Source organism: Dipodomys merriami, unplaced genomic scaffold (genome assembly GCF_024711535.1).
Source record: "Dipodomys merriami isolate MVZ:Mamm:240054 unplaced genomic scaffold, mDipMer1.0.p SCAF_2, whole genome shotgun sequence".
In the NCBI taxonomy this organism is placed as follows: domain Eukaryota; kingdom Metazoa; phylum Chordata; class Mammalia; order Rodentia; family Heteromyidae; genus Dipodomys; species Dipodomys merriami.
The window spans coordinates 64,322,436-64,394,524 of NW_027203381.1; positions in this window are offsets into that span (position 1 = coordinate 64,322,436).

Sequence of the window (72,089 nt, forward strand, 5' to 3'; positions counted from 1 at the left end):
CTTGTCATAGATAATAAGTTACTATCCACTTGAGGCATAGGGTTTTAAAAAAGATACATTTCCCCAGATTTTCCGAAACGCATATTAAGTGTGAAGGTGACATTGAATCAGTTGTATAATGTTAAGCTTCGCATGAAAGAGACTTTTGCTCCCTACTGTCTCCAAAATGCCTGGGTAGGACAATTTGTATAACACCGAAAAATAAGCGCTCAATAAAGATTTGTGGAAAGAAGGAATTGAGCTATGCATTTATTTAGGAGCCGAAAGTACGTTTCTCTTTGTTGGACCACTTCACAAGTATTACTTTACAAAAGGAATTCTTGCCATTAAAAATACTGTATGTTAATCCCGAAGCTGGTGGCTCATGTCTATCATCCCTGCTATTCAGAAGGCTTAGATCTGAGGAGCACGGTTCAAAGCCCACCTAGGCAGTCAAACTCTAGAGACTTTTATCTCTAAATAACCAGAAAAAAAAAGCAAGAAATAGAGATGTGGCTGAAATGGTAATTACTATCCTTTAGTGAAAAATCTAAGGGAGAGTCAGAAGCCCTGAGTTAAGCCCCAGTATCAACACACACACACACACACACACACACACATGTTAATATTCCTGAAAGTATGTAAATTACTCCATTATTTCTCTAATACTTTGTTCTCTAATACTCTAATACTTTGGTGTTTTCTATCAGGCCTTATCAGAGGAGAAACAGGTGAGATGCCATCTTTAAATGCTTCATCTGTCACTAAATACCCACTTAACAGTTCAGTTTACCAAGGAAAGTAGGTAGAACAGCCAGAAGTTGAAGCCAACACTCCCTCTGTCCCTGTTTTCCTGGGCTAGGGGATGAAGCTCTGAGATTATGAAAACCAATCAGTGTGAATACAATGTAAAGTAGCCAAAGTCTTGAAACATTCAACTCCTGCTTTGCACAGGGCATTTGATTTTTGTTGACTTCCTTATAGACACTCTTGTAACGGGCCTGGTTACAGAGTTGTATTCCACTCAAATCTGTATGTTAGAGCTATATTTAGAGGCCAAGCTTTTAAAGGGGTCATTAATATAATTACCAATGTAAATTGAAGATCCAGCCTTTAAGGAAGTAATTAAGGTTAAGTGAGGTCAGTAGGGTAGAGGGCTATCTCAACAAAACAAAACAAAAAAAAGAAGTTCTTATAGAATGAAGAGAGAGCAATTTAAAGAAAGTCACCCCTAGGACACAGGGGAAAGGCACCTGTCTGTAAACCAAGTAGGAAATATTCAGAGGGAGGGGGAAAAAGAAAATCTTTGCCAAGACCTTGAACCTAGGTCTTGAATGTCCCAGCTTCTAAATAGCTTCAGTTGGTTTAAGGTCACTTCCTCTGTGAGGCTTTGTTCCTGCAGCTCTAGTGTAACAGTTTGTACGTGACCGAGGAACTAGGATCCAACCTCTAATGCAGGCTTGCCTTGTCTCACTACCTCTAAGCCATCTTGACCTTTCTTTACTTTTCCCTGTTCCTGAATTTATCGATCTTAGCCCTTAGCAAAATGATTAGTACAATCATCAAAATCAAGGGGAGGAAGTAGGGAAAGAAAGATATCTGACTAGGTGTTCTCTCCATCAATACTTTTTATTGGAAAAGAGAAATTTAAATAAACAGTACCAGGGGCTTGGATCACTTCTTCGGAGACAGATGAGTGACTCACTTCAAAGTATGACATTCGAGAAAAGACCCCCTAGTAACCCTCAGGGTGGAAAGGACAGGATCTGGATGTACAGATCAAATTCTGCTGAGATGATCAGAACTGGTGATCTTGTTTAAGGTAAGGGGCTATTCATGCATTTAGTCCTGCCAACATGCAGTCTGTTTGACAAATCCCTAATTGGTTTCATGATGAGCAGCTGGGCAGAAAAAGGAGCGCTGTTTTGGGAAGCTGTCACAATTAACCGTGAACCTCAGAAAGACATCTTTTTTGGCTCCAGAAATAATACAAATAGGCAATCAAACACACATGAGAAGGAAAAGGACTACAGGTTATCTATGTAAATCTACCCAGATTTTAATGTAAGTTCTGCTCTCTGAGAATACATTACCTGGAGTTATGTTATTTAAATTTCTACCTATTATTTCATTTCTCAAATTAGGATAGCAGTGTCCACATGAGACATTTATATTAAAACCTAGCTACTTTTAAAGCTGGCCTCTGGTGGGTCATGCCTATAATCCTACCTACTCAAGAAGTTGAGGATCTTGGTTTGAAACCAGAATGAGGAAACAAATCTGAGAGACACTTTACCTCCAATTAACTAACAAAAAGCTTGAAGTGGAGGTGTTGCTTAAATGGTAATGTCATAAAAGCTAAGCAAAGAGCAAGAGGCTGTGACTGAGTTAGAAACCCAGTAACCAGCACAAAACAACAACAACAAAAAATCAAAAAAGAAAACATGACAGGTTTTCCTAATACTGAATAATTGACAAATTCAATAGTGAATAATAACTAGTTTTTTCTTAGAGGTAGGGAACTCTACCTTTTGAAAGACATATATTGAGCTACCTTGTTCAAGTAACTGAAAATGAATTCTATATTTATGAAATATAGATTTTAAATTAAAATCCTCAAAGTCAATATAATTTTAAAAGTCTTTGATCTATTTTAACAGAGGAGTGTTTTATGAATTGTCAACTACTTATGAATTATCAACTACTTAGCTTCGTTAGTGTGTAGTAATGTACGTGTTGGTTAAATTAAATATTGTTAGGTACAATTAAGTTAAATAGTGAAATGCTATTGACAGTTGAATATAAATCAGGACCTAAGTCTTCCCTGCATTAAAATTTGAGCTCTTCACTAAGACCTGATTTATGAGCATCATTTTATATATTAAAGATCTAATCTTTGAACTTTATTATTATGGTTGTAAGGTGGTTTTTTTTAAACTGCATCTAGTAAGCAATCATGTAAAATCCTTTGGCAACCATATCTCACCTGTTTGAAAGAAAGAAGATCAAATTCCTTATGGAGACATATACAAGTCACAAACTCATGTGGATGTTTTTCTTTCTGGGAATAATAAGATCAGTTGAAAATTGCCTTCTGTATTGTGTCTGAAGGGATACTGTAAGTGAGGTGGGTAATAATAGGCCAGTTGTTGAGTCCAAGCTCCTGCCTCCTGCCAGGGCAAAGATACAACAAAATAGGAGGTAATCTGATCTGCACAGAGCCAGGTCTGAAGACAGAGCATGCTAGAGTGTGAAGAGAGGTAGGCTGAGGAGATAAATAGACTGACATATGGAATGCTCTTTCATTTCACCCCTGGAGAACACCTTAATTGATTATCCCATTAGTTGATTCAGTAGCATGTGTAATACAGAAAATTTCTAATTTTTCTTTATGAACATAGCTTTTCCCCATAGCTTCAACAGCTGAGTTGCTTGACAATAAAAACAGGTAATATTTTTCCTTTCAGTTCTAGATAGAGTGTTGCTACTAGAGAAAATTCAGTGTTGTAAAGACTCTGCAATGGAATATTTTATATTAGCATTTTTTTTGTGCTGGTACTGAGACTTGAACTCGGGACCTCTGTGCTGTTCCTGAGAGGCTACTGCTGTACCACTTGAGTCACAGCTCCATTTCTGGCTTTTGGTGAATAAATGAAGATTAGAATCTCATGAACTTTCCTACCCAGACTATCTTTGAACCATGATTCTCAAATCTTAGCCTCCAGGGTAGCTAGGATTACAGGTGTGAGTCACTGGTTCCCAACTATGTTCACAATATTTTAAACATATCTTGAGAGCCATGATTGATTCTGTTTGTTGGGGTGTAGTTTTAAATTTCACCATTACAGCACTGTTTGCAGAAATTAATTGATTTTGGCATGGACAGAGACTTGACTACTATGCACCACTTGCATGCCAACAGAACTTTCTAATAGCCATGATATACACAGTGGTGAAAGTATTTCCACATGAATAAAAGAGTAGTGTCAACTATTGATTCTGGCAACAGAAATGAAAATAATAATAATAATTTCAGAAAGTTGTATCAGGCTACCAAGCAGAAAAATGAAAGGCCCTGGATAAAGTAAGGAATAAAATGCTTCACTGAGGGTTTAGTCAGAATAGATCTATATCAAAATGGGGGGTTGTTAAGATGATAATGTTTCATTGGATGTTTCAGCCAGAATATATTTTAGTAACTACCTTTATAATTATTTTCAGTAATTTGCTGACTCATCAAGGGATTGCTTAATTGTTCAGTTATACAGCATTGTATTTTATTAGAACAATTTACATACTATAATGATATTCACTAATTTGAACATTGTTAGTCTAAGGGAAGATCTTTCAAAAATCAACTATTCACTTTCTAAGAGATAACTAACAAATGGCTAAGAGGTCTGTATTCAGTTTGCAAATGGAGACAAACCTTTCTTATACTTGATGGCATTACTTCCTGGCTTTTCTCATCATAAAATACTTATAAGTTAAAATAAGGAGTCCAGGATTTTGGTTTACTGATTTCCTGACTGTTGATAGGAATGAGACTTGTGATGTCTCCCACATCCCACCTGAGATTAGGGGAAGTAAGCATCTCACAGGTCTACAACCTAATGTGCATGGGCCCAGTGCTGGGAATGCCCTCCTCTAGGATAACCATTCCAGACAATACTACGGGTCATGGGTATTTACTTTGCATTGCCACCGAGGTTAGATTAGAATTGCAGATATAAGTAAATTCAGCTCTGCTCCCCACAACTAGAGGATGAATTAAAGAGTTATCATTAATGTATATCAAGGTATGCTAGTCAACTAAAGTTCTAAATAAAATTAATTTTTGCACTGTGAGTGCCAGTATTGTCACAAGGTAGGATTCAGAGCTTTCTTTTCTTGAGAAATCCCTCTCAGTGACTTGGCGGAAAGGTAAAGAGACCTGAAAGGTGAATTGGAAATGACCATAGCATTTCAATATTTCCTGAAGATAGAAATAAGGAAGTTAGTGATTATTTTTGTCAAGAAGATTAAGAGTATGGACAACTGGGATCTCATTCCTTCTAGCCTGGGAATTATAAAATCAGAGAATTTGAAAGAATGTGATTCTTCTACCAAAAGAAAAATTTAAATATAAAATTAATAACGTGGGGCTGGGAAGGTGGCTCAGTGGTAGAGTGCTTGCCTTGCACGCATGAGGCCCTGGGTTCGATTCCTCAGCATCACATAAGCAGAAAAAGCTGTAAGTGGTGCTGTGGCTCAAGTGGTAGAGCACTAGCCTTGAGCTGAAGAGCTGAGGGACAGTGCCCAGGCCCAGAGTTCAGGCACCATGACTGGCAAAAAAAAAAAAAAAATTAATAACGTGCAAATGATACTACATGAACCTATAGTAAAGCTATGATTCCATATTTTTTAAATAAGTAAGACATGTGAAGTATTAAATAGTTTCTTCAAAGTTTATTGATTTCCGGCATGATCATCTTATTTATAAGTCAAGAAACTTACTTGAAATTTTCTTTTAAAAATGTGAGTTTATTCCTTGTCAAACTCTGCTTTTTACATTTCCTTTTCAGAAATTCAAAACACAATGTCAACCTACACAGAGTGCACTTACATATTAGCAGTTTTATTTACAAAAATAGGATTTGGCATTACTGGAGAATCATATACATGTTCTACAGCAATCTGAGTAAACCAGAGAAAATCATATTGCTATGAAACTAATAATAACATAAGAGCAACTAGAATGACATAATAGCAACAAAGCACCCTAACAACAATCCAACAACAGCCCAACAATGAAGTGAAACCTCAGAATCCTCTATGACTAGATAAATCCTCTATGACTAGATAAAGAAAATACAGATAAATTTTCTCTCTGCCTCCCTCTGTCCTTTCTCCCTATCTCCCTCTACCTTTCTACTTTATTCAAACAGGATCCATCCAGCTGAAATCACTGTGGCAGCAGTATTACCAATGCCTGACCAAATAATTGTACTGAATTTTAAACAAATACATTTCAGTAATTTCATTTTGGAGTACGAAAATATCAAGAAACAAGTAAATTGACTAAGTAAATTGACTTACTTCCTTTTTAAAAATACTGTTTTGTTCTTAGACACCACTGGAACACACTGTTGCATTCTGCAGAGTTTTCATAATCAAAAAAATGTACATTAATAATTTGTTTATAAATTCCTTAGTATCTATTAATATATACTTGGATATAGACATGTTATATATTTTCATACATACATGTGGATATCTTTGGAGTAATCAATGAAACTCAAGACCTAGAAATAATTACAGATTGCAATGTACAGGTGTTAGAAAACGAGTATTTTTTACCAGGGAGTGGCAATGTTTTGGGGGCCAGGACAAAGGGGAAGTGCCTGGATGGAGGGAGGAAATTTGAACAAATGACAGGAGGGGGAAAATGGAAGAACACATGAAGAGGTGACGCTGATCAAGAAACATGTACTCATGTTAAAAATTATAAACCATGTGCAACTACTTAATAAAGAAAGCTCTTAGAGAATAATATCACAAATAGGAGTTTTGTGGTTCATTCAGTCTTCATTCTCACTTATAATATTGTGAAGAAATCTACATTACTTAGAAGTACATATCAAGAAGCCTAATGAAACTATATGCACAAGTGTTATAATCAAGCTTTGCATTTTTAACAATAGGATTTATGTATCTATCTTTTGTGTTCATTACTTACTGTCTTTTTAGAAAGGGGTATAACAAGGGCTATATAAACAATCAAGTGATTTGTCAGAAAACAAAAGTAATCAAGAGAAAATTACATGCATTTGACCTTTACTAATATGTATGTCATTTAGGATATATTTCAAGACATTTAATACCTCTGCATCCGTTAAGCCAGGAAACTAATTATGAAAATAACAACTTCAGCACAAATAATTTACAACTTTGTAAGAACACATAAACATTTTTAAATGTCCACAGGAAGTAATTGTTTTAATTTGAGTATGTTCATAATGTGGGTTGTATATTCATGGAAATGTTTTCTGGGAAAATTAGATTCATGAAAAAACAATGATAAATTAAAATTTATATGATTTTTTCAAAAATATTAAAATGTAAATATATCAATGTTTCATGATGTTTCATAAAAGAAATTCTGATTCTAATGAAATAATAGTTCTAATCTTTACATTTGTGTACGTTCCTGAAATTTTTAAAAATGTTTTTATATCACAAAAATTTATGAAATTTTTAAAATGCTTTTATAATCACAAAAGTGTATGAAATTGTAAAAATGACTAGAAGTGATTTGTTTTGGTGGAATAGCTACATAATTAAAACAGGACAACTGGAAGAATATGACCAATAACTGAATAACTATTCAGTGTGTTTTTGCTTTTATTTGATTTACATAAAAAGGGACATATGCCAAAACTAAACCAAGATGAGTTAAAAAACCATCTTAACAGGCCCATATCAAGCACTGAAATAGAAACAGCAATAAGAGACCTCCCATTAAGAAAAGTCAGGACCAGATGGTTTTACAGCAGAATTCTACAAGGCATTCAAAGCAGAGCTCACACCAATACTCCTCCAACGCTTCAATGAAAGTGAAAGAGAAAGTTCACTACCGAACTCATTCTATGAAGCCATCATAACCCTCATCACAAAACTAGGCAGGGACTCATCAAAGAAAGATGAACATTGATGCAAAACTTCTCAACAAAATTTTGGCCAATCGACTTCAACAATTCATCCAAAAAAAATCATACACCACGATCAAACAGGATTCATTTCAGGGTTGCAAAGCTGTTTCAATATACTTAAATCAATTAATATAATTCATCACATCAACAGGAGCAAGGGTAAGAACCACATGGTTATCTTAATAGATGCAGAAAAAGCATTTGACAAGATCCAACACCCCTTTATGATGAAAGTTCTGGAAAAATTAGGAATCCATGGAACATTCCTCAATACAATAAAGACTATATATGAAAAACCTACAGCCAGCATTATACTTATTGGTGAAAAAGTAAAGCCAAAGAGACAAGGATGTCCACTCTCTCCACTTCTCTTCAATCTAGTATTGGAATGCCTAGCTACAGCAATAAGACAAGATGCAAACATAAAGGGGATCCAAATAGGGAAAGAAGAAGTAAAACTCTCCCTCTTTGCAGATGACATGGTCTTGTATTTAAAGAATACCATAGACTCCACTCCCAAATTACTCAAGCTGATTCAAAACTTCGGCAAAGTAGCAGGGTATAAAATTAACCCTCAAAAATCAATGGCTTTTCTGTGTGCCAACAATGAGAAAAGGGTGGCTGAAATTGGGCAAGCAACTCCATTCGTAATAGCCCTACAAAAAATAAACTATCTAGGAATTAACTTAACCAAAGAAATGAAGGACCTCTATGATGAAAACTTTAAAAACTTGAGAAGTAAATCAAAACAGAACTTAGAAAGTGGCAAAAACTCCCATGCTCCTGGATTGGAAAGATCAACATCGTGAAAATGGCAGTACTTCCCAAGGCTATCTACAAATTCAATGAGATACCTATCAATCTTCTAACCTCATTCTTCAAGGAAATAGAAGAGGCAATCCAAAACTTCATATGGAACAATAAAAGACCCCGAATAGCAAAAATGATCCTCAACAGAAAGAACAGTGCTGGAAGAATATAAATACCAAATTTCAAACTCTACTACAAAGCCATAGTAATCAAAACACTTGGTACTGGCACAAGAACAGACCTCAGGACCAATGGAATAGAATTGAAAACCCAGAAATGACCCTACAGACCTATAGCCATCTAATCTTTGATAAGGGAGCTAAAAAAATAGAATGGAAGAAAGACAGCCTCTTCAGTAAATGGTGCTGGCAAAACTGGTTAACTATTTGTAGAAAACTAAAGCTAGATCCTTATATGTCACCCTGCACCAGAATCAACTCCAAATGGATCAAAGACCTCGGTGTCAAAGCAGACACTCTGAAAGCACCTTGGCACAGGCTGAAATTTTCTTAAGAGAGACCCAGAAACACAACAAATCAAAGAAAAGTTGTACAAATAGGATTGCATTCAATTGCAGAGCTTCTGCGTGGCAAAGGACATAGCAAGATCAATAGAAAGCCCACGGATTGTGAGAAGATCTTCACTAGCCATACAAAGGTCAAGGGTCTCATATCTAAAATATACCTGGAACTCAAAATATTAAATCCTCCAACAACAAATCTTCAAAGAAACAACTGCCCAATAAACAAATGGGCTAACAACTTAAAGAGAAATTTCTCTGAAGAGGAAAGAAAGATGGCCAATAGACACATGAAGAAATGCTCAACCTCCCTAGCCATAAAAGAAATGCAAATCAAAACAACGTTGAGATACCACCTCACCCCAGTTAGAATGGCTAGAATCAAGAACTCTAAAAACAACAGATACTAGAGGGGATGTGGAGAGAAGGGAACCTTACTGTATTGTTGGTGGGAGTGTAAACTTGTTCAACCACTTTGGAAAGTAGTATGGAGATTCCTCAAAAGACTCCACATAGAGCTCCCCTATGACCCAGCAGTCCCACTTTTGGGCATTTACCCAAATGATCACAAACAATACCATACTAAAGCTACCAATACAACTATGTTTATTGCAGCATTATTTACCATGGCTAAGATATGGAACCAACCCAGACACCCCTCAGTATATGAATGGATCAAGAAAATGTGGCATATATACACAATGGAATTCTATGCCTCCATCAGAAAGAATGACATTGCTCCATTTGTTAGGAAATGGAAAGACTTGGAAAAAATTATATTAAGTGAAGTAAGCCAGGCCCAAAGAAACATAGGTCCCACGGTTTCCCTTATTTGCAATAACTAGTATATGTCTGAGTCAAGCAGAAAAGGTCAGATAAGTTGATGTTAGGGAAATGAACCCTAAGATATGTATTCAAATGTTTTTTCTTTCATGCGATTGTTTCTAACACATTTATAAGATGATTTCTTTGTTGTTTTGTATGTCCCTCCCCCACAGTATAACCCCTGTTTTCACTGTATTTGACGATGGTATAATTTGTGGAGGGGAAGGGCAAAAACAAATCGTTTAAATAGGGATACAGGTGGACCCATTGCAACAATGAGATATACAAGTCGTTATGTCGAAAACGAACTTTACAACTTTGGAGGGGGGGAGAGGTTTAGGGGGCGAGGGGAGGATGGGAAGGGCTGGGAAGGGGAAACAAAGGAGTAGGCTACAATGCTTGATAAGAAATGTAATTATCTTGCCTGTGTAATTGTAACACCTCTGTGCAGTATTTTCACAATAAAAAAAAAAAGAAGGGGCATATGGAAGAAAAGCATATGATTTATTTCCTTCTCTTCCGCAAACTCAAGATGTTTTTTTAAAAATCATTAAAACATAGAGAAGACAAAATATTACAACAAATTAGGTGCTTCGTTTAATGCCGCATTACTCTAAACTTCTAATCACTATGACGACATGGTGGGACTTGGACACCAAGAGCCAGAGGTTGATAAAATATAGGTCTGACCCTTATTATTTGATAGAAAATGCAATTAAACAGAACAAGATTATACTCTTTAAATTCATATAACATTATTTTAAAAGATTAAGCAGAACTACTATAACCAGTTAGTATTAGCAAAGTGCCAGATTGAAAAAAGTAAAGAATTTAATAACATACAGTACAATTTAAAGATAAAACTTGATATCCTATAAAGGGTGAATGTTTGGTACTAAAAGAATTCCCAAAAAGGCTAGATTACTGGAGACATCATATGCACCACTTTAATGCATATACTCATCTACCAGGAAGTTAAAGTTATTTACCATGCAAGTAACTCACAATTTCATGTGATGTTGTGAGTAGAACGTCCTTTCTAATTAATTACCTTGAATATCTTCAGTAGGACCAAACATAGATAGATAGATAGATAGATAGATAGATAGATAGATAGATAGATAGATAGATAGATAGATAGATAGATCAATAGAAAACGTTAATTGAATGAATTAAAACAAATTATTTGAGGAGAAAATGAACTACAAAGTGAGCAATTTGAAGAAGCAACTGTGCAGACTAGTTCACTGAGTCTTTATTGAGTCCAGTACACCCTGATTTAGGTTTACATTTTCCCTCTATGGAGCAAGGGGTTGGCCTCTCATCCCTGGTGCTCAACACAAATCCTTTCTCTGCAAATCCTTTCTCTGTTGGAAATGGGACCAGGTTCTAACTGAACATGACAGCTCTAGCTGAACATGATGTGTTCTAGCTGAACATCTCCAAGCAAGGCCAAGCTCTTCATATTTGATGGCTCTTGATTTACCACGTAAATGAGGAAAGTAAAACAAATCGAAAGGTTGAACTTAGGACAGAGATTTATAGTCTACAACTGAAGATGCTTTTCATAGAATTGTCAAAAATCATTGTCCTTAATAGTGGCATTTCATCCCTGAAGGTGTCCTCCCAAAAGCCACAGAGCCAACTTTATTGAATGATGGTCAATATCACACTCATTCAAAAAGCAACAAATCTTTCTTTCCATTTTATGCTAATTACATAAGTACTCTGGGGGCTGGGGGGACACTAAGCAGAACACATAATTTTTGTACATTGGGGAGCAATATTTCACATATATTTATATAAGCAGGAACTGTGATGTGTTCAGTGAAGGAGGAATTATAAGGAGGAATTATAAGGACCTGTGCTCCTAATCTGTGTGATATAACCCATTTGAAGCCAGCTCCTAAAGAAGGGAGCTGGAAACAAACTGATGTTTGAAGGAATAGTCTCTTGGTGAAATGGCATGTAAACCAAGACTTGAAGGGAGAGCAGGTGCTGAACAGAGGGAGAGTGGGTGGAAATATGCCACTGAGAAGATAAAGAGCATGCAAAAGCCATGCAATATGCACAAGAGTCAGGGTAAGATGAGAGCCATCTCAACCTATCTGCACGTCACATGATCTAACTTAGAAGCAATGGGAAATGATGGAAGGGTTCTAACTAGGGAAGTAAAATCAAATTTGTTTTAGCAGCATCAAATATTAAGTGAACTAATGTCTTTCCAAATATGTTAGTCTACAAAATTAAGGTACTATCTCCAGCAGGGTATGAGTTGGACAGTATAGGTCTTTATAACCTTTATGAAGAACTCACACACAAAAAAGATTTGAAAACAAAACTAAAACATTCTTATCCATCCTGTAGAATTTCTAAGATTTTAAGATCAGTGCAGTCCTCTAATTTTCTTTCACTTTTGAGAAACATCTAGGTTTAGGAATTGCAAAAGGTCACCATATGTGAAATGCTAGAACTAGAATTGGATATTTAAACTCTTAGGAAGTCTTGTTATTTAATCAATATTGTTCTTATATATAATTAAAATTTTAAATAATTATTTAGTGTTTCCTAGTCTCTCTTTACGTATGGAACATATTTTAAAATAATTTAGGTTACTAAAATTGATTCTAATATATTTTTGGCTATTCTAAATATTAAAAAACATTGACATACTATTCTGAAATCAAATTACAGTTGAAATAGTCCTATTGTTTCAATTATTTAAACATCGTTTTTCAGTATATGGTATTTGTAATATAAAATGCACTGTATTTTAAGGTGGAAGATAATTAATAATAGATTGGAATGGGTAAGTAAACAAGAAAACACTAATATTATACCAAAAATAAAAATAAGCAATGAGTGTACATGTTCACAGAAATAAATATATAGCTGCTAATTTATAAAATTAACTTTACCAAGTTCTAAAATGTCTATGCAAATTTGTAGATAGTTTTCCTAAAAATGGTGTCTTCCATCATTGCTCTGTAGATTATAGTTTTTTTCAACAATGGCTGTAGTATTTCTATTTCACTATGTTCCATAGCTGCCATTCAGAACAGGAGACAGACTATTTCCTTTAACTTGAAACCTCAGCCATAGGTTCTATCATTTCTGCAAACAAAAAGAACTGTAGACTTGTCTGAACTTCAGGGATTATTCTTTATGTTTAATGACTCAAACTCAGGGCCTCATGCTCTTAATTACTCTTTATCTTACTCAAGATGGAAGCTCTTCCACTTGAACCATGTCTCCAGTTCTGGCTGGTGAAATGGAGATAAGACTATCACAAATTTGTCTGCATTGGCCAGCCCTGAAACACATGAGTGTGTATACATGCTTTTACATGTAGGTATACATATTTTACATAGGTCCTATCTCACTCTTAATTTCTAAATTAGCCTTTATGACTGCATGTATACGCATTATAATCACTGAGGTTTGAATTATTCTCATTTATAAATGCTTCAAACCTGGAGAGGAAAACAGTCATTTTAAAAAATGACTGCCACCTGCTAAGCAAAATGAACTCCAAGATAGGGACACAAGGGCTTTTACTTTGTTGCTGTTGTTTTTAATGTACTACGTGATTTTTTTTTGTTTGTTTCTTTCATATGTTCTTCCCCCATGGTACAACTTATAAGTACTTCCTACTTTTTATTTTGGCTACTGTGGTTTGTTATTCAAAGGTCTATGATGGTGTATCTTCTTCACTAAATGTGCCATTCATCAATCCATGTCTGTATACTTTATAACCTGTATAGCGCTTTCAACCTTGACCTCTGTCCTCTAACATCAATAATAACATTACATCCCATTCATCCTTCTGTTACTTCAGATTTTCATTAGTTCCTTTCATTTCTCATTCTTATAAACAGCATAAAGTTGTGGGATTCAAAATTCAGATTAAGAGTTTAAGTCTTTCCCTGGAGATTATGAGTCACTTCTAATTTAAGTCATGATTAGTAGAACCTTTTGTACTTTCCATTTTATTTTGTTTTACTTTAGTCTTTATGTTTAGTCTTTTTTTAAAAAAAAATGATACACACATTTTATACAGATCAACACAAATTTTCCTAAGATCAAACACTGGGAGAATTAGTCTTTATGTTCAATAAAAAAAATACCTTTTAGGAGAATGTAGTCAATAGTCCATTATTCATACTACAAAATTAAGAAAAGTAAGGGAAGGGGTGGGTGAGCTGGGGAAAGGAGAGAATGTTAAAAAGGGTGAGACTGATCAAGATACCTGTATTCATAAATTGCTCTGGAAAATGCAAACTCCTTTGTACCACTATTTAAAGATTATTAAAATATTTTATGACAAAAATTTATTTTTCTTAAAGGTAGTCATTACTCTAACAATTTATTATTTAAAGTGTATACAATACTCATCATTGGATTCTTGGGATTGCTAGAGTGATGACATCATTTACATGTACTTTTAAAACAAGTTTTCAAAATACTATGAATACCTCAAAGCAATATTTAGAAAGAAAAGCTAACATAAATTTATTATATTACATAGCTCGCAAAATACACTTAATACCCTAGAGCATGAAGCAAACATCTCTGTATAATTTTTTTAATTAAAAAGCTTGGGGTGTTTTTTTTGTAGTTTTAAATTTGAAGTAAAAATGAATACCAGGAAGTTGAAAACATGTTTGAGGCAGGGAGGGAGGAGAGCTTGGGAAAGGCATCTGATATAAACAAACAAACAAACAAACAAATCAATGGAAATCACAGAATTCCTCTGAACTGACATTCCAGTCTCAATTGCCTTTTATCTTGACATCTCCTACTATGTGGTCTATTTTGCTAAAACTGACCAGCCAAAAGTGATATGCCATTATAACTGACATCTGTAGCTTACAACATTTTTTCTTTTATTTTCTACTTTTATTTATTTGGTTTATATTTGTTTTTAACTTTTCTACATCCTTTTTTCTTATTCTTATATTTCATATTATATTATATTTCAATTATATTACATTATATTCCCTATTCTTATATTTCATAAAGTTGATATGCATTCCATAGTTCCATCTTGTTAGCTTGAAATTCATTCCATATTTTTTCATGACTCAATGATTTCTTTCTAGATGTTCAGACATCAAGACACATTTCTACTGAGTTCTGACCAAAAGAAAAGTGTTAATGATCTATATTATCTATGGCTTGTAGTTCAAAATCTGTAATGAGCTATAATATCTAACTCAATCCTCACAACAACTTTACAAGGTAGACATAATCATTATAGCTATCCACAGAGGAATCAAGAATGTAACCAAATCTATGCAATGGTAAGCAGTGGATATAGCATACATATGTGTGTGTGTGGGGTGGGGTATGTGTGTGTATATGTGTATATATATATATATATATATATATATATATATATATATATATATATATATATATATATATATGAAATCTGGGGCTGGGAGCATCCCTCAGCTCTTCAGCTCAAGGTGAGCGCTCTACCACTTGAGCCACAGTGCCACTTCTGATTTTCTGAGTGGTTTATTGGAGATAAGAGTCTGACAGCCTTTCCTGCCCAAGCTGGCTTTGAACCGCAATCCTCAGATCTCAGCCTCCTGAATAGATAGGATTACAGCCGTGAGACACTGAAGCCTGCTCGACATAGTGTTTGTTGTACCAGATAGACTAAGACTGCTCAAAACTTTGAACTCCATTCTTATATACTGATTCTCATAAATTAAAATATTTTTCTCAAGAAAGCATTCTATCTCTTCACACTTTCTTTCATTAAGATAATATTAAATCTATTCTCTTTCTTTTCACTGTTCTCATCTGCCCCTCCCAGATCTCTGAAAGGTTTTTAATCATCTATTTTGTGAACTTCTTATTCATAGGATTTTACTGAGATCACTTAGAATTTTTAATTCTGGACTATTATTCTTAGCAAGGAGTTTCCATGTCATAAATTAATATAAAGTGGGAGGCTATTCTTGAATTGCAAATTAAAATTAAGAGACTATTTTTGAATTGCAAATTAAAATTGTCAAAGGTGTACATGGGTATAGCCTAGATTAATAATTACTATAAGCTACTTTGGTAATAGAGATAAGGATAGAACATATTATGTTCTATTTACCCACATTTCTTAACCTGAAAGTAGTTTCTAAGGAAAATATCAGAAATTAAGATAAAAGTTCAAATAAAATATTTTGTAATATGGAATTAATTTATAGTGAAACAAATTAAGAGCAGAGTAGTTTAAATTAACTCACATAGGTCCTTATAAAGAAATATTATCTAGTCATTAAAAATGCTATTAAATTATCCCAAGATAGAATAATCTTCTCTGACATGAAGATGAATACTAAACTACATAATCTGATAGAAATTACTTATATATCAATATCCATATGGTTCTGTCTGAATTTGGGCATAATGGATAATTTAAAATGTATTTGACTTCAGTAATTAAATATTTTATAGATTGCTTATTAATTTATAATCACCAGCCACCCTTTTATTGGTTCATACCCACATTTTCAATTACTATCTCCCTACATCCAATATTTTCTTTTATGTTTCTATATAATTGGCTGTAATTATATTCTTTTATAACAATATAGGACTAAAATAAGATTTAATGATAAGACATCTAAGACCATACTGCCCTCTATGGGAGTTTGCTGGTATACAACTTTTGTTTTTTCTTCTATTTCCTTTCCGTTCTTTCCTTTCTTTCTCTATTTATCTTTTCAAATGGAACAGAAGTTGCATAATGCATTTATTTACGTGAAAGGAACTATCTTGTACATACAAGATAGTCTCATGTCATTTGCGCCAATAATACTGACCTCAATAGAATTTGACATCAAATATGCGCCTGGTTCTATGGAACCTGAAGTTCCCAGAAAAGGTAAAGCATTGTGATGAAAATAAATTCAACGCAATAAATTGAACGGGATCTAATCAAGAACTCTGGGAAATGCACCAAAATAAGAAAGCATTAGTTTAGATACATTTAGTATTCATTTGGCCAAGGCTAGATATCCTTGACTTGGAGAGTCGTTTAAGTCCAGAGATGAAGGAAACATTTGAAAAGGGACATTGAATAGCAGAGAGATTCTCAGACTTCTTTAGGCTCAAACTGGAGACCCATGCTTGGACAAGCTCTCCAGAATTCTCTGCAAGTCTTCCCCTTGCACAGAAATTCATTTCAGAATTATGTCTGTCCCTTAAGTTTCCATACTTCTTTATTTGGACTTGTTTTCTTCTTGCCAAAGTTCTCCTTTCCTTTTCTGTTTTCCCTTCAGTGTTGCCTTCAATACTTAGCTGTTACATCCTACAAGTTCAAAAGCTCACTGGAGGCTTCTGTGGTATAGAGATGATACTTAAATCTCCTATTCATAACTTAAGTGACTCCACTGACTATAACCCATAATACATATTTACAACCAAACTCTTAGTTAAGGCAACCAAGGCAGACTACAGAGAATTTGTACTAGAAAAATCTTGTGACTTAAATTGAAGCTCTGTCTTATATTAGAAATGAGAGAGCGTTAGTTTCTTAAATCCTTGATTAGTAAATTAAAACTAAATCCTGAGCCTTACTTTCTGTATCAGTAAATACAATGTATTACTGCATTCTTTGCATTATTGTGATAAAGAAGAAATAATCTATATATAGTTCTGGTATGAAGTAGGCACTTATTACGTAATTTCCACAATAATCAAATATTTAGTGAGAAACCAAAACTCATTTATCATTTATTAACCCACTCAAAAGTGTGATTTTTTACTGTAAAGCACAACTATTTTTACTACCCTGTATTGTTTATATCAGTATCTTTGAATGTCTTCAAATTCTAAAATTCTGGGATTTTAAAGTAGTTTAATCAATATTTCCTTTATAATTGATTCTTTCTGTCTTATTTTTCTTTAATTTTAGCTACTCTAAGATCATAAAGTTACCTGCTATATTTCTGGAGGTTTTATTGTTTTACCTTGTACATTAATATCATACATTAATATCTACAGTCAATGTGGATATGATTTTTACATCGTGTAATATGTAGAGGAGATGTGTCCTTTCTGTATAGTTTTTCCATCAATCCAGGGTATCTATTAAATAATCATGTATTTTCTCCACTACATCAAGATGTCATCACTGTCACAGGTGTGGTGATCATTCACTTCAGTCTACTTTGTCCAATTCTGTTCCATTTATTTGCTTTTTTTTTCTGAAGCTCCACATGGTCATAATCACCATAATTTTGCTAAGAACTAAAATCTTTTAAATCTTTTAAAGTTAAATCTAAATTCATGAACATGGTGTATCCAATTTCAAAAGCCTTAATAAAAGAAATACACTTGGAGACCAAATGAATCTAAGATTCAGCAACCAGACAAGGAATAAAGATGAAAAGTTGGGTGCCAGTGGCTCCTGCCTGTAATCCTAGATGCTTAGAGGAGATCAAACCATCTCCGTTTGTAGCCCCCTAAACATACCCATGTCAGTCAATAGCTGGGCAAGGTACACTTACCTGTCATCCAAACTATCTGATCGCTCTGCTTATAAACAGGCAGGTAATAGTCTAAACCAGTGCAAGCATTTGCAAAAGACTTTATTTGAAAACTAAAGAAGGCATCAAGAGCTCTGATCTTATCTCTCACCAATTCTTTGACAACCAGTTGCTGCATTTTTTTAGACACTAGAGGGGGCTTCCTAGAGACTCTATTATATCTCAGCTTTAAGCAAAGGATGAATCCTTTGGTCATACACATTACAAATTCTATTTTGTACTTTAAAATATGCAAATTAAGAGAATCATGCCACAATTCCAGCTTTTTTTTTTAACTACTTATAGATGTTCTTTGGTAGTCAGGTGTAGAATCTGCTCTCTTTTATCTTTTAATTTATGAAAATATTGGAGGCATGTTGAGAAATCAAAGGAAAAGCAAGTTCCATTGTGGCAATAGGATTCTGAAGTATCTAATCATCTACTGAATAATCTATGCTTGAAGACACTATGAAAGGAAAGTTACGATGTTGCTGTACCTTTTTTGGCAGTCTAACATTTGAACTCAAGGCTGCTTAGCTGGTTCTATATTACTTGAGTTACTCCTTCAGCCATGTTTTTGTTCTTACTTTTGAAATAGGGTCTCTCAAACTTTTCTGCCCTGGTTTGCCTTGACATGCAGTTCTTTCTCTCAGCCTATCAAGTAGCTAGGATTAGAGGCAGGAGCTGATGGCTCTGAGCCCTGTGCACTTTTTGATCAACATGCTTTAGGAAGTAAACCAATGTAATTTTTTAACATTATGAACTTATATATATCTTAAAATCCAAGGAAATCAGTTTTAGGAAGTTTGTGAAGATCAAAGGAAAATCTCATCATTCTAAGAATAACTGTGGTTGAAATTTTTAAAAAGTTAATTTGCATTTTTATTGCTTTTTAAATTGTTAAACAGTTTAATATATTTTTAGGTCAAACAGCATTAATATTTTAGGTTAAAAAGTTACCATTAATTTGATTCTTTGCTTCTTTTTTTAGACTATTTGCTTATTCTTTTGGAATCTGTTAGCTATTACTTTTGATGTTCTTATATCTTAGTATGTAATACAGGCTTTGGAATTTTCTTCCCTTGAAGGACTAAAACCTCTAAGCTTTCCAGATGGCCATACTTGGCTTGAATTGAGAGGATTCTTATTTATTCATTGCATTCATTGCCTCGTTTCTACTCTCTTCTGTTATTACTTGTAGTTACAACCAAGTAGTGTTTGACAGTCCCTAAATTTCTCTCTCTCTCTCTCTCTCTCTCTCTCTCTCTGTTTTGTGCACGTCGAGGGGCTTGAACTCAGAGCCTGAATGCTGTCCCTAGGCACAGAGTTAACATTCAACTTCTTGAGCCATAGCTCCAATTCTGTCTTTTAATTGGAGATAAGTCTCATGGACTTTCCTGCATGTACTAGCTTTGAACTGCCATCCTCAGCTCTTAGCCTCTCAAGTAGCTAGGATTATAGGCACGAGCCACCAGCACCAGGCCCTTTGTCTCCTTTTAATCTTTTTCTTTAATTTGTTTTAAAAACATTTTTTCCAAATTAAAAATAGGCCCACCATACTTTTTGGCACACATTTGAAGGGATGTAAGTCAATATACAAGAGAGATACCTGCACACCCATGTTTACTATCAATCTGTTCATAATACCCAAACTATGGAATCAGCTGAGATACCAAACAATCAATGAATGGATGAAGAAAATATGCTACATATACACCATGGAATATTACTCAACCATAAGGAAAAAAAATGGACTTAGGTTATTTGTAAGAACATGGATGGAATTATCCTGTAGAGCAAGAAAAGCCAATTGTCAAGGTGATATACAGAAGGGTTACAGTTATATAAGTAAGGTAATAAGTACATTTCTTGCCAAACTTGTTACCCCTTCCCTCATTTTTCTCCTACTTTCCCTCCCCACAAGTCACCCCAAGTTGTAGAGATTATTTCCAACACATTGTCTTATGTATATTGCTATTGCATTGGTTCCCCCTTGTCCTTTGTCTCACCATTCTGTTGTTCCCCTTCCCTTCCCTAATTCAAATAAGCATATATACAATACCAGGGTAATAAAATCAAATACAGTGACAACAGGAGATATACCAGGGAGGAAGAACATACAAAGGAAACAAGAAATCACATAGTACATTAAAAACAACAAAGAAAAACCTCCATGTCCTTGTCCTTTTAATCTTTTTTCTTTTCAAATTTTTAATGTTATACATTTTTCATATTGTAAGTAAAAACACAATTACCTTAAATCACTCACAAAGGACTTTGGCAAGACTAGAATACCAAACGAAACAAATGAATGCCTGGAAAGCAGATACTCACAATAGTATTAGTGATATAAAACAGTTTGTTCAAGTATTTTAAATTTTGTCTTCTTTAACCTTATCTCCTAGCTCAGGGTATAGACAATGCACTATGTGCATAAGATGCATTAGGTGGAACTTTTTCTACAAAGCCCGATGGCAGGAAGACACTTCCTCTATGGTGAGGAATGACTTTTTCCCCATTTCCACAGCCCTCCAGTTTGCTTTCTTTTGCAAATCAGTCATTAGACTCGGGAAAGAAGGAATTACAAAGGATTAAAACAAGTTTTTTCTTCTTTCCAGTTATGGAGAAGGAATCCAGAGCCTCATTTATTTTAGAAAAATGCTTTTTTTTTTTTCATTTCTTACCACTGCTTACATACAACCCAAGCCTACATTCTTTTGTTGTCCTATATTCATTCTCATACTTATCTATCCTTTTTTCTTTTTAGTTGTAGGCTTTGAACTCAGGGCCTGGGCATTGTCCCTGAGCTCTTTTGCTCAAGACTAGTGCTCTAACCCTTTGAGCCAACTCCCCCTGGTTTTCTGAGAAAAGAGTCTCAGAGACTTTCCTACCAAGGCTGACTTCAATCTGAGATCCTCAGATCTCAGCCTCCTAAATAGCTAGGATTACAGATATGAGCTACCAGCACCCTGACCGTTCATATTTTTTTTAAGTTTCATGGCATATATTTTGACAACCATTGTCACCATGTAACTTTTGCTTCTTGCTTTCCATTTTCCCTCATATTGCTGGTAGCATTTCTGTTTTAGACTCTGCTTCCTTCATTAGCTCTATTCTCTCTAATCACACTTGTCAGAAAGTTCTAAGCAATTAACTATGGCTTCATCATCATCCCCATGTGAACATCAGTTTCCTTTTGAGCCTGAACAATTTCAATACTGGAATGCTTGTCATTTTTATACATGTATTGTGTTATTCTGGTTTTTGTTTTTGTTTTTTTTTTGTCGGTTGTGGGGCTTGAACTCTAGGCCTGGGTGCTGTCTCTGAGCTCTTCAGCTCAAGGATAATGCTCTACCACTTGAGCCACAGCGCCACTTCTGACTTTTTCTGTTTATGTGGTGTTGAGAAATCAAACCTAGGGCTTCATGCATACCAGGCAAACACTCTACCGCTGAGCCACCTTCCCAGCCCTAGTCTGTATTTTTATCTACTTATTAACTTTGGTTAATCTAACAAAGTCCTGATATGTAACACTAACCCAGATGACCACATTTAGGTATTTTGTAAAGATATCTTATTTGGTAGTATTTCTTTGCTTGTTTAGGTATGGCAATTATGCCAGAATTTAATGTTCTCCATCTCTCCCTTTTTCTTGCTCTTACTCTCAAAATGCTGCTTTATGCTGAAATCTACATATATTGCATATTATTGGTGTTAGTACACAGGTGTTTTTAATGGATTTGCTAGCTGTACAAATGTGATAAATGCTTTATTGAACAAAATTGCTACATACATTTTTCTTGTTCAATTTAAATTATGTAATATCTGTGTGATATTATATGTTAAGTTGACTTACAGGCTTAGTGAAAGAATATTAGAAGTATACTGAGAAGTTCTGGACTTCAACTCTGCATTTCTTTTTAATCAATGGTTACATATCATCTTTTCATTAGTATATGTTACTCACACAAAATAACATGCTTAAATGTGATATTTACATACATGAATTTAGTGTACCTTATCATATTCATCCTTCTTGATTATCTTCTTGTTTCTTGCCACTCTCTAATCCTTTGTCTCTACTCCTAATCTCTTTGATACTTCCATGTAACTTAAAAAAATCTAGATTCTTAATATTACAGAAAACATATTTACCTTTGAAACTGGTTTATCCTGTTTGAGATAATGATCTATAAATCCATCTGTTTTCCTCTAAACTAGGAAAGAAGGAAGAAAGGAAGAAAGAGGGAGGGGAGGAGAGAGGGAGAGGAGAGAGAGGGCAGAGGGAGAGAAGAAATTTGTAGAACTTCCTACAATACTTAAATCACTATTAGTAATATTAGTCATATTAGTCATGTTACTTCAGTTTGGAAATTATGGGTTTAGAATTCAATTTTCCATAGCATATTTAGTACCAATATGGTTTTCATTCATTATACGTCATTATTCTTGACATTTTGCTCGTGATTCCCTTTGTTTCAAATTTATCTCACAGAAATTTTTTTCTTTGTGGCTTGAGTCTCCTATGATATATCTATATCTCTGAAAATGGAAATAGATTATTTTACTAAAGTTAATAAAACTTAAAGTTGAAAAAGAGACTAATCAGATAGTACTATATCTTTTCTCTGGTTTTGAGAAGCAGGGAAATCTCAGCTTCTGAGTAGCTAGGATTTTAGGCATGAGCTAATGGCATCTGGCTTGACCTCAGTTTTCAATCAAACTTTGAAATCCAGATCATTTATTGAAAATAATGGCAAAGAAAAGAGAAAAATTAAGTTCCCCAGCTTAGTTTGTGAAGGTAGTAGAAATACCTATCATTCTAAGAAGAAGTAGAAATGTGACTTAAGTGGTAAGGCTCTAGCCTTGAGTGAAATGAGAGTACAAAGTCCAGAGTGAAGGCCCAGTACTGGCACAAAAGAAAATTAACAAACCAACAAATGTCTAAAAAATAACATTTTACTTTTATTGATGTTCCCACCTGTAAGAATAGCTGTGAAGTACTACATAATACATTAGGAAATGTTGTCTCTGTTTCTTTTCCCTTGCTCCCATCATTATCATCATTTAGAAATGGATCTTTAAGGATGCTTTGATCTTCAATTGAGTTTACTTGGATTTTTTTAGCCAATTCTTCCTACTTGATCTCCAAGATCGCCAAGTTTCTTGCTATATGGGTATATTACCTTGTCCATAATTTTATCTGACCCATGCAAATACAACCCCTGTGTTCTCAGTCTTCATTTCCTTTGCTTCAATCTCTTCCATAGGTAGTCAAATATCTAGAAGCTGATCTATTGTTCTTCTTGATTCATATCTATTGACTTGAGCACCACCCCTTAGCAAGAGTGTAGTGGTTTTCCTTATACTGAAATCCCCCAAACTAGGCACCAGTGGCTCTTGCCTGTAATCCTACCTGCTCAGAAGGCTGAGACCTGGGGATTGCAGTTCAAAGCCAGCAGGGAGTCCCCAGGAGACTCTTATCTCCAGTTAACCATTCAAAAACTGGAAGTAGCACTGTGGCTCAAGAGGTAGAGCACTAACCTTGAGCAAAAATAGGCTCAGGAGTAGCACCCTGGCCCTGAGTTCAAGCCCCTCAACCACTACCACCACCACCAACAACAACAAAAAAAAAACTCAGACTAAAATACTCACTGTCTGATCGTTATGTCGGATACTCAATCTTACTGTGCCTAAAACTCCTCCAATCAAATAAAGTGAACACTGAACTCTCAACTTATCTTCCCATCTTTTTTGTCAGGGCCATAAACTTGCTGATTTGGCATTTCATCCTTCTTTCCTAAGATGTATCTAATGCATCTCTTATTTGTCTCTTTTTATCCAATGTGCTCATTGCTAACTTGGAACAGCACCTTCAATTAGCCCCATGTTTTCCTCCAATCCGCACTGCTTACAATTGCTCAGGTTATTGGTTAAGCATCTTGATCATATTAATAAATCACCATTATCTGTTCTTCACTGATTGACTGTTTTTTTTCCTGAAACAGAGCTACATAATTTTGAGATGCCTCAAAATCAATTCTTAATATCTAATTATCATTAGTTTGCATTTCAAATTCATGTATCTTCATGTCCCATAATTCCAGTACTCATAAATTAGACCTCATTATGAGTTAATCATATTAAAAACTAAAATAAAGGTCACCTACTATAAAATATTAACCAAAAGCTTGAGCTGTGGGGACAAGAGTGTATTTTTAGTTGAATCAAGCTTATTTGTTTTTTTGAAAATATATCAAAACTAAACTTTGGAGAGATGAAACTGGAAAAAATAGTCTCTTAATCTGTGCACATTTTTAATCAGAATTTTCCTGTTTTTCAATGAAATGTTACTTCCTTCATGTGAACTAAATACATTTTTCAGATGGCAATTTGTCCTTGAAAGCAAACTGTTGGCTCTGATCATTCACTGGTTTGTGTCATGAAGGATAGCACCTCTAACATTATTGTAAAGGGAGTGATTAAGAAAATTGCCTGTAACTTGTACCATGCTGTGGTTCCTGAATTTTCCCTTTGAATTACATTTTATAATTCGCTGGTCCCAAACCACATTGGTTGTTTCCTAATTCACCTTAAGCCACATATCATTATGACAATGTCTGTTACTCAAGACCCCTTGGTCCCTTGTCAGTGTCAATGGTTATTTAATATAATAGCAGAGATCATGCAATTGACAATCAAACTGGATCTGAAGCTGATACTTAACTTGTAAGGAACAGTGACCTATTTAAATCCTGAGTTATTCTGTCCCAATCTTTACATCATCAGCAATTCAGATTGTTTCACAAGAGGATTTCCTCCTAGTGAAAAGATGAACAACAGTGACGGAATCACAATACTAATTCTAAAATTAACATTGTTTAAGTAATGAGCTGATCTTATTTGGAGCAATTTTGACCGAGATGCTTTTATCTTCTTATTTAAATTTAAATTACCTGTTTTGTTGCATGTATATGTCCCCATTTTTCTTTGCATGAGGGTTGTTAGTGCAAAATAAATATTTGTCACACAATTCTATCTTTTCATTCCTAAGTTGTATAGCAATTTTGAGTGTACATTTAGAATTCAGATGTTTGCTTAACATTTTTGCTATTTCAACTTTTCATTATGTTAGCATATACTAACTTAAAATAATATTTAATACTTTAAGAGTTTGCAATATTTAACTTATAAGTAATAGGTCCTTTTTTTTCAGATTTAGAAATTTATTTCTCAGGGTCTTACTAGATTTAAACCAAGAAATAGCACCATTATTAAATTCTGGCCACCAAATTTCAGGATCTTTATATACTCTTTGTATTAAAGTAACTTAATTACAGCATCGGTGGAAATAATTTTCTTCAAAGTAAAGTAATTACTAGTATTTCTCATTGCATAAATAAACACATTTAGTGAAAACAGATTTCTCAAAATCTTAGACATTTCCTTTTTCATCTATGGTAATCAAAAAGAGTTCAAAATTCTCATTTTCTTTTAACTTTTTCAAACCATTGTGTGCCAACTCTTTTCCATAAAGAAAACCCATACATTCAAACATGTATAGGCTCAAAGAAGACACAGCAAATTTAATTTTATGTAGCACTCTTACCTTGAGATGAGATTTCTTAGCCAGCATCGTACACTGCTGTCCTTTAACATTAATTTCTCATTGCCGGGTAATCTCACTAACTATCTAAAAATGTGTTCCACAGACTCATAAACAATTATATCATCAATCCCCTCTGTGTGTAACAAGAGACTTTAACCACAGAACTGAGAAATAAAAGGAAGAATTATGCCAGAAGTAACAACGGTGCCAGAAACCTGCTCTGCAGTGATTGGCTAGGAGGGGCCAACCCAGTTGAGTTTCATTCAGCTTACTTGTTGAGTTAACCTACAAGCATTTTTTTTTTCATTTTCTCTATTTTTCTTCTCTGGGGTCTCCTTTGATTTCATGCTGGCTTTTTAAATTGAGGATAAAGTTAATTCACTTAACAATGCCACAGCTGGAATTAAGTATGCCTCTTCTCCTACTGCTGAGGGGAGGGGCTGGGGCTGGTGGGTGGTATCTGATTGGATGCCCAACACCCTTGAGAGCTGTGGCTGATTCAGTGGTACCTCTAGCGACGGGCAAGAAGTTAACTAATTATGAACATATGGTTTGGCAGACACCTTGTTAGCTTGCTGCTGGGTAGGTGCTTGGAAGGAGTGGAGGGGAAAGTTTGAGGTAGAAGGTGTGGTTAAAAGTCCCACCAATAAGCCTCGGGGAGATTTGATTGATCCTAATCTATTCTTTTTGTCAGGAATCAGCATGCTTCTGGCAGCAACAGCTTGGTAATAACAGAGATTTGTGGCCCTTAAGCTCTTGTGGTGGTAGCCGGCACACGACCAGACCAGTCAACTAGCTCCTTCAAAGGCCCCTCATTTAATTGGCCACAATGGTGAGGAGAGAAATGAGATGTTAGGTCAAGGTACAACACATGGCCTTACCTGAAATGGCTCCCAATGATCTCAGGCACAGATGTCATCGTTTATTGGTGTGATTTCCATCCCCCCCACCCCCCCCCCCCTAAAGAGAAGGCTGCAGCAAGTCTTTAAAGAGCCACCGAAAGACACTATTTATACTAGAATTACTTTGAGAAAAATAAAAGCATATAAAACACCGGGAGAAGGTATAATAATAGACCGGAATTTGAGTTTATCTGATGAAGAATAGATGGGTATTTCTATTTCATAGAAAGAAACAGTTCTCAAGATGTTCCTAGAGAGTGTATGAATTTGTGCTGCCTAATTGAAAAGTCACGTACACTCATTGTATTCAACCTGTACGTGTCCAACAAATACTTTCCCACAATCTAATAAGTTTACGTATACTGTTTATAATTTGTACCCAAAGATTTAAGTATGGTAGTCTCTGTACTAAAAATGTTTCCCCTCAAAATTGGCTATTATCAATATTTCTGCATTTTTTTCCTTTTCTTGGTTTTACTGTTTAGGTTCTATAAACGTTCTAACACCACATTCCTGGAAACATACCTAGAGAGAGTGAGTGAAGAACAAGTCCATGACTGAGCAGACAAGATGCTGAACTAACCCGCTACACCCTGCCACATTCCCTTGGAGTTGTGGGCTGTATTTATAGTGACTCACTTGGAAGAACAAGAAAGTGACTGTCTTTTCTGAGATTAGGTAACAGAAAACCATGGCTTTTTGCCTTCCTGATCTCTTGCCTTGTTATGAGGGATCTTGAGCAACTTCCTTGAGAAGTCCACGTAATGAGAAGCTGACGTTCCCTTGGGCACAACCCATGAGAAAGGAGATCTTCTAGCTCCAGGCAACTTTTTAGATGACAGTAATAATCCCAGTCTATAGTGCTAACTAAAGTGAGTGATACTTCCAATGACTATTGACAAAGTCATGATAAAAATTCCTCAGTAGTGTAACAAATGTGACAAAAGCTTGATTAAACAAAACTAACAAAGTTTCTTTCCCCTCCTTGCCCCTCAGATTTTAAAAAGAAACTTTTAACATATGTACATGCATGTCTTGTGGATCTGGGGATTGTAGACATAAGAAGAGACAAGGAAAACATTATGGTTTTCATTTGACATTAAGTCTGTTTTGTAATGAACTTTTCTATAATGCCAAGTCTGGAAATTATGGACCCATTTAGTAGAAACAAGTTCCTTATCACTAATTAAGCAGATAAATGTTACCCTAACTGTGAAATTTAGAACCAAGCAAATCTTGTAGTGATGATATCACAGGATAGGCTAATAGCCAGTCAGGACAAGATGGATGAGCGAATTGTACTAATTAGATTTTTTTCTTTGCCAGGCCACTTCCTGTTTCTCAAAAACAAAACTTATTTTACACATTGAAAAATTTTAAAGGGTAGTTAATTTTTCAAGAGAGAAGACTTACAGTTGCCCAGTGGGGAAGCCAGTGTTCTTTTTCTTGGTCTAAGACTCACAGTCTTTGATACATTTGTCTATGTCTATTTCCTGTTCTTTCTTTCCTTTGCTCAATAAGCATCAACAAATTTCCATCCTCTGCTGGGCACTAGTAACTTATGCCTATAATCCTAGCTATTAAGAGACTGAGATCTGAGGATTGTGTTTCAAAGCCAGCCCAAGCAGACAAAACCATAAGACTCTTATCTCCAATAAACTAGAAAAAATCTGGAAGTGGAGGTGTGGCTCAAGTGGTAGAGTGCCAGCTTAGAGTGGTAAAGACTAAGCAGGAGGGTGATCATGAGAGCAAAAACACACAACACATACATACATACATATATATATATATATACATACACATACAACAAACAAGTTTTCTATCCTCTAAGAATGTTTACTGATCAATGTCATACTTAATAGAGTATTTGTTATAAGCACAGTTTTTAGTTAGGTAAGTTATTCAGAATGGCACAAATTTGAGGGCTAGAATGTTTATGTGATTCTATTGGCCATTGCTTTCATCCCTCTTTATATTCCAGTAATCCATTTTCCTAAAAGATTTGCTCATGCATCTTGAATGAATGCATCTGGACAAATGTATCTGATATATACATATATATATATAACAGATTCATAATATAATATACATATATATGTACATATGTATGCATGTAAACATATATATGTATGTATATATATATACATTACATGCACCTCTATATACATGTATATGTATATGTGTATGTATATATATATATATATACATATCAGATATCACTTTCTATGTGGCATATTCAAAGTCTAATCAGGCTTTACATTTCTTTCCTTTTACAGATACAATACATTCTTCTTAATTAGCTGGAAATATATTCATTCTTCAAAACACAAGTCCATTATTTCCCTTTTGGCTAAAGAGAAATCATTATTTCCTCTTTGATCTGTATTAGAATATTGAAAACATTGCTTAGAGCTAGCTGCCAAGATTGTAACCCTAATTTGTCACTGTGTGTCCAGTGCTCTGGTACTTTTATGTACCAGAGCACTGAAAGTCAGTGCATTCATTATGGATCAAGGCTCAAATATTCGGTGGCACTGCAGAGTAAATTCTCTGAGATTATCCCATACATGGAAATGGGCTCCATTTTGTTTACCTGGCAACTGCCCAACTAGTGCTTTGTCTGAAATTGTTTAGCTCATTTAATGTATATTGAGTGAAAGAACTTCCCTTCATCTGTTTGAATATATATCTAACTTTTAAGATGACTTCTGAGCTATAATGCTTGTTTTCAACTCACAATTATTTAACTCATAATTATTATAATTATGAGTCTAACTCCATATGCGTGTACGTATATATATATATATATTTATGAAAAATTCCCAAGTTTTCCTAGATATGAAAAATAAATTAACTGACAGCTGTTGTGGCTATATCTTCCTTTCTCCTTGCCTCCATTTCTTAGCTGCTCATGGTGGCATGTGCTTGTAATCTCAAGTACTGGGAGGCTTAAAACAAGTATGGACAACACAGTAAGACAGTGTCTTCAAAAACAAACAAGCAAACAAACAAACAAAACCCACCTGTTTATTTTCTGTCAAAAACCCCTACTTTAACTGTTGGATCTCATTGAATTATCTCCTCTTGGAAACATGCATTATTCTTTAACTCAGACACATCTTTCTCATGAAGCGTTAAAAAAATGCTTTTCCCTTTCATTTTGAAAGCATGTAGGGAATGATAACTCTTTTTCTCTCCTACTTCTGTTGGACCTCCTGTTAAAACTAATGATTGAGAAATGAGTTAGTGACTAATGGTTGTGAGTTGCATAATAACATGAGTATAGTGAAACCCACTGAACTGTTCATCTAAGGTTTAATATTTAAACTTCATGTAACTCAAATTTCCTAGCTTAAAAGGAAGGAAAACACTGTCTTATGCTTACTAATTCTATTTCTTCATTTCTCACTATCCTCTATCGCATTCCATCATGGTTTCTGTTTCTATCATTCTATGGGAAAAGCTCCAAAGAAATTCTAGGTTGCTAGAATTGTATTTTTATGTCCTAAATGGTACTCAAGTTTACATTACCTTTATCATATCCATGTCACTCATTACAACCAGAAATCTTGCCCCAAATTCCATGATCTCCTTCCTCTCTGCTGCAGTAGATGCCAAGCTGGTCTAATATGAGTTTAGATCATCCTCTTAGCCAAATCCTAGTAGGCAGTAAAATAATCTTTTGGAAATATAAATTTGTCTTTTCTTGCCTATCCCCATCAGAAACCATTTCATGTTTTCACTTATTTTTTTATTATGAAGAAAACTAGAATCTTAAGATAATTTATACTCAGCCTAGTCTGAAGTGTTGTTAGCGCTTGCGCCTGTTTTCCTATTTCTCTTGCTATCGGTCTCTAGTTCCAGCCATACTGACTCAGAGACAGAGGTGGCAAAGCCAGATCATGTCTAGCTCTTCTTTCCAGCCTAAACAGTACTTAAGCATGTGTTTACTTGTCAAACTTAGCTGGAGGAAGAAGGCTCATGGGTAGCACTACATTTTCCAACTAGCTCTGTATAAGTTCTGATATGACTGATCCAGATAACTAAACATTCAATTGGGAAATACTGGAAGTCCAAGGGTACAGATAAAGATAAACTTTTAACACACATGGGTTTCTTAAGAATAAGATGAAATGGCAATGTATGCTAATAGGTGTAGAGCACAACTATAGGAAACTTATGGTCCTAGAACTGAAAACCAAAGCCATTCAATATCATGTATCATGGACAATGCTGTTTTCCTTTTTTGAGACAATGTCTTATGCTGTATCGCTCAGGACACAAGATCTCAAACTCACAATCCTTCTGCTTTAGCCTCTCATACTGGGATTACAAGGGTTCACTGACACATCTGCTATGTCTTAATCATCATTTTAGCAAAAGAAAGGGACTAAAAAAAGTTAATGTGATGAGTGCTACTAGGAGGGCATTAAAAATGAAATTAATCTAAGGGAATATCACTTACTCAATTCAAGAAAGACTTCTCAGAAGAAATGATGCTTAGACAAGTAAAGTTAGATAGAAATTTGCCAAATGGAATAGGGCAAACAGAATTTTTAATGAAAGAAGTGAATCCGAGTCTATATTTAACCACACCTTTCAGCTGGAGAACAGTTTGCAAATCTGAAATTTCATCTGGAAGGCAAACATTGAACTACTGTTTAAAAAATATAGTGAATAAACCCTGTCATAAAATATTGCCATTTATATTTATAATCCCAAACCTGGGCTCCTTTGGTTCCTTTCCCGCCAAACAGGATGTTGTCATTAGGGTGACTTGCTTCCTGCTGAAAAGCAGTATGTCTGATGTTGAAGGCACAAAGACATTGTTTAAAGAAGCCTTATGATTTTGAACAAACTGGCCCAGCAGGGAGATTTTAACGTGCCCTCCCTAACAGGCCCAACAGCCTGTGTTTGTAAACAGAGACTTATTGCACTAGTGAGAGCAGACACAGAACAGTGTCAGCTCATTAATTGGGTGTCAGCTCCCTACTAGGAAGAAAGCTTAATGAGTCATCTCATCATAAAGGATTGTGGCTCAAGGGAGGAGTGAATGGCTTAGGCAGAGAGGGAAAGATTTGTCCAGCAATAACTGGGTGTATAGAAAAGCTTTGGGCCCACCTGTTGGGATAAAGAGAGAATAGCATTTGGGAACTTATGGTTGTTCTGTATTTTGCTATTCAGAGGGAAATCTGAGTTCATGAGTTTATAAATGCAGCAATTACCAGTGTGTGTTTTCATGTTTATTGGGAATATAATAAGTTGAGAGTAACCTTATTTTACATAAATTCTTTGAATTTTTTTCTGCTGAAGATATAAGCATTTTCTTATGTATCTTCAAAACAAAAAAACTGTATAACTGCTCATACTGAGTCCCAAATACATTTCTTATGCCAACCTACTGCAAACTAGGAAAATCTGCCAGGTTTTGAATCAGTGTGTTTTGTAGATAATCACCAGACACTTTATGTTTCAAAAGTAAAACTTCTGTGTTCTACTTTTCTAATCCTTCTCAATATTTACGTAAGAAGGCACTCTAAGATTTCAAGTAGGGCTCCAGGCTTCTATTTGATATCAGCTCACTATCAGAGCAGTGTTTTGGTCTATTGGTTTGGTTAACTAGTAAGATACTTTAGTAGGAACCATGCTGCAACTACAATGTATCTTGATCAGATTCATCCCTACATCCTCCTTCATTCTCTTTTCCTTCCCCTACCCATTCCATCCAGTTTCCTTATTCCTCATTCAACATTTACACATTGACAGTATTTTCACTATATTTTCTGTCTTTCCCCATCTTTTTATGTACACCTTCTCCCACAAGTATCCATAGCCTTATCAATACTTGTTTCAATTTCCCAATATTCATTTTTGTTAAATGCAGAGTTTATTTTTAGGAGAGGCTTTGCTTTTGCCCAGATTAGCCTGGAGTAGTATTTTCCCGCCTATAGACAGACAGGTATGGTGCTATGCTCAACATTTTCTGTTGAGAAGACAGTCATAGAAATTTATGTCCAGGCTGGCCTAAAACCTCAATATTTCTGATCTCTAGCTCCTGAGCAGCTGTGATTACAGACACAAATTATTATGCCCAACTCCTTTAATATTAAAATATTAAAGGAGTAAAATATTTTTAGTTTGAAGTGATAGGTAGAAATTACTAGTGAAGACACTTGGGCCTTTCTCTGTTTCTATGTAAAACAAACTAAAAATTAATGACTTTACTCAGTAGAAAATTAGTTTGCATATTAATTTCCTCCTTAGTAAAGTTTCCTATTTTATATTTTACAAAGATCTTGTTTGTTTTCCTAAAGCTGATTAGTTAATATGATATTACTGTGAAAATTTTCATTTTTTACATTTTTAAATATATTTTATTTATGCTTTATTTTAGAGATTATGATATATCTTAACTCACCACAACCTATTTCTAAGTTCTGGTAAAGTGCAGAAACTTTATACAAATAGGGATTCATTCATATTCCCTTAATTGTTCTCTTATTGTCATATATATTATTTAAACTCTCAACCTGATTACATACTTATAATTTATTTATTCTGTTTAAATAATGTGATACCATAAATGGCACAAAATAATTTTATAATCCTTTCTAGAAAGTTGCTCATATGTTCTTTTATTGGGACATCAGTTTTTAATTATCTGGATTAAAGCTACTATCCAATATAATTTTATTTTAGCTGAAAGATCTTCTTTCAAAACTATAAGGACCTTTATTTCACTTTTAATTTGAAAGATGATCTTTATTATAAGAATTTCTTCTCGGAGTGGTAGGAACAAAAAAAGGGATTATCCCAATCCTGCATGAGTTTCAGATTTTATTTCTTTACTTACTATTTTTCCTAATTTTTCTTTTTTTTTCTTTTTTTTGGGGGGGGGGGGTTCCGGTCGTGGGGCCTGAACTCTGGGCCTGGGCACTGTCCCTCAGCTCTTCAGCTCAAGGCTAGCGCTCTACCACTTGAGCCACAGTGTCACTTCGGCTTTTTTCTTTTTGCTTATGTGCTGCTAGGAATCGAATCCAGGGCCTCAGGCATGCAAGGCAAGTACTCTACCACTAAGCCACCTTCCCAGCCCTGTTTTTCCTAATTTTTCATGTGTATGTGTGTGTGTATGAGAGAGAGAGAGAGAGAGAGAGAGAGAAAGAGAGAGACAGACAGACAGACAGCCAGAGACAGAGACAGACAGTGACAGAGACAGAGATAGAGTCAGAGAGACAGAGAGAGGTGATAAACAGCTTTTTTGTTTTCATCTACCCCTTGTTTCATGCACCCAGCACTGCTTTTTGCTAGCTAATTGGAGAGTCTCACAGGCTTTTCTGCTTGGGTTGACTTTGAACTGGAATTCTCCAGACCTCCTGAGAAGCTAAGATTACAAATGTGAGCAATCAGTGTCAGGCTTTCCTAATTCTTTCTGGAATAACTGAGCAGTTATTCTTTGTCCCATATTTAACACTCTGAACTCCATTTCCCTTTACTCTATGTCCCCCCTTTCTGTAACATTGCATGGTAAACTTCAGACATTTAACTCTAGCACCAGTAGGCCTTACTCCTTTTGCTTTCCTTATCTTTTACTGAAGCATTCAATATTTTATAACTATTTTTAACATATTTTATTGATTGTATATTATTATATTGTATATTTGTATATATTTATTTATATATTTATATTTGTAATATATTTGTATATATTATAATAATTACTATAAAAATATATTTTATATATTTACATATTTTATATATTTTATTCCAGACTGGCAAAAAATAATAAACAAATAAAATAAATATATATGTACATGTAACTTTCTATATTTATATATAGGAAGTTAATCTAAAAATGAACTTGATTACTCAATATTCTTAGCCCTGTTGCAATAAGGATGTATACTTTTTAAATGTCTACTGTATACACACATCGGTTTGTCCCAACAGATGCAGCAGTGAATGAAATAAGTGTGCCATTTCATGACCGGGCAGTTTAAGAGTAAAAAAATACATCCAAAGTAGATAATTTGTGATAACAAGCAGGAGGTTCTTTTGACTTGAATTTAAGCAATACCACTTACACTAAAACTGGGAACTATGATTTTACAGGGTACATATCATCATCTGGTGCTTTATAAGAATCCCATGAGATAATTTCACAAAGGTAGTAACCATAGTGTCTGACACATTGTAAATGATGAATGGAAATTAGAAAATTACTCTGAAAAAAAATTTAAAACATATAAGAATAGATAACAAAGGTCATGGATTTTTGCTAGAATATGAACAAGAATCCAAAAACAATATGAGACTGTCCAAAGGAAAGAAAAAATTTAGATAAAGTTAGAATTCTTAGTTGTCTCTATTCTCACTAAGAAAATTCTGGAAATTCTCTTGGCTCACAATGTTCATGGGTATTTTATTTAGCAAGAACATGCATTTCTTTGTAAAACATAACTATCTTGTTTATATATACATGATAACAGAAGATGTGAACATTGTATACAGTTTCCAATAGGTATTGCTAGTTGATGTAAAATGTTTAACTTTGGAGCTCAGGATGATTTGTAGAATAATACCTCTTGATTTGGGTAGAAGGGTCATCAAACTTTGCCCTCAGATTCCAGTGGAAAATAAATTGCTTTTTCCCTTTTCCTGAATCATTTATTTATTTGTAAATATAATAAATTGTTTTTAAAATTAGTTTTTTGTGTGTGTGAGAAGATACGCTTTTGCACACACAGAAAAAAATATATATTTCCAGACACATCACAAGAGCTGTTAGCAGGACTTTCTGAACAGGTGACCAAAATAAAACTAGCAGAGACCTATTGAAAGGTGTGATCCAGGACACTCTGCCTAGCTCTTTATTTCACAGATGTGTCGTAAGCTTATATATAATGCCACATGGGGCAAGGAGTATAGAAGCCCTGATTATCCTCTTCCCAGGCAACTAGTTAGTAAAGGATAAATGTTTCGTTTTTTATTTTTATGTGTGTGTATTTGTGTGTCTGTGTATATTTGTGTGGCATGTATGTGTGTGTGTGTGTGTACACCACATCCTACTGTTTAAACCCAGCACCTCATGCTTTCACTTGATTTTTCCACTCACAGCTGGCATTCTACCACTTGAGAGTTACCCTTCCAGTTCTAGCATTTTGCTAGATTTGATCTGCCATTTTCAGAGCTTAGCCTCATGAGTAGCTAGGAATACAGGCATGAGCCACTGGCACCCTTTATCAAAAACAATCCACTATGGAAAATGATTCCCCATGCTATTGTATTTGAGTACAAAATAATGTCTGTGTACTGTTCATGCATGCAGCAGATATGCATTTGTTGTAAAAGCAACATTGATTGTCTCCTTTTCTCATCAACACCAGCAATTTTTCTCAGAAGCCTTCACTCTCAATATGCCATGGTTTGGATGTTTGTGTCCCACCAAAGACCCATATTTTGAAAGTTTAGTTTCCAGTTATATATTATTTGGAGATGACAGGAGACATTTAAAAGGTGGAGTCTAATGAGAGGTCTGTAAGTCACTGGGGGCCTGCCTTCAAAGGGAATAGTGGTCTCCTGAATGGAGTTCTTACAGAGTTCTTGCAGAGCCTGAGCTTTAACACTAAGACTCTCTCAGTTTTCCATATGAAGATGTGATCCTCCTTCCTTCAGATATTTTGCCAGGTACTACCATGCACTATGCAGTAGTAATCCTGGTTAGACTTCTGCCTCAGATTCTACAGATAAACAAATAGGTGTTTTTGTTGTTGTTATTTGTTTGTTTTTTGTTTTCTTCACATACAAAAACTGAATCTTACTGTGATCCTGGTGATTGCACCAATGGACTTGTGCACATTATACTACTTGGCCATGCCTCAGTCACTTTTTTTTTTCTTTTTCTTTTAAGAATGTTGTTTTTGAGATAAAGGCTTACTAATTTTATTCTGCCTGCTCTCAAGTTTGCCTTTCTTTTGTGCCCTTCTCCAGAGTAGCTGGATTACAGGAATGTAATAGCTGGAAATTAACTGCTTTTCAGGAGCTCTAATTACCATTGAGAAAGCTAACTGTTATATGCACTGTTCTCCAGTTCTTTTGTTAATTTAAGCCACTTTCTCCAAAGAGTATGTGCCCATTTTGAGATTTGTTTTTTGTGCCCATTTTGTTTTTGTACAACATAATAATAAATACAGCAGTTAAAATACTTTCCTTTGGTATTTATATTGTATTGATCTTTCTTTCTTCACCTTCATTTCCAAATAAATATATTTCCTTTAAATACTGACCATTAAATACCTATTTCTCTCTTTTTGTTTGTTTTTTGGTCAGTTTTGGGGCTTGAACTCTGGGCCGGGGCACCATCCCTCAGCTCAGGTCTCAAGGATAGCACTCTGCCATTTAAGCCACAGCACTACTTCCGATTTTCTTGTGGTTTATTGGAGATAAGAGTCTCATGGACTTTCCTGCCCATCCGGATTTGAATCACAATCCTCAGATCTCAGCCTCCTAAGTAGCTAGGATTACAGGTGTGAGCCACTGATGCTTGTCTTGTTTCTGGCCTTTTGGACACAATGACAGACTCTCTCTTCCTTATGGTATTTGCACTCTGTCTATATTTGTTTGCGTGTTTTGTTTATTTAAAATTTATTAGTCTGTATATTTTATCTTCTTTAAGTAGGGTAACAATAATACATTTTATACTTTCAATAACAAAGCTTACTTAGATTTTTTTACTCATACTAAATATTTGAAGTTAACGATTTTATTAATTCAACTAATGTGCCTTCAACCACACATGCCTTATCGTGTTAAATATATCATTATTTGACTTCTGAAATTTTAGGATTGTTTAAATTCATTGCTAGAGATAGAATTAAATAATATATTGTGGTTGGTCTCATGCCTCGTTTATAGCTATACTCTGGAAATGTTATTAATGACAACAGTATCAGAAAAGAATTTCATGTTTGAACTATCAGTAATTCTAAAGCACTAGGCTATCCCGGCTTTTACTCCCACATCCCATCTTATAATTTGAGAAAGGGAGAGAAAGGACATATAAATAATACCTTGATTCTGTTCAATTCTGCTGTGTTTGAATGTACCATATCTTCTATATGTACTTTAAAACACATATTAACAGACAAAATGGTACTTTCCACAATATAACTAGATTTATTATCTGTCTTTGATGAAGACAATATTTCCATCTTATTGTTAAAAAAAGCTTCCATTCTGAATTACTGAAACAATGTTTTGGCAGAATAGCATTTATATCTGGGCTTGATTTACAAACACATGATTTCCTAAAAGACATTTTTAATAGGAATAAAGCATCTTATAGTGAATTTTTAGCTTCAAATAAGTTGAAGACTTATATGTTTTAGTTTGTGTTACTTTCAGCTTCTTGACTGGTAGAATGGTGAACCAGAATCTGAACTCAAGTCAAAAGATTTCAATTTGAGTCCTCGGTGGCATTTTATTCCTCTGGAAATCTTGGATTCCTAAGATGATTGTTAACAAATGTACTGTGCACAAAAAGAGCTCTGCTCCAGAAGATATGATCTTAAAAGAGTCATTTATCCACTGAGACAGCATCATAGGACTTTTAATGGCTCGACTTTCAGAGTTGTTATGCCTGTATGCCACAAAGCTTTTCATGTGTGGTAAGGCCTCTTTATACCTCTTTATTGAAAGTTTTCTTTCAATTGAGATTCAACTTTAACAGTTGTAATAGGCAAAATAATTTGCAAATTCCAGCTAAGTAAACTATAATTACAGTCCAGATTCCAATTAGGAAATTTCAACCTTGCTAAGCTGAGGAATGAAGCTTAAAGATACAATTAATAGGAGCTTATATTAAGGGCTTTAATGGAATTAATAAACTCTATAACAATAGATTATCACCCAATCTTGAACACAGGCAGCACACTCTTGCTGTCAATAACTAGCAAGGCCTAGCTCTATTTGCTGCTGTTTAAAGAGTGGTCTTCTATCAAAAAAAGCCTTATAATAAGTATAATTATGAAGGACTTGAATAACATTAATGAAAAACAAAACCAAAAAACCCACTTGGATTCTTACAGAAGAAAGTCTTGTTTTACTTCTTAATATAAAAAATGTAATATTGATTCTGAAGTATATAAACTATAAAAGAAAGTATAGGGAAAAAAGCAAAGAGAATACTTTCCTTCAGAAGAAATAGGGTCAAAGATGTGAGGAGAAAAAGAAGCCACAAAAGATCTTTTAGGAAGGATATACCATGTACTAGCTTCTTAATGTCCCTAGAAATTTTCTTGTTAACACAGAGATATAGTAATGATTATCACAATGAAGATACATCAGTGGTTTACTCTTTGATCTACTTTGTGTACAATCTATTCAAACATTTTGTTGATTTACTTAATTGAAATGTATGTATAAAAACCTCATCATTCTTAGTTTTTCAGATATTATTCATCATATATTTATGCTAAAATGACTTTCTCTCTGAAAATCAAAGAGCATATGTTAATCATTTAGAAAATATATTTATCAAATAAGATAGTTCATTTGGTACACCCACTTTGGCCTTAATAACTTAACCTCCTCACAGACCCAATACACATATTTAAATATTTGTGTTTCAGCCACATTGATAGTTAAGATTGGTATATATGGGTTGGGATAGACAATACTAAAACCTTAATGGGAACTGAAAGATTTGTACAATTGACATCCATTTCTGCAAATTAGTTGCATGATAGATAGAAAAAACATTAATGTTTTGGTTCCCTTTAGAGTTATCACAATTTAAAGAAAATTATTATTCCAAGAAAGACATGGTGTGGTTATGGCAAAATTGCTGAGTAATCCGTAAATTTTAATATGTATTTGTGACCTATGAGATACGCTTTTAGACTCTTCAAAGTTCAGAGAAAAATAGTGTGTTATCAAGAAAATATAACTTCTTCCTCCTAAAAGTATAAACTTTTTCACATAGAAACACACTATTAATTTCTCTGAAATTTATAAAATCTATTTTATAATTTTTTTTTTTGGGGTCCGGTCGTGGGGCCTGAACTCTGGGCCTGAGCGCTGTCCCTCAGCTCTTCAGCTCAAGGCTAGTGCTCTACCACTTGAGCCACAGCGCCACTTCCAGCTTTTTTCTTTTTTCTTATGTGGTGCTGAGGAATCGAACCCAGGGCCTCATGCATACAAGGCAAGCGCTCTACCACTGAGCCACCTTCCCAGCCCGAATTACTTGTTTTCTTTAGGGCTTGAACATGACCCATTTCTGACTTGATTAAATGAAAAATTGAATGCTCAGACAAGGAACTGGTATAGGGTTATACATGTTTATAGAAAAGATCTCTCTTTAGTGTGTGTGTGTTTCTTTACTGGGGGCTTGTTTAGCTTTTTCCACTCAAAGCTGATGACACTAGTATTTGTGCCATACCTTCACTTCTGGCTTTTTGGTGGTTAATTTATCTGCCCTGGGCTGTGATCCTTAGATGTCAGCCTTCAGAGTAACTATGATTACAGACATAAACTACAGGCTCTTGACTCACCTTCCTTGTTTATTTTTAAGATTTTCATATGTACAGGTAGTTTTGTAAAATATAATAAAAATTAAGATGCAACTAATACAAACCCAAATTCCTCTATATTTATTTATTTTTTTTTGGGTCTAGTCGTGGGTCTGAACTCTGGGCCTGGGCGCTGTCCCTCAGCTCTTCAGCTCAAGGCTAGCGCTCTACCACTTGAGCCACAGCACCACTTCCAGCTTTTTTCTTTTTGCTTATGTGGTGCTGAGGAATCGAACCAAGGGCGTCAGGCATGCAAGGCAAGCGCTCTACCACTGAGCCACCTTCCCAACCCCTAAAATCTACTTTAGATTATATAATTCAAAATAGATTAGATAACTCAAAGGTTGTTTTGGTCACATTTTCTTAGTTGAGAACAATAATTCTGTTGGGGAGAACAAATAGGACAAAGAGAAGACCTAATTTGACCTCTGGAATCCTTGCCCCCAGACACTGTAATTACCTAAGTGTCAGAGGACGGACAGTTGTGAGGGAAGTAACCTTTCATTGGCCATTTGCATTTGCAAGTAATAGTCAGTAATACCTCTGAGCAACTGCTTCATCCCAGAAGTAAAATCTTGCTTTCTATGTCTCTAGAAAACAAACAAAAGAATGGTCTACAATAGAGAAACAGCCACATTCTATCTAGACCCATAAAAGCAGGAAGCCATTTTAGTTTAGAATTCTAAATATGAACTAACAGATGATGAAATACACCTCACTGAGAAGAAAGATCTTGAGTCCCTGGAAGAAGAAAGGGTTGGATATAGATTTGTTCTTTCCTACTTAGTTCTTTCTCTCTATAGAATATAGTCTTAGAGATCTTTAAGAATAAGTTTAGAGCTGGGTGCAAGTGGTTCGCAACAATCAATCTAGTTTCTCAGAAGATTGTGATCTGATGATCTCAGTTCCAAGAGAGCCCAAGCAGAAAGGTCCATGTGATTCCTTGTGTGTGTGTGTGTGTGTGTGTGTGTGTGTGTGTGTGTGTGTGTGTGTGTGTGTGTGTGTGTGTGATTTACATTTTCTTTTCTTTTTTTTGAATTCTTTAAATTTCTTTTTTAATACATTTTTATTGTAAAAATACTGTACAGAGGGGTTACAGTTACATGAGCAAGGTAATGAGTACATTTCCTATCAAGCAGTTACCTCATCCTTTGTTTTTCCCCTACCATGCCTTCCCTCCCACCTCCACAACTACACTCCCCTCCTTCTCCTACCTAAATTGTAGTTTGTAATGGTGATGTACAGAGGAGTTACAGCTACATAAGTCAGATAATGAGTACATTCCTTTTTAAACAGTATCACCTCCTTCCTCATTTTCTCCCAGTATTATCCCTCTGGACACCCCCAGGTTCCCAATACATGAGATTCTTATCTCCAATTAACCATCTAAATTATAAATAAATCTGTGAATATTTGGCTCAAGTAGTGGAGCTCCAGCCATGATTAACAAACTAAGGCATTGAGTTCAATCCCCAATACTGGTATACACACACATACACACACATACACACACACACACACACACACACACACACACACACACACACACACACACCTTAAATATCAGAAAGTTACATTTTAACCTGAAAATAACAGTGGCGCCTTTGGTTCTGTTGAAGTATTTAAGACTAAATACTTCTAGTAATTAACAAGTGTTGTGTGAAGATACATCAACTTCATTTATAAGCTGTACAATACCAGTTACTATGTTGGTTGTATGCCTGCATCTCTCCCAATATTTCCTTGGGAATATTACAAGTTACATGCACAATTACTCCTCTAAAAGAAAATAATGCCCTCTGTGTTTTGAGGTCCACGTCTCAAACCTGACTATAATTCTTATAATCGTTCTTTAAAACAAGGATGTTGGTGAGTTTCTATGACAATATTTTTTTTTTTGGTCATGGGGCCTGAACTCTGGGCCTGGGCACTGTCCCTTAGCTCTTCAGCTCAAGGCGAGCACTTTACCACTTGAGCTACAACACCATTTCTGGTTTTCTGGTGGTTTATTGGAGATAGGAATCTCATAGTCTTTCCTGCCCAGGCTGGCTTTGAACTGAGATCCTCAGATCTCAGCCTCCTGAGTAGCTAGGATTACAGATGTGAGCCACCAGTGCCTGGTTTCTATGACAAACTTTAAATTGACTAGTGAGGAGAACACATTTTAGGCAGCCAACACTTTAAATTCAGCTCTTTCTTGAACTTTTTTTCCTTGACCTTTCTCCACAATATTTAAAGAATGACAACAATGTTCTGGCTTTTAATGTAAGAAAGTTGGAAAAATTAATTCCTTTATTTTTATGGTAAAGAAACACCTAGACAACATGTAAGCAGATTTCTTGCTATAGTCCATTTTACTAAGTGCCTTAATGTTAATCTTGTGGCACAGAAATATGCCAGGTTTAACATTCTATTTCACATTATGAAGAAGGATGCACATAGCAATGAAGCAAAAGGAAGGAAAGGAAATACCAATAACCATTTTTTAATAATTCTATCATTGGCCTGGTTTCTCATATAAATTTCAATATCTAATTTTCCCCTTAACTCTACCATGCCTTAGTGTTTTCAAGCATTTCTTACATGTTCTCTCTCATTTTGCTGCTTTATTAAAGTAACTATTACCTGGTCCCTATTTTAATTTATTTTAATTGTACATCAGAGAATTGATTTCTGCAGTCCTACCTTTTGAATAGGTCCATGTCCTTTGCTAAAAAACCTTATCTACAGTATTTTGTCTTCAAAATATGATTTTAAAATCTTCCTACCTTCATACCTTATTTCAAAGAACACTCAAAGTGGTTATCTATAAACAAATGCAACAGTGATACTCAACACTATGTTGAAAATAGTCTATATAACTTGTGGGGAGAGGAGGTGGGAGAAAATGAGGGAAGAAGTGACACTGTTACAAAAGAAATGTGCTCATTACCTGACTTATGTAACTGTAACCTCTTTGTACATCCCTTTGCAATAAAAAAGAGAAAGAAAGAGAGAGAGAAAGCGAGAGAAAAGAGAAAGAGAGAGAAAGAAAGAAAGAAAGAAAGAAAGAAAGAAAGAAAGAAAGAAAGAAAGAAAGAAAGAAAGAAAGAAAGAGGAAGGAAGGAAGGAAGGGAGAAGGAAAGAAAGAAAGAAAGAAAGAAAGAAAGAAAGAAAGAAAGAAAGAAAGAAAGAAAGAAAGAAAGAAAGAAAGAAAGAAAGAAGGAAGGAAGGAAGGAAGGAAGGAAGGAAGGAAGGAAGGAAGGGGAAGAAAAGAGGGAAGGAAGGAGGGAAGGAAGGAAGGAAGGAAGGAAGGAAGAAGGAAGGAAGGAAGGAAGGAAGGAAGGAAGAAGAGACAAAGTAGATTGGGAGACATTGAAAGAGGTGACATTGATCAAGATGCACTGTATTCATAAACTGCTTTGTTGAATGTCAGCTCCTTTGTACAACTACTTAAAGATAATAAAAATACTTATAAATGCTTATCTTAATATAAGACATTATATAAAGAGAAATCTCCTGATAACTGCATATTGTGAATTCACATCTCTTTGAATAGTTCTAAAATAACCAAAATGAAGCGCAGATAACTTATCATGAAGCATCTGATCGCTGCCCTTATGCCTTAAAGAGTGTTTTCAGAAATAATTTCCTGCCACATTCCTGACTGTATTTGCAGCCCGAGTTGATCCCCTTCCCTGCTGTTCTCTGATCTGCCCCTGGGTTACTAACAGCCCCAACAGACAGACTGGCTGGTGCTACCTGCTGCTCGGACCACAGATTAACTCACTGCCAGCCATATGGACCAGCAACTTCACAAATTCCTCTCCTTTTGCTTGTGGCTCTTAAGGAAAGTTAATGGACACTTTTCTGGTGGAGAGAAAAACAAGTTAGTGGTGTGCAGGCTGGGCAGTAATCACCTGCACCAGACACAAATGGCACCTCCATCTGCCTTTCAGCCACTGTTTGTATGCAGGGAATGGATTACTGCTTTCAGTGTTGCTCTTGGGTCATTAGCCACTGCCCCTTTGCCTTGATTAGAGAATCAAATGATTAATCCCATGATATATATGTATATGTCTATTACTTATGAGGCTTTTAAATATATTCAGAGTCAATGTTTATAGAATGATTTAAAAAATATCGCTATTTGTTTTTCAAGCATATTGAAACACTTATGCTTATTTCTAAAGGTAGTACAAATGTCATAAGAAGCAGGGGTGGTGAAATGAAAAGATTATGCTCTGTAAGACTGGACTCTGGGTTCCTTGTGACTTTCAGCAAGTCTCCCCCTCCCTCATCCTCACCTGTCCTGGGACATGAACTCAGGGCTTGGGGTGAGGTCTCGGAGCTTCTCCGTGTTCAAGGCTAGCTAGCACTCTACCACTTGAGCCACAGCACCACGTCCAGCTATTTTCTGAATAGTTTATTGGAGATAAGAGCCTCACCTATGTTCCTGCCTAGGCTGGCTTCGAATCATTAACCTCAGATCTCAGTTTCCGGAGTAGGTAGGATTACAGGGGAGAGCCACAGGCGCCCTGGCCAGCAAGTCCTTTCCTATGTGTTAACTCCATCTGAAATATTTGAATGTGAGAAAGCACACTGAAATACCACTTTTTTGTCATTAAAAGATACCATTATTATTCCTGAGCACTGGGGTTCTTGTTTGTAATACTAACTATTCAGGAGGCTGAAATTTGTGGTTCAAAGCTAGCCTGGGCAGGAAAAGTCCCATGAGACTCCTATTTCCAAGTCATCACCAAAAAGACAGATATGCAACTGTAGCATATGTGGAAGTGCTAGTCTTGAGCATAAATGCTTAGGGAAGTGCTTAAGACCAGAGTTCAATGAGTAGTACTTGCAATAAATAAATAAATAAATAAATACTGATGTTTTAGAACCCCAAAACAGAGGTTGTCAAGGATTCTTTACTATAAATACCCAAAAATTAACAAGCATGTTTCATACAAAGGTGACCAATACATGATTATGCTGGTTAAAAGCTCAATTGTTCAGCATTGCTTTACCCTACCTTAATACCTATCTTAAAGAATCATTAAACTAATTCTCATAGACAGAATGATTTAAATCAATTAATTAACCTCAGCATTACTAATCAGGACATACTTTATTTCTTTTCCCCTGGCTAGAGGCATAACTTTTTTTTTAATGTTATTTTTATTGTAAGAATAGTGTACAGAAGGGTTACAGTTAAATGAGTAAGTAATGAGTACATTTCTTTTTTTTTTAATTTAATTTAATTTTATTTGTGAACATACTGTACAGAGGAGTTACAATTACATGGGCAGGATAATGCGTACATTTCTTACCAAGCATTGCAGCCTCCTCCTTTGTTTACCCTTCACATCCCTTCCCAGCCTCCCCCCTCCCCCCATCCCAATCCTATTCCTTCCTCCCCTCCCCACCCCCCCCCCCCACCCCCCCCCCCCCCGCACCGACGTTGTAAAGCTCGTTTTGGACATGACAACTTGTGCTTTTCATTGTTGCAACAGGTCCACCTGTATCCGTATCAGTATAGAACTGGTTTTTCCCCATCTCCTCCACAAGTTATACTGACATCAAATATAGTGAAAGCAGGGGTTATACTGTGGGGGAGGGACATACAAAGCAACAAAGAGATAATCTTATAAATGCGTTAGAAACACATGCATGAAAGAAAAAAACATTAAAATACACATCTAAGGGTTCATTTTCCTGACATCACATTATCTGACCTTTTCCGCTGGACTCATACATATACTAGATATTACAAATAAGGGAAACCATGGGACCTATGTTTCTTTGGGCCTGGCTTACTTCACTTAATATAATTTTTTCCAAGTTTTTCCATTTCTTAACAAATGGGGCAATGTCATTCTTTCTGATGGAGGCATAGAATTCCATTGTGTATATCTACCACATTTTCTTGATCCATTCATCTACTGAGGGGCATCTGGGTTGGTTCCATATCTTAGCTATGGTAAATAATGCTGCAATAAACATAGTTGTGCTTAGAGGCATAACTTTATCTGTTGATAATATGATACTCTATAAAACTAAGATAATTACTATTTAGTCATTTTGGTGGTTTTTGTCAACATTGGAAAGGTTATAAATGATTACATTACTTCTACAAGTTATATTGACTTCACTAAATCTCCCATTTCCTTTTGATTTAGACTCCCCTGAATGAATTAAAAATACAAATAAATATTCTGCTAAACTATAAAAGTGACCCGTCAACTTGAATGCTTTTCTTAAGCAAATATAATCTGTAAAAGCATTTTAGTTTATTTTACTCATATATTAATTATATTTTAATTTGTTGGTTTTAATGTTTTGTATAGTGTTAGTTTTTCATTGATTTTGATTGGCAAAGCAATATTATAATATGAAACAAAATACTATTTTACATATGTGGTTTTTAATCAATTCATACACTTATATACTTATGTGTCTGTGACTGTGTCTTTGTGTGTACATGTGCATGTGTTTTTGTGCTTACAAACAGATCTTTGCACAGCTACATAGTATTTTAAAATTAATGGTGTAGTTTTTGGTGGTTTCATTTGTTTTTGGTGCCAACACTATGCCTTGAACTCAGGGCCTAGGCCCTTTCCTTAGTTTTTTTGCTCAAGGCTAGCACTCTACCACTTAAGCCATAGCACTACTTCTGGTTAACTGGAGATAAGAGAGTCTTAGGAACTTTCCTGCCTGGGCTTGCTTCAAATCATGATCCTCAGATCCCAGCCTCCTGAGTAGCTAGGTTTACGGATATTAGCCACTGGTATCTACTTAATTGCATATTATTTGAAAAAGAAAAATGAGTATATAGTAAAAATAAACTACGTGTCCTGTTTAATGAAAACGTACCCATTATTCTGCCTAGTCTTTCTCTTAAAATTTCGAAGAATAGGAGGAGTACATCTTACTGTGCGTTCCCTCCCAACCATCGCTTGGAAAGGTTTTCTATTTCCTTGGTAAATGAAAATACATAAGTAAATAAGCAAATGCTTATGAAGAGCAAATTATGAGTAATATTATGAACCGCAGCACCAGATAAAATTTATTGGGCTGAATATTAATTTTTTTACTTCATTTGCTATTTCCATTAAAACTGGTAAGGAGAATTTTGACTATATTGTGAAATGTTCTGTCAACTCTACATTATTGTTAATCAGAGTTATCTCAAAAAAATCTACAACTTGTGGTCTGTAGAAAACTCCATGCATTCATTTTCTGGATGTCCTTCCTTATATATTTAATTGTATCTTATAATAGTGCAAAAGGCAATCAAAGAAAAATTCTGGAAAGGGAGCAAGAGGGAAGCCAATTGCTTTGACATTCTGGGACTGACAGAAGGATTCTGATTTCCACACTCAGCAGAAAAATGTTAACCCAACAGTTCCTAAACCCAGTCAAGCAACAGAAGGCTTCCCAGCTCATTCCTCCCCATGTTTAATCACGAGTTTATTCACAGCACCAGGTGAGCAAGACACCACAGCGGGGGAGGGCATCAAAATATTAGCAAAGATACAAAATGTTTTACAAAGAATATTTTTAGTTATAAAATGGTGATTTAACCTAAGAAAATCTATAATGTAATTTATCACATCAACACACTGAAAAGGAAAAACAATATATTTATACATATATTCACATATAAATATATATACATATATATGTAAGTTTACATATATTCATATATACATATATGTAATATATGTGTAACAAAGCTAAACTTCATTTGTAATTTAAAAATAATAAACTTCCCAATAATCTCCAGCTATATAATAATATAATTTAAAAGTTAAAAATCAGTAAATATTTTCCTCTAAGATGAAGAATAAGGTAGAGATGTGTATTCTGACCATTCCTATTAAGCACAGTAATAATAAGTAGTAATAGAAGTTTTGGAAAGAAAGGGAAAATGAGAAAGATGAAAACAGGGAAGAAAAAGAGAGAATGAAGGGAAAGGAAAAGGGAAGAGATGGGAAGAGACTTGTGGCATATAGAATGGAGTCACTACCCAAAATTAAACTTACTTAAACTATACCAGTTATGACAGTGTAGTACTGCCATAGAATGAGACATTTTTTGGAACAAAATAGATACCTGAAAATTAAACCCACACTAATATGCTCAAATTTATTTTGACTGATTGCAAGAGTATTTCAGTAGGATAACAACAGCTTTTCAACAGAGTGCTCAAGAAAATAAGGGGATCAAAGGAACTCAAACTGTCTCACACTTTACAGAGAATATAGTGGATATAGGTAGAGCTATTAGGCAATACAAAAACATGATCTTTAGAAAGAAAATCTGATATATCAGACTTCAACAAGATTAAAAACTTTTCTTTGTGAAAGCAAATATGAAGAGGATAAAAGAAAGCTATGGAATTGGAATAAATATCTTTACATGTTTGCTGTATCTGAAAAAGAGCCAGTATCTAAAACAAACATAAACCACAAAACCAACACATTGAATATATCCAAATAAATAATACATACAAATATATACAATAAGTGTATACATATATATAATATTACATATAAATATAATATAAAGTGTATAATATATACAAATAGGTACATACATAACCCATAAAAACTATCGATAGCCACTAGGAAATTCAAAATAAAGACATGGGATAGTTCACTGTGTAACTAACAAAACAGTTCAGATTTCTTTTCAAAATGGTGAAAGCACAAATTTCCAGTGAGATTGTAAAATAAACTTGACTGCCCACATGTTGCTGGTAAAAAAAAAAACAAAAAAACCAAAAAACATAGCTCCAGGTATATTTTAGATTTGAGACCCTTGTCCGTTGTATGGCTAGTGAAGATCTTTTCCCAATCTGTGGGCTTTATATTGATCTTGCTAGCAATGTCCTTTGTAGCAGAAGCTCTGCAATTTCATGCAATCCCATTTGTCCAACTTTTCTTTGATTTGTTGTGTTTCTGGGTATCTATTAAAAAAAATTTCGGCAAATCCTCAAAGAAACAACTGCCCAATAAATAAGTGGGCTAAAGACTTAAAGAGAAACTTCCCTGAAGAGGAAAGAAGGATGGTCAATAGACACGAAGAAATGCTCAACCTCCCTAGCCATAAAAAAAATGCAAATCAAAACAACACTGATACCACCTCACCCCAGTTAGAATGGCTATAATCAAGAACTCTAATAACAACAGATGCTGGAGGGGATGTGGCCTGAAGGGAACCTACTGTATTGTTGGTGGGAATGTAAACTTGTTCAATCACTTTGGAAAGCAGTATGGAGGATTCTCAAAAGACCATAGCTAAGATATGGAACCAACCCAGATGCCCCTCAGTAGATGAATGGATCAAGAAAATGTGGTAGATATACACAATGGAATTCTATGCCTCCATCAGAAAGAATAACATTGTCTCATTTGTTAGGAAATGGAAAGACTTGGAAAAAATTATATTAAGTGAAGTAAGCCAGGCCCAAAGAAACATAGGTTCCCATGGTTTCCCTTATTGGCAATAATTAGTATATGTCTGAGACAAGCAGAAAAGGTCAGATAAGTTAATGTTAGGTGAAATGAACCCTAAGTTAAGGATTCAAATTTTTTGTCTTTTTTGCTATTGTTTCTAACATATTCATAATATATTTCTTTGTTGCTTTGTATGTCCTCTCCCCCACGGAATAATCCCTGATTTTACTGTATTTGATGTTGGTATACTTTGTGCAGGGGAAAGGAAAAAACAAATTGTTTAAATAGGGATACAAGTGGGCCCATTGCAACAATGAGATGTACAAAACATTATGTCAAAAAACGAACTTGGGCTGGGCTCATGCCGGTAATCCTAGCTACTCAGGAGGCTGAGATCTGAGGATCGTAGTTCAAGGCCAGCCTGGGCAGGAAAGTCTGTGAGACTCTTATCTCCAGTAAACCACTAGAAAACCCAAAGTGGCGCTGTGGCTCAAGCGGTACAGCGCTTGCCTTGAGCTGTAAGAGCTGAAGGACAGTGCCCAGGCCCACGACCGACCAAAAAGAAAAAAGAAAAAGAAAAAAAAAAGAAAGAAAACAAACTTTGCAACTTTGGGGAGGGGGAAAATGGGATGGGATGGGAAGGGGAAACAAAGGAGGAGGCAACAATGCTTGATAAGAAATGTACTTATTACCTTGCCCATGTAATAGTAACCCCTCTGTACGGTATTTTCTCAATAAATTTTTTTTTTTAAATCACCAATTTCTTATAAAGATTCACATGCACACTCTGATAGGACCCAGTAAATATAATCTTACTTATCCTCCCCCAAATGAAAACTATGCTCCCATAAAAAAGACCTATGAATATTGTAGATGTCATTTCATAGTTAAATGGGTAACTGTGGGATATCCACAATACTCTACACAATGTTACACGGAGCTGAGCGCACACGCATGTATACATACACACACATCTGTAAGTTCAAGCACAATGGGAAAATAAGAAAGAACAGTAACATAAAGTAATGTCAGTATCTTAGTCAGAATATGGTATTATCATTTTGTATAAAGATACCATCATGGAAGTGAGGTAAATGCAATACAGGATCTCCTTGTGTTAATCATTTTGTTTTTCTTGATCCTATTTCCTGGAGTTCATTTTTATAGCTTTACTCTTTATTTATTTTTAAGCAGTTGTACAAAGAGTTTCAACATGTGAGTGTATGAATACCCTGCATCTTCATCAATGCCCCTCCTGTGTCTTTCTTCCCATCTGTGTTATGTGCATTGAAAGTCATGTATGTTATAAAATTCTCTCAATTAAAACTCCTCACATCTGAAACATCACTTTATGTAATGCTAGATAAAAGATACTGTGACAGCACAAGACTAAACAGTTATTGGAAATTCATAGTTATCTTCTTTTAGCTCTTCTAGATAGGGCACATAAATTACAACACTGTTACCAACATAAATACATTTTATATATATATATATATATATATATATATATATTCACACACACATATATTCTTTTTTTTTGCAGGACGTAGGGCTTGAACCCAGGGCCTGGGCTCTGTCTCTGAGCCAATTTGTGCTAGTGCTCTACTGGTTGAACCAGAGTGCCACTTCTTGCTTTTTCTGAGTGGTGTATTGGAGATAAGTCTCAGGGACTTTCTTACGTGGGCTGCCTTCAAATCATGATTCTCATATCTCAGCCTCCTGAGTATCTAGGATAACAGGGGTGAGCCACCAGCACCTGGCCATTCAATTTTTGTTACTTTAAACATTTAATGAGAAAATGGCTGACAGTGGCTCTAAAAGCAATACAGTTTTAGTAGAGACTATTTGTGATGTAAATTCAGTGCTGACAAGGTTTTATGGGAGTCAGGTAAATCTTAAGACTTTGGAACCACTGTGAAGTAAGTGGACACTGCCCACAGTAGGGGTCATTCTCTCCTACCAGTAGGTTTAAGTAATATAATTATAATAATAAAGTTATTGAAGTAACATTGAATTTTATTGGTTAAAATGCCGAGATATAGGCAGGTGCTTGATGGCTCATGACTGTAATCCTAGCTACTCAGGAGGCTGAAATCTAAGGATCTGGGTTCAAAGCCAGCCCAGGCAGAAAAGTCCGTAAGAGACCCTTATCTCTAATTAATCACCAAAAAGCCAGAAATGGAAATGTGGCTCAAGAAGTATATCTCTAACCTTGAGCAAATAGCTCAGGAACAGCTCTGAGGACCTGTGTAAAAGTCCCAGGACTGACATAAAACAACAGCAGCAGCAGCAAAAACAACAAAAACCCTGCTGAAATATAAATGTCTCATTTAAAATTCAACCATAATAAATGCATTTTATATAATTTTTAAGTATTCAAAACCAAGAATGTTCAAATGTGTACTAGAGGTACACTATATTTGTAATACATCTTAGAATATAAAACTTAAAAATAGGTCTTTCCTCTGTGATCTTTCTATTTCTCCTGATGTAGAAGTTCAAGATTTATGTGAGTGTTTAATGATTATTTAAGAGCAGTTTGGGGGCCATTTAGTTCTTTCTTTTGAGAGTTAAAACTCATATTTACCTTTTAAACTCTATAGAATATATTGTTTACATTATTATACACATTGATAAAAATATAACTTTACTGTTTATTGAATATTTATTATGCACCAGGTGTTTCATTAAGTACTTATTTTACCTCAGCAGACTCTTGGCATCACCCTGAGAAATTTATAAGCAATGATGACATTGAAGAGATAAGGAAATAGAAACTCGGGAGGGGGAAGAATCCATTGCTATACAATCTAGATTTCAAGCTAAAATCTATACTCTCAAATATTAAGAATGACTACATAGATAAATCATTGTATGATTGGATGGATACACAGATGAAAGGTTTAACTGAGGTAAAATAGGAGATATGTAATAAAATATGTCAGCTTTAAAAAACTGAAACATACAAATAGGTACATACATATATTTATATATATATATATATGACAAAACTTAAATGTAGACGTTTATGAAAATTTAAATAACCAGCACATATTTACTGACATTTGTTGAATGAGCAGAATGTCCCCTCATGACTCACCCCATCACTCATTACTCCTCAAGAAGATATCTATGACTCAGATTTCTACCATTATACCTTTATTTATAGTTTTTGAATTTCATATTTATGGCATCATATAATAGGCACCATTTACCATCAGATGTCTTTCACTGTCTATTATACATCTTGCTCATGGAACAGTAGTCACTGCTTTTAATGGCTGAGTATCAATATTCTGTTTGATTTTTAACTGCAATGTATCTATCTCATCCAAGATTAAATTTGGGGGAGTGTCTATGTGTTAGTTAACCTGATTGGTGAGGATCACATTAAACACTTTAATTTGCTGTGATTTTATTTATCAATTATACACTAATAAAGGTGAAAAAGGATTCTTTTTTCAACTTTGGAACTGTTATGATTATAAAATGAAGTGAACAACTCTACAATCCATTTTATTGAATAGATATTTACTATATATTATAGTTCATATATGTCCAACAGAGTCTGGAATGCTACAGAAATACTCAGTTAAACTTTACATACATAAGTCTTATGACAGTTACTGAAACTCTATCATATATATGGCAAATAGCAAAACTAAAACAAAACAAAAAGCGTTAATCTGGTATTTGGACTCAGGAAGTCTACTCCAGAGCTGCCCTCCTGACCCCTGTGCTAAATTCACTCATAGGATTTAGATGTCACATATTTTTAGATATGAATAAAATGGCTACCACTATTGTCACTATAAACCAGACATGAAATTAAATAGTTCCTGGGCTACTTCACTTAATCCTAAAAGAATTCTTACCAAAGCAGTTACATTTATCCCTATTTACAGCTAAAACATGAGCTTAGGTAGCTTGCTCATACCTACACACCTACCAAATAAAAGTAATGACTGTCAACTCAGTTTTACTCTAATAAGCACATATTGAGTTGCATACCACCTGCTAAGCAGGCATTTTAAAAGAGCATACACATAAAATGAGCATGGCTAGTTCCCTGCTTAGGCTACCACCACTCAGAAACTGGAATGAAACAGCCACATGTTTGTTCTAAGCTGTCTATTTGTTCTAAGAAGAATTCAGTCCTTAATGTCTTGAAATGACTATTAACCTACCACATGAATTTGGCCAGTTTTCTATTGGCTTTCAAAGCACTTTTATATTTCCATGTTTGAAAACAGCTTGCTAAAAAGCCAACTTAATGGGGTGGAGATAGATAAGGAAGAGAATAATGGAGGGGTAATATTGATCAAGATGTACTCATAAATTAACAGGTTCAATTGACATCTCTTTGTGCAACTATTTAAAGATAAATAAATAAAAAACAAGCCTAACACCTTGCCCAGAACAAGTTGGTGTTGCCTTCATGAACTCTCTTAACTAATGCCTTTTGTGCTGATACTAGGTCCTCAATTTGGGACACTGAGCTCTTCCTTGGTTTTCCTTTTACTTAAGACTAGCACTCTACTATTTGAGCTACACCTCTATTCTCCTTTCATGCCTTTTTGTACATGGATCTTTTGCAAGGTTATTCATGAGGCCCTTGTAGTAACCCAAACTTAGGCACCATTCTTCTATGCCAAAGGGACGCAAGAATGTTTGATTGTTCTTGGGCAATTTAGAAAAAAATCAATAATTTAATTTAACCAAACTAATAGGAAAGATAGATATTTTAATTTGGCCATGATGCACTTGTCCACTTCAGTCCATATTTGTTGTGAGAAAGAACTCTGAAGTAAATAATGCCTTACCTCTTTCACCTGAGCTTTACTCCTTTGTGGTAGGAAGCTATGTTTGTAAAGAAGGAAGACAGATTATGAAAAGTCACATAATGCAATGGTAAGACTTTTGTGTGAATGTGTGTATGACTCTGTGTGTGTGTGTGTGTGTGTGTGTGTGTGTGTGTGTGTGTGTGTGTGTGTTGGTCCTGGGGCTTGAACTCAGAGCCAAAGGCACTGCCCTTGAGCTTCTTTTGCTCAAGGCTAGTGCTCTTCCAGTTAAGCCAGAGCTTCATCTTCTGGCTTTTATGGGAGTACTTCATTGGAGATAAAAGTCTCATGACTTTCCTGCCTCAGCTGACTACAAACCATGATCCTCAGAGTTCAGTTCCTCTGGTAGCTAGGATTATAGGCATGAGCCACTGGCATCTAGTTTAATAAGACATTTTTAGTAAAAAAAAAAAATAGATGTTCAGTTCAGCAATAAGCTTCTAAGTAAAGTGGAATTGAGAAGTAAAAGTGTTTCATCTACTTTCATATACTTTATTGTTGTGTGTGTGTGTGTGTGTGTGTGTTTGTGTGTGTGGCCAGTCGTGGGGCTTGAATTTAGGGCCTGGACACTGTTCCTTTTGTGCTCGAGGCTAATGCTCTACTACTTGAGTCACAGCTCCATTTCCACTTTTTGGTGGCTAACAGGACATAGAGCCTCGTGGACTTTTCTGCCTGGGCTGGCTTCAAAGCATGATCCTCAAATCTCAGCCTCCTGCATAGCTAGAATTACAGATGTAAACCACCAGCACCAGCGTCATAAACTTTTCTTTAATAATTTTTCAGAAAGAGTAAATAGGAAAACTCAACAATCCAACACTCTAACCTCCTATTTTCTAGCCTCGATAACCACAAATTTTTGTTCTATTATTTATTTAGCATTCTCATTTCTTTTTATTTTAAATGCACTATGTAAAGTAAAATCCACAAGAGGATTCAAAAATCCTTTTTTAACTTTTTTGCTGTTGTTATTTCTTGGGGCTATATAACTCAAGGCCTGGGCACTGTCCTTGAGCTCTTTACTCAAGGCTAGCATTTTACTACTTTGTGCCACAGCTCTACTTTTGGTTTCTTAGTGGTTAATTGAAGGTAAGAGTCTCAGAGGGACTTTTCTGCGATCCTCAGTTCTCAGCCTTGTGAGTAGCTAGAATTACAGGTTTGAGCCACCAGTGCCTGGTTTAAAAAAATCTGATGTTGCCAGGCACTGGTGGCACACGCCTGTAATCTTAGCAATTTAGGAGGCTCAGATCTGAGGATCGTGATTCAAAGCCAGCCTGGGCAGGAAAGTCCACGAGGCTCTTATCTCCAATTAACCACCAGGAAACTGGAAGTGGTGCTGTGGTAGAGTGCTAGACTTGAGCTGAAGAGCTCAGGGACAACGCCTAGGCCTAGAGCTCAAGCCCCAAGACCGATCCTCCCACCCCCCTCCCCCCCAAAAAATCTGATGTTTAACTTTATTTTTTCAGGACATGAGTGAGAATATGAAATACACAGGGGAAAAAATGATGTCTTATCAGATGTTAATTGACTCTTAAGGGATAAAATGCACATATAGTGCATATAAGTAATATAATCCACTTTGCCCTTAAACAAATTATATTGTTTAAGCTCTTCTACAAGACAGATACTTCAAAATGTGTGGTATGGCTACACAATAACATGATACATGTTTAAAATTATAAAGTATTGCAGGCATATGCCATGCCATCCGTGAAAGGAGCCTGCGCCAACAGAGCAGGAAGTTCTTACAGTCATGGGAAGAGTTGAGAATTTGCCTGGTGCTGGTGGCTTGTATCAACAGGCATAAGCTACTCAGGAAGTCTTTAACTACTCAACATGCTAAAATCTGAGGACCCCCAATTCAAAGCTAGCCCAGGCAGGAAAGTCCATCCATAAGATTCTTATCTCTAATTAACCAGAAAATACTAAAAAAAAGAAAAAAGCTGAAAGTAGAACTGTTGTTCAAATGGTAAAGCACCAACCTTGAGTAAGAAAAGCTGAAAAGGACAGTGCCCAGAATCTAAGTTCAAGCCTTGGCGCAGCATAACTAAAAAGAAGTTGAGAATTTAATAAAAAAAAAAAAAAAAAAAAAAAGAACAGTGATGAACAGTGACAGACAAATAACAATACAATCAATCTTTGAACCAAAAATGCACAAATGAGTTTAGAGAAAGAATAGAAAAAGCCAAATATGAATGAGAATCTTTTTTTTTTTTTTGCTGGTCATGGGTCTGGGCGCTGTCCCTCAGCTCTTCAGCTCAAGGCTAGTGCTCTACCACTGGAGCCACAGCACCACTTCTGGCTTTTTCTGTTTATGTGGTGCTGAGGAATCGAACCCAGGGCCTCATGCTTTCAAGGCATGCACTCTACCGCTGAGCTACCTTCCCAGCCCCATGAATGAGAATCTTTTGTTGAACTAGAATAGGATTTTCTTCCTTTAAAAATTAGGATGTGCACAGACATTAGAAAAGGAGGAACAGAGTAAGTAATGTCCTGAGGATTCTTTAATATGCAAATATTAAATAACTTAACATTCTAGAAGTTTTTAAAACTAAAATATAATCAATACAATAAAAGGCATAATGCTAACTTCTTAAATTTTATCTCTTAACTGTAAACTATTTGGGTGCTAAAACTTGATTTTCAATTGGTTGTTTTGATGTACATGATGTATATGATGAAAATATAAAATAAAGTATAAATGTTTGTTTTACAGAATGAATTGTATATTATATTTTTTACCCCATTATGATATCTTAATTTTACTCATAGCAGTTCTAAACTAATAAAAACTATTTTTTGAGTTTCACTGAAGTACTGCGGATAAATTGAGTCAATTTAATGTGTTTAATGTGATGATTTGAGAAAGGATTTTTACCCCCAAAACATAAAATATTTTAATGTTAAAAAGTAAATCAAATTACCATATTGATAAAATACAGTGGAAAAAATGAGACTATCTCAATACATGCAACTTTATTTTCCCTTATTTCTAGTGAAACTATAAAATTGTACAGCTACCTTGGAAAACATTTTGGCAATTAATTTTAAATTTGAAGGTGCAGTTACCATATGATGTAGCAGTTACATTTTTAGAGTTTTACCCAAGAAAAAGTGTAAACATATGTTTTTCAAAGATTATACATCAATATGCAGAGCAGCTTAATTCATAGTAGGCAAAAACTGAAATAATAAAGTATTTCAAAACACTTGAACAACTAAACAAATAATGGCACTAGAAAAGGAGGAACAGAATATATATATGCATATATATAAATACTATGCAGAAATTAAAATATAATATAATACATGGAACCATGTGGCTGCATCCTAAGACATTATGCTGAGAAAATAGCCAGACATAAAAGTATATCCTGGATAATTCCATTCATAGAAAGCTAGAAGAAAGGCAAAAGTAAAATCTGTCATGATGAAACCAAGATCAGTGGTTGTTTTTGGTTTCGCCTGAGAGTAAAACAGCATAAAGAAACTTGTTGGACAAATATGGCATGTCTTATAATGGTGTTTCTATCATACATACTACATACACATACACATATATATAGCCAAAATTTATCAAACTGTGACCTTAAGATGGCTATTTTTTATCTGTCTGCCTATCTATGTATGTATGTATCTGGTATGTATGTATGCATGTATGTATGCATGTATGTATGCATGTATGTATGCATGTATGTATGCATGTATGTATGTATGTATGTATGTATGTATGTATGTATGTATGTATGTATGTATCTATCTATCTATCTATCTATCTATCTATCTATCTATCTATCTATCTATCTATCTATCTATCTATTTTGGTGCTGGTCCTAGGACTTCAACTCAAGGCCTGGAGGCTGTTCCTGAGCTTTTTTGGGGGGGAGGGGGTCTGGTCGTGGGGCCTGAACTCTGGGCCTGGGCGCTGTCCCTCAGCTCTTCAGCTCAAGGTTAGCGCTCTACCACTTGAGCCACAGCGCCACTTTTCCAGCTTTTATTTATTTTTCTTTTTGCTTATGTGGTGCTGAGGAATCGAACCCAGGGCCTCATGCATGCCAGGCAAGCGCTCTACTACTCAGCCACCTTCCCAGCCCCTGTTCCTGAGCTTTTTTTGCTGTATTTTCTTATTTCTGTTTTCAACTTTATGGTGAATTAGAGTTAAGAGTCTCATGTACTTTCCTGCCTGGGCTGGCTTCAAACTACAATCTTCAGAATTTCAGCCTCCTGATTAACCCAGAGTTACACTGATTAGCCACTAGTGCTTGACTTACTTTTATTCTTTATTTTTATTATCTTTTAAGTAGTTAGTTATACAAGAGTTTTCATTTCAACATGTCAGTTTATGAGTATAATTTCTTGTAGGCAACTTTTTATCCTAATTATGATGATTTTAAATTATAGCCAAAATTAATAATAATTTTAATACTCAAGCTCCAAACTGCAGAGTAAAAGTTGTACATGTTGCCTTCCTTCCACAAAAATAAATTTCTTTTAGTTAGGTGCCAACTTGTCAAGCCAGTTCTCCACCCAGGGTGCTGAGCTCTTAATAAAATCAAGGGCTAAAGGTGAGCCCAAACTGCCCCACAAGTGCTTACTCTGGAAAAGTCACCAACATGGCTCTAGAGGTAATCCTCTTAAAGATACACACTTGTTGGAAATATTTTTTGTGGAGTTTCTTCACTGTTTAGATATTCCTATAGTGTCTGCTTCCCCATCCTCCCAGATCTTGAGTGTTTGTTCAGTTTTAAATGCTGCTCACTATAATGATGGCTTTATGTGCTGGAAGGGGAGGCAGGTAGATAAATTAATGGATTAGTTCATTCAATGCATAACAAATGTTATCAATCCTGGAACACTGTGTGTGCCAAAAGGTAGAAAGCTGACAAATGGGGTTCTTAAAAAAAAAGGTTAAAATAGTGCAAGTTGTAGGGAGAGCTGGTATAATATCTCAATGTCATTATTATTCAAATCTCTTTATATTAATTTTCAAGGGATACTGCTGAGAAAGAAAAGAAAGCTACTTTTGGAAAATCGTCACGACTCCAAAGAATATCAGAGTATACTTGTACAAAGAATAATAACATGGGCTATAATGGAACCAAAGAATGGTAACGTGGGCTATATCCAAATTGATGGAACAGAAAGGCAAGAACTTGTGGCTAGAAAAACCTGGGCTACCACAAAACTGATTTTTATATTGTTTTGTTTGTGTTTTGGGGGATATTTTTGGTTTCTTTTTAACTTCGTGGGTACAATATTTTGATGACAACAAACAATTATAATTGTTTCATGTCTAATTTTTGAAATCTCCAAGATGGGGAATGAGATAAGTTGGATGTAACTTGAATTCTGAGAACATTTTTTGTTTAGTCATGAAGTGAAAATTTAAAAATAATTCATAAGAGCCATTTAGAAAAACTGATATCTGGAGGTCTCACAGGGAAAAAGATTTGTTGAGAATTTGTGCAGCTATTCGTATTTTCTACGTGCAAGAATTATCAGCTTTCTCATATGTGAAAAGAGTGAAGAATGCATACATTCAAGTCCAGAAAAGTATAAAGAATCATTACAGATTTGTCCATCAATGCTTTTCTGTAATTTGTATTGTTATTACAAAGGTAATGTACAGAATTATTACAGTTATGTAAGTCAAGTAACGAGTACACTTCTTTTTGGACAATGATACTTTTTCCTCGGTTTTCCCTCACTCCCAGTTTTTTCCCTCCCATCTCCATCCACAAGTTGTATAGTTCATTTTCAACATAGTGTCCACTGAGTACCATTGCTGTATTTATACACCCTCTGTTCTTTCTTTTATGTGCCTCCCCTAACACTCTCAAAAACATACAAATGAACAAACAGAAAAAAGGAAAGGAAACAAAAACAGCACCAAAGAAACCCTTTAATCCATTTCCTGTAGTTCATTCATTTTGATAAATATTATTTTGTATAATCAGATGCACACAGCATTGTGCTTTCCTGTTCCTCTCCTAAGCCATCAATGTTTTTAAATGAAGGTAGATGGAGATAAAACAGTAAGAGTTTATTTGATTTTCATATGTTGGTATCTCTGGAAGCACAAAGCTCCCCATCTCAGTCACCTCTACTGATATGTAAGGGCAAATTTCTGCATATTCCCTTGTTGTTGGAACCCTTGACATGGTGATGCTGCTGCTTAAGAGCTCAGGAAGATGATTCTTAAGTGCCCTTTTCATTTATTTTCTTTACTTAATTATAGACCTCCAAAAAACACTAGCTAGTCACGAAAAATCTGCCAAAAGACCTTAAAGATATTATTCAACATGTAAAATGACATCTAAACTATATTAACCCTGTAGAAATAGGCTCATGGCCCTTTTAGTGTTGTTTTTGTCAATCAGTGAGACTTACCTAATTCCGAAGCTAAAATCTGGCTGAACACACTTGATTAATCAATATTTAAATTTGTCTCTGTCTTAAAAATACAAACATTATTGTTAGAAATTCTGCCACTTAAATGAATTAAATGACATATATTTGAGCCAGTTGCTGGTGGCTCACTCCTGTAATCCTAGCTACTCAGAAGGCTAAAATCTGAGGATCATGGTTCAAAGCCAGCCTGGGCAGAAAAGTTCATGAGACTCTTATCTCCAATTAACCAGCAGAAAACCAGAAGTGGTGCTGCAGTTTAAAGTGGTAGAGTACCAGCTTTGAGCAAAAGATCTCAGGGACAGTACCCAGGCCCTGAGTTCAAGCCCAGTGACCAACCAAAAAAATAAATAAATAAACAAGACATATTTGCACAGCTGGCCTTTTAGTTTGGAATTTGTTCTCCTCCATATTTTGTATATTCAGCAAACTTCTGTTTTTTTTAAAGATTAGTTTTACATCTACCTAGGATACAAAAATACTGCTCCTGCAGTAACAACTTTTTCACTTTTAATTCACAGAAATGTATGCATATGTTGTAATATGCAATAATTTACACATCATACTTATGGTATATATATATATATATATGCACATATATCTATGAGATATTTGTTCATCTACTGTATGGATTTTTCTGTCTTTCTACTGACTGGTATATCAAAGGCATATTTCTTTTTATACCAACTTTCAGAGAAAGCAAGAGTCTGTGTGGTACTAGAGAATAATAAGGACAATGTTCTATCCTCATAGCTAATTGTGTGTTTTTCATTCTTCCATAATGCCCTCCCTCACATAGTTTGCTGAGCACATAAGATGGCTGTAGTTAAGGTACATCGTATTTCTTATGGTGCACAGTACTTGCAATATGGAATGTTACTAGGATCACTGATTGGCTGATCCGCCTAACTATATGTCGTCAACTTCTGAATGACATCAAATAGAAGGACCCCTGGATTCCAAGATTCTGTGGACATGGGCACATCCACCCTGTGGTACAGGAGACTAGAGAATATAAAGCAATATTGTCCAAGATCCTATGTCCAGGGGTAAAGGGATTAGGCTTCACACAAAGAAAAGGTAAATTTACATCCAAGATAAATGTCAGTCTTATTGAAGATTCATTGATTACCTTTCCAACCTTGGAGACGTTTGTAATCAACTTGCCACCAGTTTCAAGGCTTATATCCTTAAGGCATGACACCATATTCAAGGCATACTACTGGTCTTTGTTGCTTGGCATTCAACAGTGGAAGACATCCAACAGTGGAAGTAGATCCCAAGGAATAAACCTTGGAAACTGTGACTCTCTACAGGTGGGCTCAGCCATAGCTTTCATATTGGCAAACACAGAAGCTCCCTTCAGATACTCATTCACCTAGTTCTGGAATGGCTGCTGTCACCTGTTCAAACCACATTGATTCTTAATTGTTATTGCCTCTTAGACAGCATATGTTCTCTTGTAAAAGTTATTATAGAATCCAGTAATCTTCATATTTACTGCATGTCTCTTCCCAAACCTCACATTGTCTCAAATCTGCCAACCTTTCTTTTTTTGGCTTTTCTTTCACGCTAGGAAAAGGAAAAGGTCCACTATCAACAACAACAACAACAAAGCTTCGTCTGAGTGAGGCCATAGAGGAATCAGCTGGGTTTGTTTTTGTGTTTTTGCCTATTCCTAAATACTAACCCAACATGTTCACCACTTCTGTCAGCTGGTCTTAAAGGGCCGTGTATGAATATGAGGTAAAGAGCTGCCAGTGTGATTATAGTGGATCTGTTTGTCCATTTACTGTGCTCCCTACCTTTAGTTTTGGCTGGTAAAAACTATTTGAGTTACAGTCTGCAAGTAACTAATGAAAACTCCTTTTTAATATGATGGGTGGAACCAAGATTTTTGAAGGAGAATTCTGCCTCACTTAATCAGATTTTGTCAGAAGCTGAGATGTTAGACCCCTGAAACAAGCTGGGTGCTTTTTCACAAGTATGGCGTGCTCAGCTGCAGATGGTATGGCCTTTCTCCAACACTGCAAAAGTTTGTAATAAATCCTGGGTAGAATTGTGCCTTCAGCGCCAGAACCATCAGATCTAAGCTCTTTATACCATGAATGGGACCAACAGAACCTTTTCCTAGTTGCTGTTTCTATTGGATGCTGGCAGCTTCTAGGTTGCAGTAAAATGTGTTGGATTAGTATTGCTAAGTGCATTAAAGATACCTTCAGGACATAAAGAAAGACTAACAACAGTGCTAAAGGAAGCCTAACTTCCCAACCCCAATACTGAAGCTATTTACTGACAGCTTCAAGTTGCTTCCACATATAATCCAGCCTCAATACTATGAAAATCTTGTCTCATACAGATACTCCATGAATAATAATAATAATAATAATAATAATAATAATATCCTTGTAGAGCCTGCAGGTTAGCCCTCAATCAAGAGCAATGGAGTTATTAAAAAACACTTGAGCTCCATCATAGATTAGCACTAGAAGCTGCCAACATGTGGAGAAAATATATATATATATATATTTGGATATATATATATCTCCAAGCAGAATCCAGTTAGTACTAAAAATTAAAAGAGAGAATAAATCAGGTGCTATAAAAAGTAACACTCAGAAAATTACATTTGCAGAATATGCCATTAGATTTGACCAAAAGAGACTGAATAAAATTACAGAATGAAAAAAAAAAACTTTGAACCGGACACTGGCGGCTCACACCTGTAATCCCAGCTTCTCAGGGCTGAGATGTGAGGATCACAGTTCAAAGCCAGTTCAGGCAGGAAAGTCTGTAAGACTCGTATCTCCAATAAACCATTGAGAAAACCAAAGTGGCACTGTGGCTCAAGCGGTAGAGCACTAGCCTTGAGCTGAAGAGCTGATGGACAGCGTTCAGGCCCAGAGTTCAGGCCCCGTGTCTGACCAAAAGATAAAAAGGAACTTTGAACTCCCATCCTCAATATGCAGGAAGCAGCGTATTCAGTGGTAAAGATTGATTACCTCTAATGGTAAAGAAAAAAAAAATTTCAGGTGATAGGATCAAAATCTCAGAAGATTGACCACCAAGAGCTGGGGAAAACAGTCATCTAGACCCCAAATTTCAGTCAAAGCAGTTACTACAGAAATCTAGTTGGATTTCAAATTTATTATGTAGCAGTGACTTCTTTGCTCTATCCTTTCCATCTGTTTTAAACAGTGATGTTTACAGTGGTTATTCTATACCTTTTACACTGTGTTATTTGGGGAAGCCTGGGAAGTTTTTGTCTGCTTACTTCAGTCCTAGAAATCTTGTCCAGGAGCATAAATAAGGAGGTACCCCTGACACAAAGAACCAATGAGAAAATGAAACCACTATACAATAGCAAGATGAGTAATCTGAAGAATGAGATCCACAGCCCAAGTCACACCTCCAGATAATTATAAAATGGCTAACACCTTGCTAACAACCTTAGGAGAAACCTTAAGTCCAAGGAAGGTCTCAAATTCCCAAGTCCCAGAAACTGTAAGGTAACAAATAGTTGTTAATTTAAGCCATTTTGTGAGTGCTTTGTTATAGAATATACATAACAATCACCATTGATATCCTATACAAGTGGTATCCTATTGATATCCTATACAAGTGGTATTTTATTTAGAACCATGCAAACTTTGGGAATATATATTTAGCCTTCACTGTTAAACTTTCATGTCCAAGTTAAAATGCATCAGCTGACAGAAAGCCCCATTACTTAAAGTTATTATTTAATTATCATTGTAGGCACTCAATATTGTGTGAACTTCTGAAGTTTAAGATAGAAAAACAAAGATTTAAAATAGAATGTCAGAAAGCTTTTTTATAAATGAATAAAAATATTATGTCTTTAAAGATATTCTAGTATAGAACTTATCTTTCAAAGATTCAATTAAATTAATGGAATCCTATAAATTTTCAATTACTATATCACCATCCATCTCAAAAAAAGATTTCTTTTCTAGCCAGCTTTCAAAGTGCTACAAATTAAAACTAAATGTTAAAACATCTGATTCTCCTTAAAATTAATATACCACCAACATGCTAAAAATGAACTCAGCTATAATTATATAAGCTCACATAATAGATTGTAAAATGGAATGACAATATAGAAAAAAAAGTAAAAGAAATTATTAAGCTTCTGTAATTGCTTTGGATGAGCAGTTTTTTAACTAGTTACTAAGAGTAGGGAGTAAACAGGAGAACATTTGAACATTCTTTATAACAAAAATATAACATATTTGTCTTCCAAAATATGATTTTCTGGAACTAAATGCAAATGAGAATGTATAAACAGATTTCTTCTATATGTGATAGGGTGAACTATTATTTTTTCTGTGCTATGGAACATTTGGGTCAAATAAGAATTCTTGCAGAAGCCAGGCACTGCTGATTCATGCCTATAATCCTAGCTGGGGACTGAGTTCAAGGGGGCTTAGGTAGTTTCATTTCAGGATACCTTTTAACAGTGAGGGGATGGAACTTTGAGGCTATGGGAAGATCAATATGATCATTTGTTCATTTGATGAAGTATCTTTTTTTAAGTGGAGAGAAAAAGGGGTTGGCTAAATCTCATTAGGTAGCCTGGGCTGAAATCAAACTCAGGATCTTTCTGTCTCATCCTCCGAAGTGCAAGGATTACAGGTGTGTCCTAGCACTTGTGCAGGTTTTGACTTCAGGTATGTGAGGCAAACCTTTGCAAGTTATGTATTGGTGATCAATTCACAGCAGAGTTATCTGTTACCTGTTTCTCTGAAATCTCATGTGGTTGATCCAAGTGAGAGGCTAAGTCTGTCCATTTGAGGGGAGCAGAATTATCCCCCAAACCACCAGTTTTATATTTTACCTAGTTATAAAACATTCTCTTGAATTTTATTGCTCAAAACTCCTAATGTGGTCTTTCCAAGTAATTTGTGCACGGTGAATATATTTAGACATATACTGGCATATATTGATTACCAGGTGTATGTGTGTCTGTATGCACACATGATATTTTGTGTGTCTATATTCAAGACCCAGTTAGCATCATATCCCTTATTTTAAAAATTGAAGTGCAAAATATAAATTCTCCTTTGTAATTTTTTAAGACCAGTGTATAAATTTGAGGTGGGGGTGGGGAGGACATGAAGAATGACATCAGCTCATGTCTGCAATGCTAGCAACTCAGGAGGCTGAGGTTGGAGACCATGATTTGAAGCCAACAGGGGCAAGAAAATCCATGAGACTACTTTCTCCAGCTAACTACCCAAAAGCCAGAACTGGAGCTGTGGGTCAGTGATAGAGTGCTACTAGTGTGGGGGGTGTGCGGAGGGGGCGGGAAAGCTCAGGGAAAATGCCAAGATCCTGAATTTAAGCCCAGACCAGAAAAAATAATGTTTTTCAAACTACTTAGAAAATCAAGATGTGTGGACAGAAAGGGCACGTGGTTTCTAAGCCACATAATTCATAGTCCTAAGAAAAAAGAAAGTGAGCATCTAGAGCAATGAGCGCCTTCCCATTCACCATTCTCTGAACAACCTCTTTTCCTTATCCCATTTCCTGTTTCTCTTCAAAATACCTTTGAGTCCATTTTATATAGAATGTAATACACATTTAAATTATGTGTCTTCATATAACTAAGGTTTGTTAACTTTAAGCATCATGTGAGTACACTTGCACTCTAGTGAAATAGTTTCTGACTCTGGGGTTCTATTTCTAACATATATGATGAGCAATTCAATTTGGTTGGAGAAGCAAAATAAAGTGATGCAAAGATGTGGCTTCCGTTTTCTTTGGATCCTATAGCTGTGCAATTACATAGGTATGAATTGGGGCAGAGACTATTTCACACTACCTTGTACTAGCACCTCTAGTTTCTAAAGCCCTTCCAATGAATTTAATGCATTATATTTGGGAAAATAGGCTTATTTTCTGCCTCAAAATAAAACGAAGGCATTCACCTTGACATTATCACAGTGGACACAGCGCCCTGGCGCCATAATTAAAGTCTGGATCTTCACATCATTCAACATGCATTGAAATTAGCACTATATCATCTATTAGTCATGCAAAAAGGAATAGGTCTTAGTGTCTTCCTCTACATGTGGATTGTGAATCTATTTTGCATAAATAACTTTCAAATGTACAAAAAGTAAAGGTGTAATATGAAAGCTAGTTCCATTCTTAAGCATGGAAAAGAAATTGACTTCTTGATCTCTTCTATAAAATTGGAGGGTCATAAATTTTATTTCCCATAATTAAGTTCTTATTCATCCCTATATTATCAGGCAATTAACTCTGTCAAAACTATAATTTTCAATTTAAATTATAAGAAAAAAATCCTTTCCAGTTGCCTAAATGCCTTGGTGCTTAAGTCATTTCTTTAGGACAAAAGAAGTTCCTTGCTGAAATACAGTCAGTAGATTTTAGTACAACATTGTGAATTTTAAAAAATGGACTAGGAGGCCTTAAATCAGTTTTAATTACACAGAGTAGGAATATTTTTTCATAATTCCAAAGTCAGAATTATTCCTTTGGCTTATCTTTCATCTGGTAGAATGATGATTCCAAGAAGATAAAATAAATTTGTAGGTATAAAATACCAGCAGTTTCTGATCTAGGAAGCCCCTAGTGACTTTATTCTTGCCTATCAAATGGCTCTAAAGTTAACTGAAACAATAAGCATTTCTATCTATCTATCTATCTATCTATCTATCTATCTATCTATCTATCTATCTATCTATCTATCTATCTATTGTGAACATACTGTACAGAGGGGTTACAATTACATGGGCAAGATAATGAGTACATTTCTTATCAAGCATTGTTGCCTCCTTTGTTTCCCCTTCCCATCCCTTCCCATCTCCCCACCCGCATCCGTCCCCCCCCCCGTCCTTCTACACACGGCCCCCCCACCCCGCCCCGCCAAAGTTGCAAAGTTCGTTTTTCGTCATAACGTCTTGTACATCTCATTGTTGCAATGGGTCCACCTTCCCTTCCACAAATTATACCAACATCAAATACTGTGAAAGCAGGGGTTATACCGTGGGGGAGGGACATACAAAGCAACAAAGAAATATCTTATAAATATGCTAGAAACAATAGCAAAAAAGAAAAAAAAATTGAGTCCTTATCTTGGGGCTCATTTTGCCTAACATCAACTTATCTGACCGTTTTTGCTTGTCTTAGACATATACTAGTTATTACAAATAAGGGAAACCATGGATGGGACCTATGTTTCTTTGGGCCTGGCTTACTTCACTTAATATAATTTTATTCAAGTCTTTCCATTTCCTAAAAAATGGGACAATGTCATTCTTTCTGATGGAGGCATAGAATTCCATTGTGTATATATACCACAATTTTCTTGATCCATTCCTCTACTGAGGGGTTCCATATCTTAGCTATGGTAAATAATGCTGCAATAAGCATAGTTGTACTGGTAGCTTTAGCATGGTCTTGTTTGTGATCGTTTGGGTAAATGCCCAAAAGTGGGATTGCTGGGTCATAGGGGAGCTCTATGTGGAGTCTTTTGAGGAACCTCCATACTGCTTTCCAAAGTGGTTGAACAAGTTTACACTCCCACCAACAATGCAGTAGTGTTTTCTTCTGTCCACATCCCCTTCAGCATCTGTTGTTATTAGAGTTCTTGATTATAGCCATACTAACTTAGATGATGTGGTATTTCAGTGTTGTTTTGATGTGCCTTTCTTTTGTGGCTAGGGAGGTTGAGCATTTCTTCATGTGTGTATTGACCATCCTTCTTTCCTCTTCAGAGAAATTTCTCTGTAAGTCTTTAGCCCACTTATTTATTGGACAGTTGTTTTTTTGAGGATTTGTTGTTGACGGGTTTCTAACATATTTATAAGATGATTTCTTTGTTGCTTTGTATGTCCCTCCCCGACAGTATAACCCCTGCTTTCACTGTATTTGATGCTGGTATAATCTGGGGAGGGGAAGGGAAAAAACAAACTGTTTAAATAGGGATACAGATTGATCCATTGCAACAATGAGATGTACAAGACATTATGTCGAAAAATGAACTTTACAACTTTGGCCGGGGGAGGGAAGGATAGGGGGAGGGGGAATTGGGGGGAGATGGGAAGGGATGGGAATGGGAAACAAAGGAGGAGGCAACAATGCTTGATAAGAAATGTACTCATTACCTTGCTCATGTAATTGTAAACCTTCTGTACGGTATTTTCACAATAAAAAAACTTATTAATAAAATAAATAAATAAATAAAAGAACTAGAGATTTGGCTTACATAGTAGAGCACCAGCTGTGAGCATGAAAGCTGAGTAAAAGATCCTGAGTTCAAGTCAATTAATATAGGCAAAAAATAATCATGTACATATATTTACATACATTTGTATATTTTATACAGCATTATTTATTAGTGTATATAGATTATATAACAACATATACTGTAAAATACCAATAGAAGTGAAGGAGCCCAATTCAGGACAGTGTTTTCCTGTGGGAAAAGTCAGGAAATAGGATAAGGCAATAAGGTTTACCAATAGATTTCAGAACTTCTTAGAAGTACATTATATACGTATTAAGAAGTATCACAAAGAAACCCCTATGTATAATTTATATATGCTAATAAAATTTAGAAATTAAATTTCTTTTTTTTTAATTGTGAAAATACTGTACAGAGGGGTTACAATTACATGGACAATAGAAATTAAATTTCTAGAGATCATTAAATACAATAAATACTGAAATCAAAGTAACATATTAAAAGCTCATTTTTAAAAATATTTTTATGTAATTTTTCAAAAGCAATTGGAAAAAGAAAACAGTATTTTACCAGTCGCTATACAGATTCAGGACAAACAATTGAAATTATACTTCTGTCACTACTAGACAACATTGTTTCTTTTCAGTTGTAGTCTTCATTTGTAACATGGGCTGTTTTATGATTATAAAATGGCATTGTATCTGAAGAGCACTCAACATCAGTTACCTAGTTACAGTTAATTTAACAAATGTAAGTTTTCTCTTCCTTTTAAGTTTAACATCCATCTATTACATAGTAGATAAAGTGATCTGGAATTCAGAGCTATTCATTATCTTCTGGAGCCATACATCTGAGAACTGCTTCACAATAATATACTCAACCAATCACTTCTTGCTATTAACTTGCTGAAACTGGTGACCATACTCACTGTTCTAGACTGCTGACTTCCTCTTACAAGTTTCTTTCCCATGAAAATATCTCAAGACAATGTATGCATTCATCAGTCTCTACAGAATTTTGCAATGGCTAAATAATTTGAGACACAGGACCAGTGATAGCAGCAGTGTGTTTTAATGTCCTAGATGACAGATGAAAAATATCAAGAGGGTTAAGCTTTCCCTGGGAAAATATCACAGATGTGAAATATCTTGATCTGTCCTAAAGCACTTAACCTTTTGGAAAGACTCCACACATAGCGTTCTAATATCCACTCTATAAATCTCTACCTTTCTAAGGAAGCCTATGAAAGATCTATTAGACTTGGCTTAGCTTGTCTCTGTAGTCCATTCTCACTTCATACATGTCTCCGTTGTTTATTAAGGACCACCCTCCATGAGTATCACAAGATGCTTCATTATGGCCTTTGGCATTCCTAGAATCACACGATAGATCAGCGTTGTGACAATGCTCAGACACCTCAGACTTGGAGAGTGTTTATGAACAGCCATGAATATGACAAGACTGCTCTTTTGGAAAGTGTGAATGTCACACAATTTGGTTTTTATTATTTTTAGTAGCTCCTCTATTTAATATTTGTAGACATATATTTATGCCTGTGTACATCTTACCTCCAAAGATATGTATGTATGTATATCAGAATAGTATAGATATATACCGCAATATAGATATATATAGAGAGAGGGATAATAGTGTATTTCTCTCTCTCTCTCTCTCTCTCTGTGTGTGTGTGTGTGTGTGTGTGTGTGTGTGTGTGTGTGTGTGTGTGTGGTGTGGTGTGTGTGTGTGTGTATCAGAATAATATCTGGACATGTTGTGTGGAATGTATTTTCCTACTCACCTCCCATATAGTTAAGAACATCTACCTCACAAATACAGTTGGAATTAATTTTGTGTATTATCCTCATCTTATCCCCTTTCTCAAACTGAGCACCCATGCTAGAATTAAGAAATAAGCCTTTTCCTGGAACAAATCCTATATAGAGATTATGACTTCAGCTATGCAAACACCAGGCTAAAGATTTTTAAATGCCACTTATAAGAGCCTAAGTTTTTAAACAAGATTTGTTATTTTCCTTAGCTTCTAGTAGTGATAAAAGAGAGAGGAACATTTGGAGAAAGTATTTTCTTCAATTTAAGGAGACTGAATCACATTCTTCCATCAATTTCTATTATGATTATTAATTATATATGATAACAACTAGAATTATTAAATATAGCTATATTATTGTTACAGTTATCTTATAAAATCAGTATATATCCTGTTTGCCCTTATTGAATGAAGCTTTAGTATACATTTTTACATAATGATTTTTTAGGGAGATAAATGCTTTCTCCTAAAAATTTATTCTTTTTATTTATTTATTCTTTTTATTTTAGATATTTTGGTCTACATGGTATCTAAATACTCCTTGAAATCTTTATGTGATCCTGCATAGGTTTCAAAATACATTCTAATTACTTATGGTGTAGTCAAAGAAAGAAAAACACCTGACAATCCTCATGCATCCACATAGCAAATTTGGGGGGAGGAGAAAAGAAAGAGAGATAGATTGAGAAAGAGAAAAAGAGATACAGAGAGAGATAATATTAAATGTTAGGATTTGAGAGAAACAAGGAAGCATCCATACTTAATCAAGCTATGATCTGATGTCAATTTTAGAGGAAATTGTTATCAGCAAAGAGACTTCTAGCTCCCAAGGCAAACCAGTGAAAATCAACTGGCATTTTAGGTTGGATTAATGCCATCTTCACTTAGACACTTC